The sequence below is a fragment of the Hippocampus comes genome, unplaced genomic scaffold (genome assembly GCF_001891065.2).
Source record: "Hippocampus comes isolate QL1 unplaced genomic scaffold, H_comes_QL1_v1.1 scaffold104, whole genome shotgun sequence".
NCBI classification, from domain to species: domain Eukaryota; kingdom Metazoa; phylum Chordata; class Actinopteri; order Syngnathiformes; family Syngnathidae; genus Hippocampus; species Hippocampus comes.
The window spans coordinates 768,107-839,019 of NW_017806072.1; the positions used below are offsets into that span (position 1 = coordinate 768,107).

Genomic DNA, 70,913 nt, shown 5'->3' on the forward strand with positions numbered 1-70,913 from the left:
AGCCGCTGCGGGTGCCCACGCCGCCATCAAAAGAACAGTTCACATAAAATGACAAAATACTACAACACAAATGACAGACAGTCGTGCAATATACTACATGAAATTACTTAATTTAACAACAGATACCGTCGTCCACCAGTCATGTAATTCATTACTCTAATTACAAAAACCTTATCTGACTCAATAGCATGAGAAGATATATGCTGTCCTAATGCTTTAATCAAAGCACTGTAATTCAAAAACAACAACTTAAATTACAGGTAGTGTACTTTCTAATGGCATAGAATCAAGCAGTCAATGTTTTGTAAAAGTGCAGGAACAACAAAAATAAAAACCTTGAAAAGGTTATCATCAAATCAACAAATGTGTGTTCCACTACTAGCTACAAGTCTAAAATAGATATTGGTTTTTAAACTATATTTTTTGTCTGCTGAAGCCTGAAACAGCTTTTCTTGCATATAAAAATTCATGTAACTGATGAAAGCGGTGCTTTATTTGCTTATTAAAGGAACCTGAAGGTATTGTCAAACTGAATTTGAAAGAACAGTATAAAATGTACTCACGTTGTTGGCTTGGTTTTGAGTAGTTGTGAGAGGAGATTTGTCCTGTGTCAGACTAAATGGGCTCCCGTTACCACTGGAGGGTGATGAGTTCATTCTAAAGCAGAACAGAAAGTGTCAGCTTAAAATCATATCAGACATTTGTAACAACTGAAGTGAGCGAGCGAGAGAGAGAGTGTAAGAAAGAAAGTATCCACCTATGTATGAGTCCTCACCTGTTAAAGTCAAGCAGCTCATTGGCAATCTGAGTCCCAATGGTTCCAGCATATATCATTGTACCGGGTGTTGTTGAGATGCCTGGTATAGTTGGAAGAGATTTCCTTACATCCTCTGAAATAAATGAGAGATAACCGAAAATGTACCTTTAGCAAACTTTTAAAACTCAAATACCGCTTGACAACACAGTATAAAATTTATTTAAATTGACCTCCTTTAGCTTTAGATGAGTGTTCAGTCTTGTTCCCTGCCCGACTTGTTCGACTGTGATCATGCCTGTAGCGAGAAAAGGAAAGAGCGCGGATGAAGGTGCAACGCCTTTGCAATACACATTTGTGTGTGACACATCTACTTACGATATGACTGTATTTGTTGACACAATATATTCAACTTCTTTGGTCCATGGGTTTACAAAACTATACCACTGACTTTGTAGTGTAACAAAGGAGCCATATTTTGTCTTAAACTTGTAGTGGTTGGTTTCTATTTTCTCTTTACTTCGCAGTGCTGGAAGTGGGAGAAAGTCAGGATTAGAAGAAAGGAATTGTGTTGTCATGTTTCCTCCACCTAACATCCCCCCTCCTCCCCCAATCGAGGAAAAGGGATGTAACTAACTAGCTAGAAATTTAACTGACCTTTTCGATGACTGTCAGCTAAATGTGGCAAGTCGTCTTGATGGAAGTACTCATAGCATGAAGTGCCAAGCAATTCTTGGGGAAGGTAACCAAGAATGGTTGTTGCTCTATGAAGAGTCATGCATTGTTAGAATCCTACTTGAGTCATAACAGTGTACATTCATGTGTAAAAGCAATGAAATATGACTCAAATATCCAAAGTGAATACAGTACCAACATTTGGCACGAAAGTAATTGAAAATGGCTGATTTGATAACACATGTACTGCTGAAGCCCACTTTCAAAAAGAGTTGAAGCACTCAAATTCCAGTTTACCTTTGATCAACAAAGGTGAACTTGCCATCCATGGTATAGCGTGTGATGAACTCTGTGGGTTTGACCCGGAAATCGCCATTAACTTGGGGAGACGAGTGAGAGTGGATGCGCCCAACAGCGACCAGACAGCTGAAGTGAGAGCTATCCTGTTTATCTGCGTCGCCCTCGCCCTCTGCTTCCAGCTGACTGGAGTGCCAGCTGCGCATGTAGCCTGTACAGTGGACTGTACAGTATTTCTGCGACTCTAAGTACAAACAGATACTGATCAGATATGAATAATATTGTATGTCTTGATATTTTTGCACATGCACGTCTACTTAATAAGCTACATAAAGCATTTTACATCAGACCATATCAAAATGCTTGTTTCAATAAAGCTTATTTATGGTGAAGGAAGGCTCAGGCTTTCTGCCGCACCTGCCCGCTTTCACCTTTCACAGTTCACATTCATTGTTCGTGGAGCGAGATACTCAACCTGCTACTAATGAAAAATTAGGCTGCTTTTGTTGTCCATTGCTAAACTCTTCTCTCTGACGACTTGAAACGTTTCACAGAATCATTTCACTACCTTTCTTTTTGGAGGTGCTGGCCTGCAATTCCTTCTCCTCAACTTTGACAAAGTTTTTGTTGCACTTCATGCGACAGAAGAAGGAGCGGCGTGCACCTGAACACAGTCGTGCTGCACCGACTGGGAGGTCAGCCTGGACCTGCAAACCAGCTGTAGATACAATAATTTCACGAACTGTATGTTCTCACACACGCTTTGAGAAACAGAAATAATTGTTTTACTTTTTGCATCTATTAGCCGCTCCCGTGGGTACAGATCAGAAGCTGAGAGCTGCTCCTTCAGTTTGCCTATGTCTTTAGGATGCACGTAATCAAAGAAGCTCTGTCCGATCAGTTCCACCTGCAGGGAGAAGAAAGTATTTACCAATCCGACCTACTACCCTGAAATAAATTGGTAAATTTACTCATGTTGTTACATCAGTTGGTTGCACAAAAATAAATAAATAAATAAATAAATAAATAAAAATAATCATCAAAAAATCAATCACAGCACTGCACCATCAGAACAGAACAAATACAATAATTTAATAAAGCTCTTCTTGTATTGGATATGTTGGTACTGTTGTGGTCATAATGTTGTTGCTGGTTGATGATGTGTATTCTTTGTGTGTGTGTGTGTGTGTGTGTGTGTGTGTGTGTGTGTGTGTGTGTGTGAGTGCCCCATTTAGTGTGTCAGGAGATTCACAGGTAGAGTTAAAAAAAAAAAAAAAAGTGTTACCCGACTATAATTTAATATCTTCGTGATGGACTCAGAGACAAAAACAATTTTCCCACGATCACAGCTGACTACAAACAGGAACCCATCAGCAGCCTGCCGACAACAAACAAAAGAGAAGATCTGAAGGATATGATGCGCCACTGTGATAACATTGTCAAGATACTATAACAATGTCAGTGAGACTTTACAGTACATATGAAAATCACTAAAGCTCCTGACTTAGAATTAGTGGTGCTCTGATCAATCGGCCACCGATTGTGAACGGACTATTTCTGTGGAAAAGTATGTCATCAAAATGTATCAATCAATGCCTTTCATCGCCAATCACAAAAACCGATCACCCACAGTTCATACTTTGCAGCCTGCGGCCAACCAGACACCAGCCTGTGTGCAGCGTAGCGGCCACTCCCTCTTTCAATAACACTCCACCGGCACGCAGCAAACCAACCAAACAGGCTGCCATGTGGAGCTTTTACGTGATTTGAGAATGCGTAATCTATGTGATTGGTGCCGAAATCAGTTTTCGGCCCATTTCACCCATGGATGATCGGTATCAGAAACAGCAGCATAAAACCCTGATCGGAACACCCCTAATTAGAATAGAGAATGACAAGTTAGTGCAAATAAAGTCAGACGTCAGGGATTTTTACCTTCAAGATAAGGTGTTGGAGCTCCTCATCAGGCAAGAACGATGGTTTGTAGTTAGTGTCAGAAAAAGAGCTTGCAGAACCTGAAATGTAGAAGAATTCAAAATCATTCAAAAATGAGTGGTTTCTTCTTTGTGTCTACTGTTGGTCAGGGCAGGCCAGAGCCCAGTGACAATTGGCTACCCCAAAATTATCGGAGTGACATTTTTATTTTGTGTAAGTCAGTACAATTTTTGCTGCTTCTTCGATGACCACTTCCATCACTTCAAATCTCATTTTTCACTTCCGGTGTTCTCCCAATACCCCAAAAAGCACAAAACCCACTTTTAAAGGTCAGGTGTGAAGTAAACTTGGCCACCCATCTTTAGAGTAATACTTAGGGCTAATAAAACTATTTCAAGCATACTGTCATTAATTTTTTTTTTTAAATGCAACCCACCCAGGTTTATAGTTAGACCCATAGCAATGCGCTTAAAAACGAAAATGCTTTTGTTCTGCAATCTCCGGCGAGAAACGTCTTTTACAGAATCCCGGGTCACCAGTCAGCCATTGTAATACATTGTTGATTCTCCTATTAATTGCTCTTTGCCATTGTTATCCGGCGAAATGCCTCGGCGCTGTGTGGCGATGCACATTCAAGCAAATAGTTTTCATCTGCTGCCAACACGGTGTGCAATCAGGTAAGATTGGGTGAACACAATTTTAGCACCTGTTGTTTAGCATCTTAGTAAATCAGGCCTTTTGAGTTTTGTTCTGAGCCCTGTGATGGCACGAAAGGATCCTGCATTTTCAAAGGCTTCCTTCTCTGGTCAGGAGCTTAAGTGTGAGAAGATGATGATGACCATTCAGGGAAAGATAAAATTCCTAGATATGCTTTGGGAAGAAGAGTTATGCGACTGTTGTATTAAGAGTGTTGTATTCCTTTCCTTCTCAGCATAACCTCTTCTGGAACTCCATACCTGAGGCATTACTGCCATCTCTCTGTAGGCACAGCACACAGCACTCACAGTAATAGTATGGTATTGTATTGTATTTTCGATACATTTTAGGCTTGCCATTTCTTGTCTCTTTTCAAACATGTTTACAGTATTTTTTTGAGGGTATAGAAAGGATAAAATAAAAATAATAAATACTTCAAACATATATTTCTTTGGACTCACTGTATCTCAGATTTTCACCTATTGCAGGTGGGTCTGGAATGAAACATATCCACTGCATAAAACTGGGGTTAAGTCTAAATCCGATTCATAAATTTCACCCTTCATTGTCTTCATGTTGTAGGAGTGTGAATGAGTGGTGAAACTGTTAAAACAAGCAAGCGAGGACAATACGGGCTTAAGTAGAGGACTCTGACACCTGTTCAAGTCAAACATCCAAAATACAACTGATCTATATTTATAGGGAATCAAAATCATTCTTTGAATTTGTAGCTGGGGTCAACCACACAAATGTAGTTGTGATTCTAAGTAATATCTGGTACCTCTAAGGGACTTGAGGTGCTGCACGGCCATTCTCAGCACAGTGAGTTTGTCCAGCTTCCGAGACATTGGGTTGCATGTTGGAATCAAGTCTGACAGCTTATCAATTAGTGTGTTCATTTTGTCCCGCCTTCTTTTTTCTATTTGGCTGTGTGGTTCTCTGCAAAGACAAACAATTGTGTTTTATTGTCCACCTTTAGCACAACATCAAACTTAACGTTTCTTAATGCAGTGTAAGAAGTGCTGTTTACTACCTGAAACATTTCATTTTGGCATGTTGATCATCTCCATCTGAGCTGTAGACAAGAAAAAATTTTCAAATAGTGCTTTCAGTTCAGGGGTCTATCCCACCTACTGCCCAAAGAGAGCTGGGATAGGCTCCTGCACGCCCGCAACCCTTGTGAGGGTAAGTGGATTAGAAAATGGTTGGATGGATTTTAGTAAATACGTGTACTGTTGTAATCTTTGTCTGAAATATGTAAAGTATAAATACTGTTTACATATTTTAAACATACTGGTAACCACATACACGAAAATTCCTAAGGGGTAGGGGCAAATCCTACTGACGGTTTCTTTCCACTTTCATGGGGGGTGGGGGGGTGTTCTGATCCCCATTAACCGTGAAAAAAAGAGGGATTACCGTATCCATCCTGTGCATATCAATGTTCCTATTGCATATTGGCCAGACAATGGGTTACCGGCCCAAATATTGGACATCAGATGATATGTCAAGGTTGTTTTTAGCCACCAATATTGGGATCAGCCCCAAAACTCCCTTATCGGTTGGGCTTTAGTATATACAGTACGGAAATTAAGAGAGAGAGAGATAGTGTTGATACACATGTGCACACACACATATCTAGAAGCAACACCTACTCGTTTTGGTCCTCTTCCATATCGGCGTTGATAACGGAGGTCAATCTTGTTTCCCTAAGAAGTTGAAGTAATCATAACAAGACATCATTTGCAGCAATTTGTCTCATGCATGTTTCGAAGACACAAATTGAAAGCATAGTCATACTTACTGGTTGTCCACACTGCCCTTTCGCTTCCGCGGCATCTCCATGCTCAAAGACATGCCAACCATCGAGGATGGAGTCATGAGGCTGGGTAAAGGGTCGCAGTTCATTTGGTTTTCCTCAGCCAGTACATCGTCTGGGGAATAAAAAAAATAGAGCAAGCTGCAGGTGGATGGAACTGCTGGAGGATTTAAAAAAAAAAAGTATTTTTTTAATTAATCTTGCCATCTGGTCTGGTCGCAATGGAACACTACATGAGGAAGCGTCACTTCCACGTCTAACGGAGGAAGCGTCACTTCCCCGTGTAAGGACGGCGAGAGGAGTCGAGTGGCGCATTCAAGTGCGTTCAGTTTGATCGAGAACCGATTTTCGGTCGTAATCCGAGGCATAAAAAAAACCCTAAATTTTGGGTCGAAAACCGATTTGGTCGAGAACAGAGACGTTCGAAAACCAAGGTTTGACTGTAATTCATACTAAAAGATTATGGTAACATTGTATATTATATATTAGGGCTGTACAATAAACCTAAATTTAATGGATTATGGATTTCGACTGCTCTCAATCTATAAAATCTGATATCACAATCTTTAAAATGAGATCAAAGAAAAACAATTCATGTGCAGAATGACATGTTGCATTTACGAATTCCAGATGTTGTCAAAGTACCCTGAATACACCACGTAGCAAGCATGTATGTGATTCTGCCGTCCGGTAAGCTCTATGATGTTTAATAACCGCCCAGTTGCTGTTTACTGTAAAACTAAACCCCCAAAGTAAGTACACACATTGTACATTTAAACACAAAACCTGCTTTAGCTTTAAAACGCCACTAGCTGCTAATGCTAAAGTCAATGTAATATAGAGGGTTTCAACATTTGGGGTAATAGAGTGATTCCATGCCAAATCATCCAGTAGGTTGAACCAATCTTTTTTTTTTTTTTTTTAAATTTTCATGAAACTTGCTGTACTTGTTGATAGTAATGGCACAACACAAAATCTCAAATTTTGGGTCAATCGGCCCAAACTACAACGCCCCAAATTTTAATATTTTTGGCAAAAACTGGAGTGGCCGCCTTCCTTTGAATTATCTCAGCATCTTCTGGGTCAATCTTCACAAAATCTGTATTTTTGGAAAGAGAATTCAACAAGGAATCCACATCCGCAATATTTTAGAAGACTGATGCATATTTTGCTAACTATACCTTTTGTCTTATAATTTACCTTTGAAATTGACCTTGTGGACCAGGTGCCCATAACAAAATTTACAGTTGCTAGGGCTCAGATAACAACCAAACATGGCTAAGCTTGAGAAAACAGGTGAACCGTGATTGGTTGCTCCGACGATTGAAGCCTTTTATCTGCCATGATCAGAATGCAATGAAGCTAGATGACATGCTAGCAGGCCAAGTTCTATCAGTGAAGGGAACGCAAGCGATTACCAGCTAACAAAAGCACACGCGCTTCAATTGCCATGACACGATGAGGTGCAGCTCAGTGACACTGCTGGGGGTGACGTATCCATCGGGCAGTGCATGTTTATTGAAAATAATTGTATTGCATTTGATTTATATGGTGCTTTTTTTTTTCACACAGACACTACAAAATAAATGGGACTAAAATTTGGCAACAAAAACAGTCAACATAAGAATAAAGACAACAACAAAGGCAACATTATAAAATAAAAGAAAAGCCAGTTTGAGTAGGTGGGTTTTGAGGAGGGATTTAAAGATATTAACTACCGCACCTCATTTCTTTACCAATTTCTTTATTCTTTTCTTTTTTTTTTTTTTTTTACTGACATCTCAGTCGCTGAAACATCTTGTTCTAATCCTGTTCATGTTCTCTAGACTGAGCAACGGGATGTTGAAATCGTGAGGTAACTGTGAATGGCATAAATCACTTGCTGTTGTCTCATTAGGCATGGACACCTACTTTACTTTCCACAGCTCCATAGCAAGGAACATGAATTATTAAACAAACCGTGGATGGTCTCTCCTTCAATTCCCTCCAAAGAAAAGACTAATCATAGTTTGCCGAGCGTTCAAAGAAAAGCTTGCATGTGAGAATTTTATTGGCCACAGATGTGGAAGAGTAAATGCAGGCACTGCCAGCGGGATACGAAAGCCTAGCTTCAGTGGTTAAGGCGCTCCCGGGCAACACATGACACATTGCATATAGTACACTCTCTTGCTCGTCTCTTATGTCTTACATTTTTAAAATGTTGTCCACTTCAAAAAAGTTACTTTTTTTTTTCCAGAAGAAAAAACATTTAGCCATGAATCTTCCATAGCAGAGGTTTCCTTAAGACTGCATACAAATTGTATGTGGAATGTAGTGCTTTCACAAGGTTGTGGAACTTTGGAGGCAGGGGCTGCACTGGTAAACAAAATTGATCTGATGATTGTGATGTTTAAAATGTTCACAGCTACTCAGGCATCTAACCAACTACTGCTTAGATTTCAGAGGTTTTCATGAGATCACCCCACTGATCTGTTGGCCTTTCTGGAAATGTTTTTCATTGGCAAAAAAATGGCATTATGGTTAGCAGGTTTGTCTTTGTAAAATATCAGTGTATGTGTTTCACACAGCCTTCATCTAGTACATACATGTAACATTTCATGACACTGTAGTTGACGATAATAAATCTCACATAAGGACTTTGTGGGGGTTCCTGGAAAAACATCCCTTAGTTTCAACTAAATACATGTATTTAGCAAATGTGCACTAACATGAAATTAAGTGAGTCAGTCAGAAACGTGAGAGAACTGGCACAAAATAAACCAAATGCTGCCGATAGCCATCACATTTATTATTAGCTGATTTCCACGCTGTGACCCAAATAGCAACTAAGAGATCGTCTACATGATAACCAGGCTACAAAAATGAATGGGCACCTCTAAGTGACGCATCCCCAATCCCCCATAATCCTGGTCACTATGCTGTGCGCTGATTAACATGCTCATTCATTAAATACCTGAATGAACATCTGCTGTTCTAAGTTGTACCTGCTGTCTACGACTCCACAAGCTCACTTTGTCAGTTAGCATGGGTAACACAGGTTAGTTGGTTAATACAAAAATCCACAGTATTTTGACTACCGGTAGATCGATGATCAAAATAATTTGACCAATAATTATTTTGAGAATCGATTAATCCTTTAGATACCTTGTTTAATTTAAAATTGTCCAAATCCTCAGAATTTCAGCCTCTCAACTGTAAATGTTCTCAGGTTTCTGTAGTCCTTCATCGAAGCAGGTTGATTGTTTGTTTTTTCAAATTACTACATTTCCAAACATCTGCTTACTATGGAAAATGATGATCAATAGGCCTGGGTATAAATACTAATTTCCTGAATCAATTCTATTTTGATTCACAAGAATTCAATTCCATTCGATTCTGATTTTATTTCATTTTAAGTCATTACAATCCAATATCGATTAATATACAAGCATTTATGGAACATCAATGAGTTTTAAATGTGATAAAAAAAACTCCGCAAACATTGAATTTAAAATTAAATTGTGCAGAGGCAGTAACTGGTGAAATTATTTTGTTTGTTTGTTAATAAATGTAACACATGTGATAAAGTATAGAAAGTGTTACAAAAATATTAACATCAGCAAGAATGAGATGAAAATAGGTCCTGTCAGAAATCTGTCTAAACCAGCAATTTATGTATTTATTTATATAAGTTTTAAAACATCAGTTCACAAGTAGCCATAATAGCTGTTTTCATGTTTGTGTTGCAACTGTACCCAGTGTGTGAGTGTTTGTGATGCAGGGAGGGACGTGGTGAGTCTTTCAGTTACTTGTGAATTAGGCGAGCGTTCAGAAATAACCTCAGAGCGTGTACTGGGTCACTGCAACTTTTCAGAGTCCACCAAAAACAGCGCTAAACGCTCCGATCGGGGACATCGTGCGCCAGTGCTGGCTGTGTTCGGGAATTTAAGAGAGCGGAGCACACTCTACCTCTCACACTCACTCCAAGAGCAGTGCATAGACGTCACAGTGAATTTCCGAATGCATCTTAGATAAAAATAGGTTAGTTAGCTTGCGGTTCTTCTCAGGAACACCCCTCCCACGCCCCCCCCCCCACACACACACACACAAACACATACACACAGTCCTAATTGAGATCACATTACCCGATCACAGTCATTTAAATATGTGATTCAATAGACCGACAAAAAATGAAAATAAAAATATTTTTAAAACTAATTCATATTAGAGAAACACAGAGTCGCGCTAAATATTTTGAGGTTAGTCCAACTGATGGCATGTGATCGATCACGTTAATCATGACTGAAATTGTCGCAACTCAGTCCTTGTCACAGTGAGACAACAACAAAAAACTGAACTGGCTTAGAAATCAATTGAATGCACCGTGTAAATATCAAATGAGAGTAGACAAAGACAATGTATGCATAATCCATAGTTCTTCCCCATAAAGTCTGACTCAAAAGACAAGATGCCAGCATATTGTTATGTGTAAAAAATGCATAATGACAGTAATAATTATCAGTCATATGAAGGAGCTGTACTTACAAAAATCTAATATACAATATGTGTGACTTGTATTTTCCCAGTGAGGGATCATATGTTTAATAAAGTGAATTACATTATTTTCCGTTTCTTAAAATTAGTGCATATGTAACTGATATTTTATCAACTGCACTGGTCAGAACAGACAGATTTTTCCTATATTGCAGTAAACTACATTTCTCATTCTATCATCATACTTTCCCTTGTAACTATCACTGGTTAGTTTCTGTGAGAGCATCACAAAACACTCAAGGAAAAGGCAAAAGATATCCTGACAGCATTCACTCAACTTGAGTCTCAAGCATGTCATGCAATGTTTTCCTTTTTAAGACATATTCTTACAGAACATTTTGGTTGAACTCTAAAACGGCATTCATTCCGGACTTTGACTGAGGAGGTTGCGCAGGAAATCCCTCAAATATTCCAGTTTCAGATTATTTAACTTGGTTGGCAAGTGATAAGAGGGTGTTTTTGGAAAGTGAGCAGCCCCATTTTCATTTCAGCATGGGGAAAAATTATTTGGAACTTCCATTGTAAAGGGACATAGAAATATCCAACCTACAGGACATCATCACATGTTCAGATAATTTATCTTTCACTCTTAACATTGTAATGTAAGCACTATAACAAATAAAGAGATCTTGAGCATTTCTTACGTGATTACTGAGCCGTTGCTGTTATATTATGCTTCTTACATAGCTGACATAGCACCATCCCTCCAAAACACAAACCTGAGCAGGATTCTTACCATTCAGCTGACCTCTAGACAGCATTTTACTTCCACCCGAACTATGAAATATGAGTAAAGATGTAACTTCAATTAAAATAAAAAGAGAAATTATTGAAAGATCAGGATAGTGGCCCAAGAAGTAAATTGAACATTACATATCTTGTAAGACCAGTGACCTTCAAAAGAAACAAAAAAAAAGGGGGGGGGCTAACAAATGGTTCATTTGAGCCATGTTTCAGCAGGAAAAATCATTGAGATACTGTAATTACTGCTTACATGCATTTCAAAATGTGACTTATATTTCCTTATATTAGTGCATTGTGGACAAGATCAAAACAAAGCTGTTTGGCCTTTAAAAAGTTATGTTAGAGTCTTTTAGGCATGTTTGGAAGAAATGTCGAATATTTCTTCGATGGTTGGCAAGCGTTCGTCAACGTTCGGTTTAATACCCACAGCGTTGTGGTTTTGCTAACTTTAAGCCGGTTGCTCGTCGGTACCAGTAATTGCATGGAAGGGCAAACTAGTTCAATGGGGCACATAGGATAAATGTCACGTTTGCATTAGTCGTATTTAAAAGACAACGAGACCGTAGTGTCCTCCCTAACACGGGTTACTGGAGTGCAGAAAAAAATCTCAAGTGGGTACACTTTTGAGAGCCGATAAACAGGCCTTGCTACCATGCTAAGCTAACATTCGCTTGCTTTTGCTTCGTCTTTCAAGCTGCTGAAAACTAGCCTTTTATTTCAAATGCAATTTTGGCATTTGACAGGCCAACGCCGTCTTACGCCACACAATACTATGAAAATATGAAATACAGTTAAGCATCGCATTAAGCGCCGAAAGGGCGAATTTGCTCTACTGATCTACTGACCTACTTTTGGTGATAGCGCAAAGTTACGGTCACCCGTTTCGAAATAAAGGAGCGCAACGACAACGGCTTATCAGGCTCGTCAGATACATGCCAACACGACAAGTTGAGCCGGAATGTAGGAGTGAGCGAACTGTGCGGGGTAAATGTATTAATAAGTTAATTACCTCTCATTTCTCCGTCCGTTGTGTCACCGCCGCCAGCGGCAGAATGCCTGGCCGCCATGGCTGGAGCCGGTGCGTTGGGGCCCAAGACTCCAATGCATAGATGCTCGAATTACGTCGGAGATTATGTCTTTTGTCTTCGCGACCAACACGAGGAGTTAAATAGACATCGAAAGATACATTGTTTTTAAGCTGTCGCGTTATTATACAATGAACACTGGAGGATCGTATGTATTGTGGACAGTTTAGTGTTGTAAAAGCGCGGAAGAAGAGATGGCACTTGTCTCCTCCTACCGGATCACGACCATGTCTCCCTCTTGTCACACCAATCTTTTACAGTACAATCAGAACCCCAACACGCACAAAAAATTATTGGTTTCATTGTTAATCTATTCACGCGGTTAATTATCACTGTCAACTGAAAAAGCGTATAAGGTCAAGCTATGTCATATCTATTCAGATGCCGTTGCAGATATTAAAGCTGGACAAGAATAAACTCCCATGCGCCATGAATACAGAATTCACAATGCTAATATACTGTAGTTAATAATGTACTAATACTGTTATGTATTATTAGTCACTGATGGTTCAGTTCCTACTTAGTGGTGTTGAATATGAATGTGATAGTCTACAGGTCAGTCTCCAGCAGGGATGGGCACCCTAAATGTAGCAGGGGGCAACAGTTTTTCATCAGCACCACGGCCTACTTGGGTACCACACAGGACCATGCACTTCCTAACCAGATGTATGGTCCACTATCCTAACCAACAACAAAGGTTGTGAAATAAGCACACGACATATTTTAAAAATCTAGTGCAAAGCGCTCTCTCGCATAAACAAAAAATACCATTCAAGGACGGTACAAAATTGCTGAACAAGAAACCAATAGTAAGAGCAAGAACACGTTTTGTACATTTTATTTAATAAAAATCAACTCTTTCAAAATTGTAATATTATTGAGATGCTATGTTTGTTTTGCATGTCATTCCAAATCTGCAACAAAAAATGTTAGGCCTACTCATGTTGTAGTACAGGTATAGTGCAATAGAAAACCTGGTGTTAGTGCAAATAAGACATGTCTGTCATCTAGTGGGGATTGGTGATATAATAACTTAAAAAAATTTTTTGGATTTTGGCACCCATATATTCGTGAATCCATCCATCCATTTTCCCATCTGCTTTATCCTCACAAGGGTCGCAGGGGGTGCTGGAGCGTATCCCAGCTGTCTTCGGGCAGTAGGCGGGGGACACCCTGAACCGGTTGCCAGCCAATTGCAGGGCACACAGAGACAAACAACCATTCGCGCTCACAATCACACTTAAGGACAATTAGGAGTGCCCAATGAACCTGCCATTCACGTTTTGGAATTTGGGAGGAAAACGGTGAACTTGGAGAAAATCCACGCAGGCACGGAAACTCCACCCTGGAAGGTCGGAGCCAGAATCAAACCCTGCACCTCTGGATTGTGAGGCCGTCGTGCTAACCACCGTGTCGCCTATATTTGAGGATTTAAAAAAAAACATTTTTTTCACATTTTGGATTTATCATATTGCCAATCATATGTTTGTAAAATTTGAATTAACATTTATTTCATTGCATCGAAACATTGTCAAGCTTTATTTTTTCTTTTGAGCAGTGGACCCGTATTGTTCAAGTGCAACTTCTTTATTGTTGTTTGTTAAAACAATTTGTTGTTTGCAAAAACAATTTCACTTGTGTGTTTTTTGTTTAACCTACATATGAGAACATGCCAACTAAATTGTCACCTCGTCTGTTTGATTGGGAAAAATCAACATTTTTATTGTTGAATAATAAGGAGACAAATAATATAATATCCAATTGCAGAACTCAAATTATCATCAGTTCATAACTTAATAACTCTCAAATATGTGTTTATCTTACAAAATTACTGCCGGTCAGAAGAGGCATGCATTGTACTGCAGTGATGTTAGGTCTGCATTAATCCCACAACACTTCTCACTCCAACCACTAGATTGTATACTCGCACTGTTCAAAAATGGAGTGGTTTACAACGAGGGCTTTTATTGGTATATTCCTCTGCCTTTAAGTTCATTTAATGTGAAGTTAATTTACTAAATGGTTTAATTTGTAGATATACAGGAACCTTGCTTTAAATTGCAGTTTAAAATCAATTAAATTAAAATGATTTACTTGCTTAGTGACTTTATTTCACTTAGCCACTATCTGTCCAATGAAACACTAAAATTGTAATTGTAACAAATGTATATTCTTCAAATACATAAATGAGTTCAGGAAATAAAACTACAGGAGTGATGCTGGATACAGGACTGAATTTCACCCTATGCCACAGTGATTCATGACCAGGGTGATGGGGCACCTAGTACTTATTTCTTGAGAAATCACCAGGGTTGTGGCAGGAAGGTATCCAATGTCACTTAATTTGTCAGAAAACATTACTTATTTATTACAAATAAAACTTTTCCTTTCTAGTATGCCGTAGGTGAGCAATTAAATGCTTTTCCATGTGATAGCAGAAGGTACACTAAACTTGTTGGCATTCATAGAATTGAATAAATCATGGTATATCCGTGTTGTGTTCAATTGAACGTGCCCAGATTTCACACTAAGCCAATTTGTCAGTAAATCAAGGCAAGATCATTATTATTATCTCAAGAGAAAAGAGTTAGTGTTTTGTTGCCTTTACTTTAGAATTAAGGCAAAATGATAAAGTAGCAGCTTTAGCCAAATGTTACACGGCAACTCCTCACCAGTGTGGTATCAAGAAAATTTCTAGTTTACTGGCCACAGTTTATACAGTTACACCTCTTATGCCTATGTTGGCTTTGTCAAGTTTTGTGAGTGTTTACATACACGACATTGAAGCTATAGTGTTAAGGAAGTCATATTAAAACCGTACCAAGTGGCTGGCTACCCGCTCTCACCAATAGTTGGGATAGGCTCCAGGTCACCCGTGACCCTTGAGAGGATAAGCGCAACAGAAGATGGATGAATATTAAGAGGTGTGTTTGCCCTGATGGTCATGTCATCAAAACAATTTTTCTCAAAGCGATGTGTTGGCATACCAACGGCACATTTGAGTAAGTGACCTCTTGACGTTTGAACATCCCTAATATCAAAACATTATGGAGGGAAATCAGTGCAATCAATTTAATAAGGACCGTAGCAAATAATACAATTGCTATTTGTGCACATATGCCTTTGTCTCGCCTCAATGCAAGTTGTCAGGCTCATGCTTCTTTCATTGTTCACCTGACTGGCTGAGATCAGATGAACCTGCCGGGATGACGCTTGAGGCAAGATGATGGTGACGCTAAAGAGGATGAGGGCGTAGTAAGCGAGCCACAAGACCTGCCCCTCCTTTCTGGGAGTATATGACATGGAGAGGTATCTCAAAGGTGTGCATTCAGTTTAACGGCATATAAAAATGATCACCATGCCCATCAAGTAAAAACTGGATCGACTGATTTCATACGCGCTCTGCTTTCTATGCAAGTCCTCCTGCCAAATGGAACTTTTCGGAGTTGAAACTGGCATTAAGGGATACACCAACACTGCCAACTCCTCCCTCCGCCTCTCTGACAACCACTAAATCACTGGACAGCGTGGTTGGGTAACGGGCATTTTATCCTTGACACTACTCTAAGGTGGATACAACTTCTTGGGCCAGAAGCTTACCAAGAATGGGCATCATCTAGTGGATTTTTGACGGGCAGAAGTATCAAGACACATTTGAAATCAAGAAGGTAAAGACACCAACATGTCTTTGGGAGCCTTGAGGGAGAAGATGCTAAAGTCTGAGACAGCAGAAGTGAAGTCAACAGTGGTCAACTCTTTGGGGAAACTGCAAAGGTGAGAGCTGTGTGTTTTTCCCGAAGCACTTATCTGCAGTGAGTGACGATTAAAAAAAAATTATTGCTTTTTTCACTCAATGTGATGTGACATCTGCTGTCAGAGGGATAACATAGCCAAAAATAAATTCTTAAATTATGCAGTATGTACAGTAAATACTGCATTGTTGTGCCTGCCGAGTAAAACCTGTAATTTAATCTTGGCTCAATTTTAAAACAGTAATACATACCTCATCTGATAAATAATTCACAGAGGGGTGCGTGCTTGTGTTCATGTGCGTGCGTGCGTGTGTGCGTGTGCGTGTGTGTGTGTGTGTGTGCGCGCGCGCGTGTGTGTGTGTGTGTGTGTGTGTGTGTGTGTGTGTGTGTGTGCGCGCTCGTGTGTGTGTGCGCTCGTGTGTGTGTGCGCTCGTGTGTGTGTGTATGGGTGTGCGTGCATGAGTGTGTGTGTGCAGTAAAGCTTTTGCACATATGTAAGGTATAGGCATAATTTTTGGAGTCAATATTATAAATGACATGGTACGTTCCTACAGTTTTATGCGTTGACACATTTCATGAGCAATCAATGGCAAGTACTCTAATGTCATATGTGTCCTAAATTATATTGGTTCTGTACTGCACTGTGCTTTGTAACATACCGAATATTGCTCTCCCAAAATAATGGGATGATGTCTATACAATGAGAGGAATATGTCTATCATATCAATATTATGACAGTTATTATCATCATTACACAGAAAACATTTGCATCAACAGCTCATACAACCTCCCAGAATTTGTTATAGTTAATCTACGATATATTTTGGGGAATGCTTTATACTAGGGGTCATCAACCTGTTTGAAACTTAAGACCTCCTTCTAGGCTGCTGGTTAATGCGGAGGGCTACCAGTTTGATAGTATGCACTTTTGAAATAAATTTGCTCAAACTACCTTCATATGTTATAATCAATGATTAATGATGTTCATTTCTGAGAAGACACTGATCACATGAGCGATTTTACACAATAATTATGAAACAGATAAATATCAATTGGCCACACTTCATTAGAAATATCTGCCAGTGTTCACATTTTGAAATGATCGCTTATGCAATATTCCTGGAGAGTCACAGTGTCTAATCATCGGTGAGCTATTTTTGGAACAGGCCCGTGGGCTACTCGTATCGTCCTTTAGGGCTCCCTGGTGCCCGCGGCCTCGCTGGTGACCCCTACTTTACACATTTATCAATCAAATCCACACAAATGCACACATTGCAATCAAATAAAAATATCCCTGCCCTGCCTAATTCTTCCGTACTTGGTCACATCACATGTCAAGAATACAATAACCCATACTGTATATATTTTTTTTTGTATGATCCGTTTCCACTTGCAATGTTGTAAAGCTGCACTGCATCGTCCATGAGGTAACAAATAAATCACAAATGTGAAAAACATATGGAAGTAGAATTAAATGTCATTTGATATACACTGCCGCAACATACTTAGTGAGTGCAAATATTAAAATCAATCGCATCATGCTAAATACCCTGCGATTGACAAGCAACCTGGTTTAACCCTCCTCTTGCCCAACACCATCTTGGTATAGCCTCCAGCTCACCTACGACACAAATAAGGACAAGTGGATGGACACAAGTCACTGATGGCGTAGTGGTACATTCGCCTGAGTTGTGTGCGGGCAGCGTGGGACGGTTTCCATTCAGTGACGGTGTGAATGTGTGTGTGATTGGTTGTTCGTCTCTATGTTACCTGAAACTGACTACCGACCAATTCAGGGCATACTCTCCCAAAGTCGGCTGGGATAGGTTCCAGCACCTCCTGCGACCCTGTTCAGGAAAAGCGGTTTTGAAACGGATGGATGTAATGGATGGATGGACATACAGTACATATATAATATGCAAAACATCACCATTAATAAGAAAATTGTTCTGCTGTTTTTTTGATCAGGAAACTCGATGGCAGCAATGTAGAAGAGGAAAGACACTTTGAACTGACAGAGGATGGGCGTCCGGTGGCCTCCACATCTCGTTCCGCTCCACTGCTGGATTGTAGCTGTGGCGGTCTGCCCAAGCGTTACATCATCGCCATCCTCAGTGGTCTGGGCTTCTGCATCTCTTTTGGCATCCGTTGTAACCTCGGTGTTGCAATTGTGGAGATGGTGAACAACAACACCATATATGTGAATGGAACTGAAGTACTCCAGGTAGACATTCTTTGGTCATATATTTAGGGATTTTTTCCAGAGTGATAGTTCATCAAGAGGCTATGGGGTCATGAACGCCTGTCCTTGAGGGCTCCTACCTTGCATGTTTTAGATGTCGTCCCCCCACTCCCCACCCCCCTCCTCCGACACACCTGATTCAAATGATCAGGATCATTATCAGGCTTCTGCAGAGCTTGCCAATGAGTTGATCATTTGAATCAGGTCTGTTGGAGGAGGGAAACATCCCAAACAGGATAGGGACTGTTGAGGACCAGAGTTTGGGACCTGTGTTCGACACAGTCCATCTTCATAACTCTCATTGTCTTTTTAGAAAGCTGAGTTCAACTGGGACCCAGAGACAGTTGGACTTATCCATGGCTCTTTCTTCTGGGGCTACATCGTCACTCAAATTCCCGGTGGTTTCATCTCAAACAAGCTTTCTGCTAACAGGTCAAATCTATTTCTTGACTTCAGTTGGTTGGCTTTCTGTAACTACCGTTTTCATGACACCTGTTGCATTGCATTAAGCAGTACTCTAAGTCACTCCATTGAAGTCACTCACAAGTCTCAACAAACTCGTGAATAATTATTTTGACTCCATATAAAATAAGGGACTACATTCCATTGCGACTAGGAATAAATAAGGCTGCCGCAGGTATTCACATTAGACTATTGCAGAAGAACATTCATATTTGTTCTTCGAAACAACAAGACAAACATTGTCGAGACTGACGGTGGTATTCTTAAATGGTTAAAGCTGCTCAGTGCTCTGAGCAGTGCCGATGGAGTAGATAGTAGCCCTGTAATAAAAGCTTCACAGGAAAAGAGGACACGCCACTGACAGAGTTAATAATGAAAGATCCTGCCTCTGATTTCTTTCTGAAACACCACTGGAATATTACAAGTGTCACTTACACCCTGTTTTGGAAAAAAAGAGGAGAACGGGGGATTCAGTGAGGGAGAAAAAATGGCAGGGAGCTGAGAGTCATGGCGGCTCTCAAGAAGAATTGTGTGTACTCGATGGTATTACCTCACTGCATGACAATCAGGGGTGTTTGATGTGTCTCATTACATAGCTGACAAACAGAAAATAAGCCATGTTATAGAGTTTCACTTTATTGAGATGTTTATAGGCTGGCGTGTTCTGAAAAGCTCTTCAGTTAGTCAACCCAGTGTTTTAACATAAAAAGTGGGAAACTCACGCTATTCTGTTATTTTACTCCATACTATATGCATTTGTAGGTTCATTGATAATAATGATATATCAGACACTGAAAACATACAGAGCAGGAGATCATGGCTGCACATGGCCAAACGAATTCCAGTACACATAACATTCAAAACCTTGAAATCAGCATTTTGTAGAAGAAATTCTGCTTGCATTGGATAGGGCGTTTGGTACCATCTTATGGCATCTGAGAGTGAGCTGGAGGGAACGCCCTGCGCTCCCGCCAAAAATGAAACCAAAACAAACAGAAACATGACAGTCGAAGAAGTACTTGAGTTTACTGTATAAACACAATAAAAACGATGCTAATTTCAGTTCTTCTGTGGCGTTTTACATTTTCTTTCAGCTTTAAGATAGCGGATTTTCATCAGACAAAATTAAATGGTTCGGGTTTAATAGTTTGATGTTTAAAAAAATATTCAATGTTGAATTTAATTTGATGTGTCGGTTTCACACTAAACTTCAAAATGTGTTGACAACCAATACGAAGCGTGCACAATTTCCTTCTTATTCGAAAAACTGTGCAAGGGAAATTAAGCAATGATGAGATGTGTGAAAAGGAGAGCCGAAAAAATGTCCTAAAAAGTCAGATCTTCAGGTGCGTTTTTGTTCACAATAATTCATGTCCTCTGCCACCAAATCATAACATAACAATATAAAGTAAACCTAAAAAATTATTTTCTTTTTGGCCACTCGATCAATATATTTTTGAAAAGAAATGACTACGTTTGAAAAGGGAAACATTGTAGCCACCAACCATGAAAGTACGTGAGGGTTTTTATTTAATTTAAATTTTCCTTATTGTTTTATCTTGGCAAGGCAATTGAGAACAGATTCATCATTTACAATGCCGACTTGGCCAAGAGCCAGCAGACACCAGAGTAAAAAGAGCAAAATAAAATTAAGACGAATACAGAGACAAAGTGTACAGTGTGATGTCGTAAACATCACAGAAAACGGTGAATGTAAGGCTCAACACAGACTCAAAACAGGTGAAGTGATCATGTACAGTTTCCTAACTAACTTTTTAAAATGATTTTACAATGAATGAGTTGAGTTTTATTGTTTGTGACAGGGTCTTTGAGGCATTTGGGACAGAAAATTGTCAAGAAAATGCACCCAAAGTGTTGTATACTTATAGGAATAATTATATTCACCCCGAGGAGATGCACAGATGGACAGCTTTAAAAACAGTACACTACTCTATAATCATTTATAGTCACCATGAGATTTGTTTTTCTTTTTTCTGTTTTTCAATACGGTACACAAACACAAGAAGTATGTTTACAAAATTAACCACAAAAAAGACACACAAAATATGTACACGCTGTATTCACTGTACACAAAACTGTAAGCAAATCAAAGGTCATTGTGCGACCTTAGCCTCTCCTTCTGTCTGCCTCTACAAGATAAAGTGAAACACATTTACTCATTAACTCATCAATGTGGAGGCAAACGACATGACTTTCACGAACAGAACAGTGACTGTTTGCTCCCAACTACTTTTGATGTCACAGAGATTACATTTCGGTGCATATGTGACTAAACCTAATGGCGTTCTACTAGAGGTGTTCCGAGAGGCTTCAAAATGTGTATCGAGTAATGAAGGGGGAGTTTCCTCACAGGGTTGCTTAAAAATGCATGTTTTTTTTTTTCCAGCTTACCGTGTGAAGAGTTATATTGTAGTTTCTCCACTACTTTGGAAAGTGTTATAGAAGCGTTTAGTTTGAGATGATTTGGACATGCATAGTGCTCTGAGCAGCTGGACTCGTAACTCAAATCACTGGTTATTAATCATTTATCCACTGAATCCCACATCTATTTGAATGGATTACTAATTGTATTTTTCTAAAAAAAAAAAAAAAAAAAAAAAAAAAAAACGTACACTTAAGTACTGAGCAAGTCAGTAATCCCAATTCTTTACGAAGTAAATCCAAATGAGAACTAACGCGAGATGTTTCGATTGAGTTTGATTGTTTCTGATGCTGTTCTTGGATGTCGCGATACTTAAGGTTACGTGTCAGGCACAACATACACTAGTCCAAAAAATATAACATCCAATTTTAGTGGCCTGAGGCTGGTTGATGTTTGCTGCGAGCTTGGCCAGCTGCTGCTGCACATCCGCCGATTATTCTCCTGGTTGTGAGTAATGCCAGTGAGTGCAGTGCTCTTCGCTCCATTTCCATCAACATTGGCAACCTGTGCATGGGTGGTGGACTTCTGCTTTGCCCCGAGATGTTGCTTCATTCTAAGGGTTTCTGCTGCCTCATGGTCTTCTTCAGTTATCAAAAAGGAGTAACGGTTCAGCAAATGCGGGCAAGTTCGACTTCCTGTTCTTCAGTTGTAACTCAGCAATGAGGTTGTTGTCCCATCACCCACGACAGAACTGGTTAAGATGCCTGTTGACAATATCCTGAAAGGTATCCATGAATGTAGCAAACAGTTCATCGCCATCTTGTACAGTGCACAATGGGCTTCGTTTAACACTTGTTAGACTGAATGTTGTCAGGTGCTCAACTCACCAATCCACAAAAAGTCCCGTGTAGCCTGTCATACTATCTGCCTATACCCGCTTCAACCAAAACATATTAAAGACCGCGTAATTGAAACCCGATTGGCCAAGTAGCCCATTTGACCACGTGACGTCTCACAAAATACAACTATGGGCCAATATCAACAATATAAAATAGAGGAGTCAAGTGGAAACCAAGTTACAAGGCAACATTTTTTTCTCTCCAATGCCATCATGTGAAAGTGTTGCTGACATTAGGGAAGTTTGACTCTGTCCCGCAAGTAAAGAGTAAAATGATGCTGAAGAAAATTGTCTTGTCTAACCAGGAAACTCAATTATTGGCATGGTTTCAATTTAAAAATACATACCAGTGAGGGTCGAATGCAGGTCACATCCTATTTTAACAACAGATCAGTGTTACGTACGACTACAGAGGCTATTTTATTACTGATTGGTGTTGATGCAACACCGACATTCTGTTTTTAACACTGCCTCCAAACTTTTGACGCTGGCCGCTTTGCACAGCAGTCACGTAGTTTTGTAGTTTTCTTGGTAGCGAATGCAATCTAACTGCACATTCCCCTACGGCAAATGCGTTATGTATCCTTCTGCTCTTGTTATTTCAGTATTTACTTTGAAATTAAATGACATTTTCAAGGCATAAATGATAGGACGTTTCAAGAAAAAATAGCCAATTCAACTTTGATTGTGTAAGTGAGTCAAGTGGTCAGGGACAATTAATAATGGCCCGTTTCTCTCAAAATAATGTCGGCTTTTTTTTCTCTGCAGGGTGTTTGGCGCTGCCATTTTCTTGACGTCAGTGCTGAATATGTTTATCCCATCTGCAGCGAGGGTTCACTATGGCTGTGTCATGTTTGTTCGCATCCTGCAGGGCTTAGTTGAGGTAAGAATGCGAATAGTGAAGTTGTTGAGAAATGTCCAGCGGACATGGGTTAATTATTTGGGGCACATTTCCCATCTAGGGTGTGACCTACCCAGCGTGCCATGGGATGTGGTCAAAATGGGCTCCACCTCTTGAACGCAGTCGATTGGCCACTACATCCTTCTGTGGTGAGTTGAAGTTACGAAGGGAGCCATCCTTTCATCCATTTTCTATGTGTACCTCAAATGTCCCCACGAGGGTCATGGGTGAGCTGGATCCTTTCTCTCGACAGTCTGCTCCAGTTTCCTCTCACATGTTAGAAAACTGTAAGACTAAATTGTCAGTAGGTGCGAATGGTTGTTTGTTTTCCTCAAGACTTAGAGCCATATCCTGTCTGTTTTACATCTCTCGCTCTTCAACACACCTGATTCAAATGATCAGCTCATCGGCAAGCTCTGTAGAGGCCTGACACGATCATGCCCAATTGAACTAGGTGTGTTTGAGCAGGGAGGGATCTAAAACAGGCAGGGTATGGCTCTCGAGGAACCAGAGGTCCCTATCCCTGCTCGAAAGTATATAGCACGGTTAGGGTACTCCGGTTCCTCAACCCTAATGAGGAGAAGCTGTCTCGAAAATGGATGGATGGAAACGCCAAGAATGGGTGGTCAGGTTCCGTCAAGTGACACTGACCATAAAGAGCCTGTGAGAGATAAATTCTGCATGATGCACCAGCAGGTACAATGGCAATCTGCACAACAAATTACCTCAACCTCATCAAAACACTTAGACTAGGTCAACATCAGTGATATTTGATCTCACAAATGTTCTTTTGGATGAAATGGATCAAACATCGCACTCTAGCATAATAATGCAAGAGAAATATTTATGTTACTGTAATTTTCCTTATTCAGTAGCAGTGCTTCTCAGTTATCTTCTGTTAGAAAGAGAAAACATTTTGGACCACTCAACTCTCTATAAATAGTATAATTTGTCAATATACAGTAATCCCTCGTTTATCATGGGGGCTACATTCCAAAAAGAACCAGTGATAGGTGAAATCCGTGAAGTCATGAGCTTTATTTTTTTTACAGTTATTATACATTACTGAACTATGGATACAATGAAACCAAAGACCAAAACCTGTTTTCAGGCCGAAGCACAAAAATAAACAAACGTCTTCAACAAATAACTATGATAGTTTTTGGAAATACTGTACTGTAAGAACGCAATTCACTGTTTTAAAGCATTAAAAAAACTGCACTAAAAAATCCGTAAAACAGCGAAGCTGTGGAAAGTGAACGCGTTAGAGCGAGGGATCACTGTAACTGTAAGCATACCTCTGCTTAACATTGTATCCTTAATAATTTCACATAAAAATAACAAGAAAGAAAAAACCTCTACTTACAACAAAGAATAACATTAACGTGTTTTTTTAGTCTTTCACAGAAAAGATTTGAAGTGCATCAATTCACCTAAAATATGAAAAATAAAAATACATGAGAGCGCCTCTGCCACTTCCTGTAGTGGTTGTGCAATTACACCATGCCACTCTCTTTTTCAAGTCATTATTGGTGTTGGCGTAAATGAGGAGTGTGCTTCCATTCTAGCTTCAAACAGACTAAATTACATTTTCCTTGTCAGCAGAAAAATTCCTGCTCCTTTTTTTTTTTCAAAGGTGCTCGCAATTGTTTGGCTATTCATTTTTTCGCAAAACCAAAAGTAAAAAAAATCAGGAATTGCATGGAACGCATATATTGGTACTTACCAGTGACATTAACCACATGGTTAACTGACAGTGCCATTAACTAACAATGTGACTCACCATCATTTGAACAGTGCACATTTAACGCTTGGTTAGCTAACAGCAGGTTAAGAATTTAACTGATGGTTACACGTTAACCAGTGGTTAAAATAGCATCGAATTGAACTGGAACCAGAATTTTTAAATTGTACAGTTAACTCAAAGTTTCACTTAATTTTTTTCATTCAGAATACTGTAAAAATGCCACTGCCGCCAAAGTGACATCGTGGCTTGAAAATAATATTGAAATTGAACTCGCCTTTTTCCAGGATCCTATGCAGGAGCCGTGATCGCCATGCCTTTGGCTGGTGTGTTGGTTCAGTACATTGGGTGGCCGTCAGTCTTTTACATCTATGGTAAGAAGTTGAATGTCAACATCTGTTTCTGTATGTACAATGTAAACATGCCAGGCAAGAATGAAGGCAAACAAGAGTCTAGAGCTGCCAGGAGCATTGAGACATTGAGTCAACATTAAGATGCGAGAGGAATTGTTATTGAATAAAACATTTCCGAGTGAAAGGGACAACTTGCAAGTCATCATTTAGTTTTTACTCTGGAAACCAATTTCCAGAGATGGGCAGCCTCAGCCCGGTGAGTCCGTGAGTGACCTGCCATCGCTATTCAGTCCGGTCAAGTCTCTCCGAGTTGTCTGCAACATCTAAACGGTGTCGTGAACGGACTTACCGGTACTATGCCACGTCACGTGCCGCACACCTGATCATACAGGCAAATACAAAAATAATACAAAATAAAACAGTGTTGTATACCATCCTGTCCCAGATATGTCAATGACATGTATTCCACATTGGTTTAATTTCACCACTGACCATGATGTGCGTGCTTCTGTTATCATTTTATTTATGTATTTGTTGATATATTTGTTTTATTTGGCTGCCTGTCGCGGCGTCTGTGTATGACGTTGAAATTAAGTTCTCAATGCCGACTGGCTGTCGCCGACGAGGGATGAAGTGGGCCCACGTGGGTCAGCCTGAAATGCCCACCTCTGCTAATTTCATTCAGTATTTTAACCAAACCATCTCGCATATCACCTATTACGGTTTGCATAAAGCAGAAATCGTTGACCAGTATTTTATGAATTTCAGCATCACTGTTCAGTCATCAGTAATCAATCACCAATTTTGAGAAAAAAAAACAATGGAGAGCTTAATTTATTCAATGCACCTATTAAGAATACTTTACTAGAGTCAATTTAAAGATTGTATCACACTAATGACAGTTCTAATTCCAGTCTGCTCATGACTAGGCTATTTAATTGCATGAGCACTTCGAACTACACCAGACTATAGCGCAGCATGGTTGGCGTTAGAAGGTTGTCCACAAACTTAGACCCACAAATTTAAGTTAATTACTCAAAATGTCTTCTGCACAAGATACTGGTGTACTGCATATACAAATTAAAAATATATGTAACATCATAGCCAACAAACATGTAAAGAACACCATGTAGAATTATCAATGGATGTCTTGTCGTCATGAAATAATCAAGATACTTTACTATTAGTCGTTACTTTGAATGCATTGCACAATAAACCTTATCTGAATTGCTTTAGTGATTGATTAAAACGATTAATACCGACATAAAATTCACATCTTGCTAGATGTTTTTTAATCAAAAGCGACTCTGCTTTTTGTGCGATATCATCTCATGATTTATTGATGTGAAATAGCCTTTTCCTGTCTGGGTGCTGTGACTCATCATTTCATCTGAATAATAATGAAGCTTCTCAGGTGGAGAGTCAAGGTTCCAACTTGGTTTAATGATTCTGGCTCGCTCTCATCAATACTTTAAAAGGCCATTTGTGGACGTACTGTAGTATGTTTTAGTCACTCTTTTGTTCTATTGCCAAAAGGTGTTTTTGGAATCCTGTGGTATGTCCTGTGGCTTTTGTTGGCCTATGGAAGTCCTGCTGTGCATCCAACAATCACGGATGAGGAAAGAACATACATTGAGTCCACCATTGGCGAAACTATTCACCACCAGAATGTGACTCAGGCAAGTAAACAGGTATCAGTTACATTGAACATTTCGTACAGTATGTCAACGTTACTTTTTTTTCTCACCTCTTACACGATAAGAAATTCAAGACACCATGGCGCCGTTTCTTCACTTCCATGCCAGTCTACGCCATCATTGTGGCCAACTTTTGCCGCAGCTGGACCTTCTACCTGCTTCTCATTAGCCAGCCGGCATATTTTGAAGAGGTCTTTGGCTTCCCAATCAGCAAGGTTGACCTCATGCTATCATCACACAGAGAGACCATAAATCAAGGCAATGGTATTTTATGTTACATGTTACAGAAAACTGCATGATGCTCTTACAGGTAGGGATCCTGTCTGCCGTGCCGCACATGGTGATGACTATTGTTGTTCCAATTGGAGGACAGCTGGCGGACTTCCTGCGTAGTAACAAAATCATGACCACTACGAATGTGAGGAAACTCATGAACTGCGGAGGTAGGTTGAGGAAACCATTAGCAACATGCACAATGTACACAAAAGGTGAACACACTGAAATACTTACACTCAACCCTGTTTATATATACCGGGATATATTTATATATATCCCGGTATATGTGTGTGTGTGTGTGTGTGTGTGTGTGTGTGTGTGTGTGTGTGTGTGTGTGTGTGTGTGTGTATATATATATATATATAAACTGCAAGATGATGCTTGCGTCACTTGCAGGTAAGACAAAGTTTTAAATATCAATTGTTTGTTTATTTTGTTACAGCCATTTAAATGACCACAATAACCACAGCCATATTTAGGTTAGAATCAGAAATCAGAGCCATATTTAGGTCAGAATCAGAAATCAGAAAAACCTGGTTAACGAGGTTCGCTCAATTGTTCGATTTCTTTCCAAATACATGATGTAAAAACCGGCACATTGATTACACTATGAAAATTAAATGGCTCGATACTCAGCTACTGTTCGTTTCTGTCAGGGGTGGTGCTGTGTGTGTGTGTGTGTGTGTGTGTGTGTGTGTGTGTGTGTGTGTGTGTTCACCAAAATCACTAGCACTGGCCCTGGAGCCATGCCACTCCCTCTCCAGGTTAGTAAATAGACGCTGTCTCCAAAAGGAGACTTCAAAAACGGGTCTTGAATGTACGAGCATTCCACCTGGCATGAGCAATACTGTATACTAAAACAGAACAGGAGCGGCATGCCTCAGGTGGTAGAGTGGCTGTCTCCCAGCCTGCAGGTTGTTGTTTCCTCAACTCTTGATTGACTTCATTTAATAAACAAATACTATCCAAATAAAATTTACTTAGAATTTCTTTGTGGAAAAAAAAAAACAAGTTTCTTCAAGTAAAAGTTTTCAGTGTGCGGCATCAGGTGGTGTTCTGGGATTTAGATAAGAGGAAAAGGAGGAGGAGAAAACGTACGACTTCTGTATGTACACATATTTGAACTAATGCAACTCCGCAACAATTGAACGGTGTGTCGAAATTCCGGCCACAAAGCATTTGGCAACTCTTTGTTTCTGTTGTTTCACAGTACACAGGGTTTATGTACTGTGGCACATGTGGGTCTCTTGTTCAGTCAAACTTTCAAACTTTATTTATATAGCACTTTTCAGACATAAAAATGCACCTCAAAGTGCTGTACAGTTAAAACATTTCAAACTTACAACATAAAAAGAGGACCCAACCCCCTCCCCATTGTTGAGTTTGCACAATAATAATGTTCAGTAATGCAAGTGAACCAAATGTTTTGAGGTTATTTCTGGCATCTGTTCATTATCATGTGTCTTTTTGTAGGCTTTGGCATGGAGGCTACTCTGCTTCTGGTGGTCGGCTTTTCACACACCCGTGCTGTGGCCATCTCTTTCTTGGTGCTAGCTGTAGGCTTCAGTGGATTTGCCATATCAGGTACCGATACTCCCATGGTAGCACAATTTAGTAGTACCCCTACTTAGGAGTTTTTTTTAGATAGTGGCCATCACTTGAGTTGCAAGTGAGCTTCAGGCTTTTCCAAGCACTGGTGCAAGTGAAACAAAATGAACCCATTTAAAGTGGAATCTCTCAGTGGAAACTCTCAGTGGAACTTCGGTTCACTTACTAATTGGTTTACAAGAATTACGCTTCCTGACATCCCTGTCTACGCGGAATGCTCAGTTGTTCGCTTTCACACACAATGTAAAGGTTTTTTGCAACGTTTCGGCATGTGTTTCTTTTTTTTTTTCTTCGTTAAATTATCCCTCAGTATAGCTCCTAAGTGAAACATGCAATTATACAATAAGGAAGCCCTCAACTCCCCGCCTTCTCAGTCCTTGCCTCCAATACTGGAGAGAGTGTGTGCGTGTGTGTGTGTGTGTGTGTGTGTGTGTGTGTGCTTGCACTTGAGCTGGCTGTGAGCTCGTGACAAGGCACTCACTTGGTCATGGCATTTAAAGGTACAACACAAAAATGTACCATTGTGTGTGCGTGTGTGTGCCTTTTGGCTACACTTCATAAAGCCAGTTGGTTTCTTTCCATTATTTTCTTGACAAGTGCAGGTTCATCCTGAATTTTTTGTGAGTCATGTATAGCCCTCTGCAGAAAATTCCAATAATTTACAATAGTTTTCAGATTTATCATTGTCACTACACAATCCCATACTGTGTTGGCAGGCTTTAATGTCAATCATCTGGACATTGCTCCTCGCTATGCTAGCATCCTGATGGGCATTTCCAATGGTGTGGGAACGCTGTCTGGAATGGTGTGTCCCGTGATTGTTGGAGCCCTGACCATTCATAAGGTACAACTTATTTTTTTATAATAGAGGTTGTGATAAAAGTTGAGTCAAAGTTGATTAATAGATGATGTCAAAGATGTCAGGAGTTACGGCTACGGCATACCTATATGTCATCAAAAGGCCAATATGTGCTCCTCGCAAGTAGGACAGAATGCTTGGGAGGGAGACTACTGACAATCGTCCATGAATCTGCACAGTTGTTTTCGTAACAGTGTTGCCTTTGTATTGGACTTTAATTTAATCCCACTTGAAACAAGAAGCATTAAATTGACCGATGTGGTGATAGTAATAATTCAACCATGCAAACATTATTATGCGCAGCAATGACGTGACATCATCTTTAGTGGATGTCTACATCAAATGAAGAAATTAAACATACAAAAAATTAGTTAATTAAAATTGTAAGCCTGCTCCAACCCACGGGCCATATGTTTGCGCCTCTACCTCCCTTGGGTAAATGAAAACGCTAAGGATTTTGAGTTTGTTCGTGTTTATTTAGCATCAAGTTTCAATCGGCTCAAAGAAAGTTGACGTACATTCAACTTCATTAGATAAGTTACAAGAATAAGTCACTTTGGGATAAACAGCATCTGTATTTCTAGGTAGAGTCTGGGTATGGATTTATCACCATCCCTCTGATCTCAGAGGTGCATCATCAAGAAAGCAATGTTTCTTTCAGGATATTGTTTGACACAATTCACTCTTCCCTTCCGACAGACCCGTCTTGAGTGGCAGAACGTCTTTGTTATCGCATCCATGGTGCACTACACAGGGGTCATTTTCTATGCTATCTTTGCCTCGGGAGAACAACAGGACTGGGCCAACCCTGAGAGCACGTGTGAAGAAAAATGTGGCTTTGTCGAAGAGGACGAGCTAGCTGAAGAATCTGAGCTCAACAGCGAGAGCATGACAGCTCCCAAAATGAGTTACGGAACGACCGATAATGCGTCAGGTCAGAGACACGGCTGGACAAAGAAGAGAGGGGTGACCATGCAAGAGGACGATGAACATTACGCTAATGGAGAACCTCAGAATGGATACCAGTGAGCGGTTCGGTGCACATGAAGAAGTTCACACTTTGGTGACAATCCAGTTTTACACCTGTGGAAACTAACCATTATGTACCTCAATCAACTTTCATCGACTTAAATGAAAACACCGGTTTCAGAGTGATGACTTGTCTTTGAAAGCAAATTGTTACAGAAGAAGAAAAGCTTAAAATGTTGTATCTTGATCAGTACTTTAGAACTCATTTGTCTTGTCACATGTCAAGTGTCACCTATGCAACATGCAGTCTGGATTTGATAGCAGACCATAAAGATAAGTGTGTTGCTTTTGCTTGAATGCTATTGAGGAATGAAAACATGAGCTATCCCTGCACAATGTACTAGTAATCCAATACAAGAGCTGTATCAAACACTGACTTCACAAAGGTAATAATGCTCACTTTTTATTAGATCGTGGCAGCACTGTGCTGTTTGGGTCACGGGTTCAATCAAGTCAAATTTATTTACCAAGCCTTTAATCATAAAAGAGTTTCAAAGGGCTTTACACGCACACAGTTGACAAATATTAACGGCATCCCCTGATCTTAACCCCACCGGAGGTAAAACCAAAAACAAACCTATATGGGGAAAAATAGGAAACCTTCAGAAGCGGCAGCAATGGGGTAATTGCCCTTCCAGGATTACCAGGCTGCAGTGGATGCTGAGTGGGCAACATTTAACATAATGTGATGCTATACAATAGTCTAAGAGCCCACTCAATCAGATGAAGCGCTGCAGGAAGGCACCTTCAGAGAATTGGGTCCTTCTCAAAATCCAGACCGATCGGTCAATGTTTATTATTTCTATTGCAGCACCTCTGAGGAAGTGGCCCACCTCAAATCTTGTCCGGATCAATCGGTGCAGAATCCGCACAGTGACATCCAATTAGGTCATCGTCACCTAGCCTCCTCTCAAAGCCAGGGGAGGAGGGGGTAGGAGAAAGAGAAGAATCGACAGCCAAACAAGCCAACATGTAGTTCAACTAAATGCAAAAGCATACAAATAAATATGAAGTGGCCTTTTAAACATTTTGTACTATCTGTAGACTTTTAATACGAGGTATGGGAAGACCAAAGAGCATTATGTTACAATAGGCGAGGTGAGACCTAGCAAATGCATGAATTATGATTTCTTTATCACTAGCAGATAGAATGGGATGGATCTTAGCAATATCGAGGAGGTGATAAAACACAGTTGTAGTAATATTCTTTGAGAAGACAGTTGAATCAAATAGAACAGATTTTCTAGTCACTTCAGATAATACAGTAGTACATTTAGTACAAGACTGGTGTCCTATAATTGGTGTTAATCATGAGCCATCTCAGTTTTTTTCAGGGTTCAGAAGCAAAAAATTTCAAAGCTATAAATTCTCTAATCTCAGCCAAGTACACTTCTAGATTACAGTAATTCTGTGGATTTTCCATTTCCAATGGCATTTATTATTGGGTATCATCGGCATCGCAGAGAAAACTGATGTTATATTTGTGTGTAATATCACCAGGCAGAAGCATGTATATTAGGGGTGTCCTAAATCGATCCTCAAGGGCCGCTGTCCTGCCTGTTTTCCCATCACTCCCAGCTGCAACACACCTGATTCTAATAATCAAGATCGTTCTAATTCTGCGTCAGAGCTGGCTGATGAACAGGCAGGACAGCGACCCTCCAGGCCCGGAGCTGGGCAGTCCTGATGTAGATGCTAAACAATAGAAGGCCAAGTACCGATCCACATGTAACTTGACAAAACTCAGTCGTTTAGTAATTGCCATGGTTTGCACAGTGTGTCCTCTCTGAGAGGTAAGAATTAAACCAAGAAAGTGCTGAGATTGAAATACCGACATATGCTTTGAGCCTTTCGAATATGTTGTGATCGGCGGTGCCAAGTTAGCGCTAAGATTGAGTCATGATGCTGTTATATTGATGAGATGCAGAGTCCATAGCTAGGAGAAAATCATTTGTCATTTAGCAAGGACCGTATCAGTAGAGGGTGGTCGGCCCTAAATCCTAACTGAAGAGATTCAAAAGAGATTGTTAGTGCCGCGTTATCATTAAACTGGTACGCTATGATTTATTTCAACAATTTTCGCAATAAACAGGAGATCTGATACTTGCTTATAATGACAGAGAATCTCTGGGTCGATGTTTTTTGGCTGAAAGTGTAGCTCTGACGCCCCATTTCAAGGTAACTATATGGTGCTGTATGGTAAATTTGATGAATATCTGGGGTTCCTAATTTTGGGTCTCATCTTGTATTTGCCAAAATAATCCCCCTGGTTAATGTTAAAGCACGGTGCCACGTTTGGAATGGATATAACAAGTCATTGACTGGGCCTTGCACTCACCAGTTGCTATTGAGTGACACTCCAGATTGCTGCATATGAATGTAAGGCTGTCTTTTCTTTTTTTTTTTTTTTCCTTATTACGTGACCCTAATATTCCGCCATTGAAAAAAAAAAAGCTAACACAGTTAGGCAGGTCGTGGGTGAAAACGTCAGCGCCATCCGTGTCCTCATCTGACAGTGAGACGCCCCCGGATCCAACCGACCGGTTCGATGGTCATGAACGTGGCATCCATTCTTGGATATTTATTTATTGATTATTTCATTGATTTAAATGGAAAAGATGTAACCTGACCCGCATCACCGACAGGCTTAGCCTTCTCATGCGAGAGCTTGATTATTATGCGCTGCAGCACCAACCTCATCTGATACTGAGCAAGCAAACCGTGAAAGGTCACTTGACAGATTGACAGACCTTCAATCCGTATTGACTCTGAACATTTTTAAAAATGAATCACACTTGTCAGAAAATGACGAAGAAAATGCAGTGTTGAATTGGGGAGATGGCCAGGCCAACACAGCTTTCAATGCCGCTACGTCACGGCTCCACTTCTTGCAGGTAAGTCTGGCTGTGAGCATTAGTTCTCATGGGCTCTTGACAAACAGGTTCCGCAATAAACTTTTTTTAATACAATATATTAGTTTAGCACTGTCAATGTTTTGTCAGGTTTTGCTCTTAATGGCTTGAGTTTCAGTAAGGGACACAATGGAATACAGTGCATCACCTCAACTAAAACCACATTAATAAACATTAACACAAAAAAGCAATTATGAAATCAATATATCTCTCCAAAGACATTCAAAAGTGAGCATTATTCTTTTTTTGTAAATATATTTGTTGATATTTTCTCAAAGTCCTCCGGTTTCCTCCCACATTCCAAAAACATGCATGGCAGGCTGATTGAACACTCCAAATTGTCCTTAGGTGTTAGTGTGGGCGCGGATGGTTGTTCGTCTCTGTGTGCCCTGCGATTGGCTGGCAACCGGTTCAGGCTGTCCCCTGCCTACTGCCTGAAGACAGCTGGGATAGGCTCCAGTGCCCCCCGTGACCCTTGTGAGAATAAAGCGGATCGCAAAATGGATATTTGTTGTCATGTGAGCTTGAATGGGATCTTACTTGACTGCAGATGTACTCAATGATGTGGCAGGTGACTAGGCGTCAGTTCAATTATTTATCCTGTGAGTCTTAGCTATTTTTGATCAAACACATAATAAGTTCATCTCAGAAGCATTTCAATGAAGCCTATTTATTGTTTAGATGTTTGTTAATCTTTCGGGCAAACAAAAACTGATCCATAAAGTATAATCCTGATGTTGGAGAGAACATCGCTTGCGTTTGTGTTTTAATTGAATTGACAAATGTAATGAACTGTTATTTTCTTACATTCAATCGAAGGAGTGTAAAATTAACTGCATCACACTGAAACATTTGGGGTTATTTAACATTGTATGTTACCTTGGAAAAACTTGTGGTTAGTACATCTTCCTCAGAATCAAAGGTTATTGGTTTGAATCCTGGTTCTGATCTTTCTTTCTGGAGTCCTCCTGGAGGTTGCTTGTATTGTATTGCCTTAATTTATTACCACCAGTCTGTATCTCTTGGCATGTGCTGGATCGTCCTCGGGGGCCTCTTCCCAGTGGGACATGCTCAGAGGCGTCCAGGTGGCATCCTGCCTGACAAGATGCATGAGCCAGCTCATTTGGCTCCTCTCAATGCGGAGGAGCAGCGGCATGACTCTGAGCCCCTCCCAGATGAGCGAACTTCTCACCTTCTCTCTAAGGGAGAGCCCGGACACCCTGCAGAGGAAACTCATTTCGGCCACTTGTATCCGGGATCTTATCCTTTCGGTCATAACCCACCGCTTGGTGTGGGTAGGAATGTAGATCAACTGGTAAATGGAGAGTTTCACCTTTCGGCTCAGCTCCTTCTTCACCATGACAGACTGACACAAAGTCCGCATCGCTGCAGACGCTGTCAATCTCCCGCGCCATCCGGCCCTCATTCATGACCTTTTTTTCTTTTGAAATTATATTCCCCTTTTGGAGAAGCACTCCTGCTTTGCCTCCCTACTCCTCTGGACTTGGGTCATCAACCACACAAAATGTGACAGAAGTGTGGTGGCCTAAAAAACACCAAACTTCATGCTTTTTAGTGAGGAACTAAGTTGAAAAAAAATATATACAGCTGACATATGTTAAGAGTCAAATTACTTGCATTAAAAAAAAAATCAATATGAAAACAATTTATTCTGTTTGGTAATTCTCAATGTCGTTCATTTAAAAGGTATTTTTTATTTGTTGTATGTATGTATTTAAGATGTATTTATTTATATTTATAAGATGCATTTGTGATTTATTTGTTTTTATCAGCATGCACTTTCAAATTGGAATTTTACAGAATAGTGTACACAAACAATTCATGAAAGTATAAAGTACAGTACATATTTGATCAGTTCATATGACTTTCTGAAACTACAAAATTCTGTCCCTCTCACTGACTGTTTATATTAGTTGCTGTTTACATTTTTTTTTTTTTTAAGGCGAAGATGTCTCTGTTTCCCGTCACAGTGTGGTAAACATCCTTTGTCTTATCTGTGTTCATACTAGAGTGCTTCAACATAATTACTTGACAGGATATTCCTTACTGGTGTCAGACATATGTTTTTTTTTGGCGGGGGGTGGGGGGGGGTTGTGACTTGCTTTTGAGACAATATCTTGTGTGTATTTGGTCAGCAAATACAAATATCATTATTGATTATTCCGCTTGTGCTAAAGTTCTTGAGTTCTCATGTGTTTCTATATATTTCTAACCTTGACCTTCACCCTACATAATATCTGGATGGGTAGAAAAAAAATAGCCTCTTAGCCAACATGGGGCATCTGCCTTTTTGCCATTGTTAGATCTACAGTTGCAACCGTCGCTTTACAGAGTCCATCAGTTGTGGCTTGTTCCCAAATACAAACCACAGAGTCCAGCAGCCAATGGCAAAGGTTCTGTTTATTCCAGTGAGACTGTTCTGTTGACTCAGAACAACCCCGTTGAATGGAGCAACAGCCCATCAATGATTAAACTATTGTTTATGAGTATTATAAGGGAGGAAAAAAAAGAAATGTATCATCCTATGGTGGTGTGCACAAGCAGCAAGGAAAACGATAGAGTTGGATCCAGTTCAGAGTTATTTGGACTTTATAATAACCTTCCACAATTGATTTGCAACAGCAAGCGTCGAAGCTTTGCTTGAATTCAAGAGGCATTAAGCCTTTGTTAATTACAGCTGTTCTGTTCATTTTATGACTACCGGTACCTCCATTTTTCAATTACGACATTTAGACACATGAGCTACCTGTGATGACTCGAAGTCATGTAAAATAAATAAAGAAATAACTATTAAAAGTTTCACTGCTTGCTTTACTCAGAATCTCAGCAGCATACTACTCAGTGGATGTACTGTATGGTCTGTGTGTGTGTGTGTGTGTGTGTGTGTGTGTGTGTGTGTGTGTGTGTGTGTGTGTGTGTGTGTGTGTGTGCGTGTGTGTGTGTGGGAGAGACATCATGCGGTATCCTCTGAGTCTTTTTGAGATAAAGAGAGTTTTTTTGGCAAGTGTGTTTCAACGGGTTTGGGGGTGGAGGGATGAGGAGAGGGATGGACAGTTTAATTAATAACCACCTTCCTCTTCTCTCTGACCTTAGCTGGTCACACATGTTTAAACTGAAGCCCAGACTCGAGATTGGTGTATTAGAAAATATTTATGGATGCTGTATAGCTAAGAGCGTGGACATCTGGGAACACAGGCAACAAGCAGATCCAAATCGTGGGAATCATCCCGCTAGGAGAAGGTAAGGGCCATAAAAGCATGTTTCATCACGATGAGCCCACGTGTGCCAAAAGTGTGTGCTTGATGGCGAATGAGATGTCAAGTCGCTGTGTGGGTGGGCATGATGATCTCTATATCAGCGTAGGTTGCTTTAAGATCACTTGGGAAATTACTTTAGTTCATTCAATTACTTACTGATGTCACATAAAGTTTATACACAGATTATTTTACTTTGTTGTACTCAGTGGTCTCATTTCCTATGACACTAGAATCAGGTACAATAGCTTCATCAAATATAAGTAATGAATACATTTGTACGTGGTATGAAGTAGAAGGAATGCATTTTTAAATGAACTGTGCTTTTATGATGGTGTATATTATGCTATTGCATAATTTGTTAAAATGAGAATAGCAAAACTATGGTAGGCTACACGAATAGCAGATATAATGACGTCATGAGACTCTGTGATGCAAAGCAGTTCGACAGCAAAGCAAAGCACAATCCCCAAAACGAACATTTTGTTGCATAAAAAAAGAATACAGTTGCTTTTGTTAGTGCATGTGAATAATGTCTGCGCCAACATGTCAAAGAAACAAATCAACCCAAAAAAACATGAATCTAATGAAGTCATTCTACCATTTTATAGATACGATGGCTCATAAGTAGTAAGAGATATGATCTTGTCGTTGCATCATTGATTTTCCGTTGCATGATTTTGGCTTGGATCTCTCTGTAGAACAATGCAATATTTCAGAACCATTAAGTATGCTGAGAAAGTCATTGGTTATCCCTATCAAATGGGCTTGTGTTTAATTGATTGAGTTTGAGCATGTCAACCCTGCGCATGTGTTAAATTAATATTGTAAGGATGGCAAGAAAACTTCAAGTTGTAATTTCCTAAGAAGAGAGGAATCCGCTGGAGACTGTTGTTGTGATAAATACTTTATACGTCACAGCATGTCATCAAAATTGGATTATATGCAAACAAGCCCCTAAGGTGCTGTCTGGGGAATTCCGATTGGATTCTCAATAGATCCTAACAATAATGCCTTTCATCTGATTTTGTTTTCATCTGCAATATCAATGGTGTTAAAGACCGGCAAGGGGAGAATTTACTGGCTAACCACCCAGGAAAGCCGTTCAAACCCTTAACCTCAGAACCGTGAGGCAGACCCACTAACTACAAGATCAGCATGCTGCAAATAACAAATCCGTGTATTTAATTGTTACCTCTGACACTGTTCATTAGAACTGACGATTACATTTGCAAAGGCAGAATTGATGGTACATTTCTTATATGACAGAACAAAAAATGCCATCGTAGCACATTAGATTCTGCAGGTACACCTAACAAAGTGTACAGTTAGTGTCTTAATACTCAAGAAAGAGTACAGTGGGTTTGCTAAGAAACCTCCAACAGTTTCCAACCAGTAGAATAACATGCATCTTTCTTTCATGATCTTCATCTGTTGCCTCCCGACAGGCAGCTCATCTCTGTGTGGGAGAGAACGCTTGACAGGTGTGTTGATGTCTACACTTACAAGCTCATACTGAATTACTTTTCACTGAATGTGTCATTGACTGCCACAGGCAGGCCCAGAAGAGTATTGAAGACATCTTCATCAGGTTACAGCGGGAAACAGACACAAACTTCCGTGCGGCTCACTTTGACTTAACAAGCTTACTTCATGAATGAGTGGGTGGGCCACGACATCGGCGTGGTGGGACCACTACAAATCCCACCCACAGATGAATTCGCCATCACGGAGAACTCCCATTTGTTTGGTAAGTCAGCTTGGCATGAAACATATTCCCTAATCTATAGGCAACTGAGTATAACCATGCTCATGGCAGTACAATTTGGATTTCCGTTTGGCCAGCCGTCTATTTCTGTCACCTTTGTTCTTCACCCACCTATCCAGCCATTCATTTTATGTCATCCGGTTCAAGGTCATAGGGAAGTACACCATGGACTGATATCTGAATGGGCCATCAAATATAGGTCAATATACTTGTTTATCAAATTGGTTTCCTCATTGGAATGAATTGCAAGGTCACATATCCTGCCCAGCTCTCAAAACAACAAAATGTTTTCATAACATATTTTTAGTAAAGTTTAATAGCACCGTGGACCCAATTTTCATCGACAGACACCCGTGTGTTCAGCATAAAACGGAGTCAACTTCATTTTCGTGTTGGTGCAAGTCTAGTCTAGCATGTTTGGGACGGGCCTTCACTGGGCGTTCTGGCGCACAATGCACCTGGCAATTTTCATCACAGAAAAGTAAGTAGACTATGTGTGATGTAAAAATGGGCACAGCTTCTTTTCCGTACCGGGTCAAGTCTAGTTTAGTGGTTTTTGAATTTCGCAAACTGTCCTGCGTGTTGCTAGGTGTGCTGGTGGACCGACAGCATTTTCTATTACCCTTTCCCTGGTGCATATGCCAATTTGGTGAGAAAAAGTAAACAAATTGTAGATTACCGAAAAGCCGTTCTACCTTGTGGCGCAGGTGATTTAACGTGTTTTTGGTGTATTTGATCGATGCCCAGACAGACAGATTCGGTGGTCCGTGGACATGCATCGTGGATGTCATTTCCAGGTTCAAGTTTCACATGAATGGGAATATATAATTTTATATGTTCTCTGAAGCAAATATATTTGCCAGTAATCCTCCGCAAGCTGCCCCAAAAATAAAGCAATATATTGTAAATAAATATTTAAATTTTGTAACCTTGAACCTTTGCAACATTATAGCGTACCTTTTACAAAGGCCCGAACACATTCTGTGTTTCATCCGGAGAGCATATTTTAGCAAGCGCAAGCAGCATCTCACTATCGTCGCTTGTCCCAAATGTATTGCTCATATCCACAAACGTGCCACACAGTAGTCATTTCCACTGCCCTAATGTGCAGATGACTTCACATACTGTCATGCTACCTGAAAAGAAGAAAGGGATTGCCTGGTTAATGAGTAGCTCCAGCAACCTTTGCGCCTCTTGGGATGTCTCGGGCATACACCAAGTCGATTGAAGCCTCTTGGTTCTGTTCTCAGAAATAAATGTGGCTTGAAACAGAATATACATGGAAGATGGTTTGACAGTTAGCAGGACAGAAAGAAGAAGTAAACTGCAAAAGAACCAACGGGTGTGTCGCTGTCACAGTATGTATACTCTGAATGGTCCGTGTGTTCGGTATCTCAGACATGGCCATCGTCAGAACCAAATCTTCAAGAGGTCAGTGCTGTATTATATGCTATTTGGCACACGTCAATACCTGATATTTTGCCTGATATGTATTAATGTTTTTTTCCGGTCTTTCCTAAAATGTCAAATTTCACAACTTTGGAGAATCCCATATGACTATGTTGCGATATTATTAACATTATTGTATCAGTTTCCACAGAGCCGCTACTTTGGAGAGGCGTTACATGTCACTCCAAAGACACAGTGTGCTTTGTGAAGGACAGTTGTTAATGATTTATGGCCTTACAGTATGTGGCGTGGATCTTACAGACGATTGCTAAACTGGTTCTCCAGGAACGAGCTTGAAAGAACTAGATTAGATTCCACTACAGTGCAATCACAACTTTAAATTAATTGTTTTATAAGTGTGTAAACACAACAGTGTACACGATACGGTGTAAATGGTTGAAGTGCTTGCGGCGGGAACATGGTAATGATGCCTCACATGTCAATAATGTGGAATTGTCAGAAGAGGAAGAGGCATTAATATGTTTGTCAATCAATCGGGTTCACTGGTTTACATTAAATGTAACGCAATCTGAGCTTTGCACAGCTCAGCTGTATACAAGTATCAATTCTGCTTTCGGCATTTATTCGAAGACTCATATCCAACCAAACGGCTTCACTAAATGAAATGTGTAAATTTACCTTTTCTTTGTGAAGTAAATTCATGACTGACTACATCAAAAGTGGAGAACTAAATATTAATGAAGTGCAGCCCTGAAAATGAACTAATGTGTCACACAATAAATAAACAAGCTTCTTTTAAACGTAATCCAGACATCAAACGACGTGACATGAGAGTATAATTGCGACCGAAGGAAGGCGTCATTAAATCGTATGCACAACAGACCAGACGCGGCGAATGTGTCAATAGCAAACATCATGTTGCCACATTCATGACAACAATTACAGTTCAGAGCTGCACGTGAACCTTCACCTAAAATTGCATGAGGTGCAAGAAAAGACCCAAAATGTCACATTGAACTCAACTGACTGGGTTGTTCCATTCAGCTCTTCATTTAGTTCAAAATTTTTATGCAAAGGCTGTTTTTGTCCATTTTTCAAAATTATTTAAAATATAGTACAGGTTTTCCAAATTATCAGGCACGACAGTCCAAAAGAAAAATGCATGCAACTCTGGAGGACACACAATAAATGACACTTTGTGTCATTGTATGAAATGAAATAAATGATAATTCAATTAAAATATCATCTTTACCCATAAAGTGACATTAACAACGGCATTGGTGTAGGCCCGACGCTCCAAGGTCATCCCTTTTCAGGGCTAATTGATTCGGCAGGTGTTTTGTTTCATACTCCTTGTCGATTTCCGACTTCCATGGCCACCGTCCTTCTGGCTGTCTCGATCGACAACTTTTCTGGGGTCTGCTGAGCATGGGCATCAGAGCCTGATTTACAATGTCTATTCTGGCTAATTCGCAATGCCTCAGATGAGGTTTGGGCTCTCAAATTCTTCACGACTGTTGGAAGCATAAAATGATCCACAATGTCAATTATTATTTACTAAAAAGATGTTACTCAGTAGACGTAAACATAGACGCATTGATGTCATGACCCTGGGTTATTTTCTCATGCTGTTCTTGTTCTTATAGATATTCTGGCAGATCAGAGCAATCCTCTGCTACAAGATCCTGACATGTTACCATTCGGCAGCTACCCGGGCATGCAATACTCAAGCATGGAGCCAACTGTGCCCACACCGTATTACTGCAGTCAGAACTACTATCCCCAGTACAATGGAGAGGAATGGTACTCCCACACTAGCCTGTATGAATTGAGAAAAACAACACTGGACGGCAGCTATGACGGTGACAGGGAGGAGGTATCTGCTGTCATGCCGGCTGTTTGCAAGAGGTCTCGTCATACGTCACAGACTGGACGCATCAAAGGGGAGGAGCTTTGCGTTGTGTGTGGAGACAAGGCATCAGGCTACCACTATAATGCTCTCACCTGTGAGGGCTGCAAAGGTGAGAGCACAGAATTTGTATAACATTATTTGGCAAAATAAAATGCACAACATACATTATCAAACCTATTTAGTCTTTTTCTGAGTGAGGCAAATATTAAATGCAAATATTAGATGTGATTTATGGTGAAGATTCTCAGTCATCTAAATCATGATAATCCACAAACGTTGAATTGAGGCTCTTCTTGTTTCTTGAAAACAAATAGTTTTTAATTCATAAGGCTTTATCAGTTCCAAATTTGTTGGTGTAACTAATTTGTAGGTGTGGAGTCTCCCTACTGACCTCTCTGGTGGGTGAATAGTGTCGTTGTTGTTGTGGTTGTTGGGGCCAGGCATGACAAGGTGAATGACCATCCTGCAACTCAATTAGACATCCACCTGCTTGGTGGCATAAGAACTCATTATTGAACAACTTCAGATGTTTTTGGTAGGTGACGCTCAGGGTTAGGAACCCCCCAATCGGGATGGATGGAGATGAGTGTGCAGGTAATTCCACACTGTGAAATTAAACAATGTTCGGAGTGCGATCTCATCATTTGCCTAAGAATAGGTTCAGGTCTACCTACTCCGCTCTCTGTGGTGCTAGGTTCCCTCTCCACTTTCTGCAGCACAATACAGGAGAAACATGAGCTCTGTTGCATTAATGCCCGCCATTGTGCTGAATCATCTATGTCACAATGTCCTATAACTGTTTCAAATTCAACCTTTGTGTGTGCGTGGGTACGTACACTACATGCGTGCATACACGTGTGTGTGTGTGTGTGTGTGTGTGTGTGTGTGTGTGTGTGTGTGTGTGTGTGTGTGTGCGCGCGCGCGCGCGTGTTGAGTAAGAACTTTTGTAAACATGGATTTTGAGTATTTAACTTGTACTCATGATATGGTGTACTAAGAGGTATTAGCTTGACAACACTGTACATTTATCATGGTGCTTGTAGTTTGCAGTGGTCTACAGTTGTACTGCACCACAGTGGGAGGCTTTTGGAATAGCTAAGACATTCGACATATTCAGAACTCTTGAGTATGATGTAGAGTTGGTAACAATACAGGAATTGGGCTTGCTATGCTATTAATTTTGGAAGGGAGTGGATGGGAGTTCTGTAAATAAAGTGACATTACAGCATGACAGTAAGTACCTTGCCAGTGAATTCATCCTCATCCTCAGTAGTGCAGTACTACGTATGGACATCATCTGTGAGCAAGAAAAGTAAATCTCTTGAACACCAAGTGAATTCAGAGATTTGGTTCAGCTCTTGTCTTCAAAAAGGTTGTTGACCCTTAGTCTAGACCAGTGGTTCTTAACCTGGGTTCGATCGAACCCAAGGGGTTCGGTGAATCAGTCTCAGAGGTTCGACGAAGCCTCTGACATGAAGGTTAAGACATACCCCGACTCAACATGTCAATTAGTTATAACACGCCCGCTTGGCCATCACTGGCTGCAAATGATCACATTACATTGCTTGTCCAATCAGTGCTGTGGGAAATTTAGTTTGCTTTGTAGTCAACGTGTGACTGTCGTGATAGTATGTCATACAATTTTTAAAAAACGTATACTTGTGTCTTTCAATTTTATTTACTTTTCTTCAGTTTTTAATAAATGTGTTTTTTATGTCTTGAATTTGTAAACAGTCCTATTTTTGTCTTTCACTAATGAAGTGTTCAGTGAATGTGCGTATGAACTGGTTGGGTTCCACACCTCTAACAGGGTTAAGAACCACTGGTCTCGACGAAATAGCATCCATTTTTAGTAATAATGTAGTACAAATGTAGCTTTTGATTGACAGTTGGCAATTTAGCACAGAGCTGTTTCAACACATTCAATGAACACACCCACAGTGTTTGAGAGCAGACACAAGGATGTGATTTTTCATGATTTTTGAAGCGTCGTGTTAATCCTTTTTTAAGCCATTAAAATTTGTTAGGTTTGCTAACGCAGCCATGTCTGTGGTGTGTTAAATTTACAAGACATGTTGGCAGTCGTTTCACTTCACAGGGACAACTTAGCTTGATCTTGAAATGTTTCTGAACAATATAGTGCATGCCTTCATTACTTAACTTTTTCTTCTGTCCACCACATTAAGGTTTCTTCAGACGAAGCATAACAAAGAATGCCGTGTACAAGTGCAAAAGTGGAGGAAGCTGTGAGATGGACTTGTACATGCGCAGGAAATGCCAGGAATGTCGACTCAGAAAATGCAAGGAGATGGGGATGTTGGCAGAGTGTGAGTGTTCACTGTTTGTCATCTCGTTTTTACCAAGAAATGGTGACAGAATTAGTTGGGCAAGGACACAATTTTAGACTATTGGTTCTCAAACTGGAATCCCTGGACATCTATGGGTCCAGAAGAATAAAGTCGGACTTCTGAAAATCACTAAAACAGAAGTTTCTTCCCTTGTTAAATTAGTATAACAACTTTATATTCTTGTATTTCAGGTATCGCCGTGCTACTTTAGAACTGTCATTACAATCGACGGTTACTCTCATTGCAATGACACCTTCTAATCTCACACGGCCTGATTAGTTTAACAGGAGCACTGAATATCACACACCACACGGCAGATGTGCGGCACAACAGTACTTCGTCACGCAGAAAAAGATGGCACTTTCAGTTCCTGCCAGACTTGATGTTTTTCATTTGATTGCTATAAATTTATCGTGTGTTATTGGTGGAAGCATTTACTACAAACATGACTTTACTACAGCGTTAGCATAGGTTGCAGTAATGATCTGACCTTTGTACAAATAAGTAAGAAGCAAAGCAAATATGTGGGTATGAAAACGTGAACAGTTGTTTCCTCGTGGGACTATGGAGCGCTATCAGTTGAAGACAGAAAGAAAACGTGAGAGCCTCTCGTTATTGATTAGGAGAGAAATGAAATTGTAATGACTATTGCAGTGTGGCAGGCCCAAAAAATTAGGAAAAAAAACAAAGTAAAATAAACAAAGGAGACTTTTTATTGTCATAAGTTCACAAATATCAGGTGCGTGACAACAATCCTCACGGGTGTGCTGGAGCATATCCCAACTGTCTTCAGGCAAGAGACAGGAGAGGTACACCTCGAACTGGTTGTCAGCCAATTGTAGAGCCATTTAAAACCCCTGTGCAATGCAGGTACACTTTATGTACACCTGACATGCAGTTGTGTTGCAAAAACAAATGCATGCCATGCATGGGTTTTAAACCTGTGGCATGCATTGATTTTTACAACACAACGCATGTCAGGTGTACATGAAGTGTACCTGCATTGCACGGGGGCTTTAAATTCAAATGCTCAACTGTAGCATGTGAAAACGTTGGACGAGACTGTACAAGGATATACACACGCAGCTTCGTTAATCCTGAACGAATGAAGCCATATGATTTCCAGACAACACAATGAAATAAGTCTACCGAGTGAAATTACACCTTTGATGTGTAAGATGCAGCTCCAGATGGGACTTTTGACGGCAAAAAATACACTTTGGAGAACGAATGGGACCAGTAAGCGGACCAGACAAGGTTCTCATTTACCATCTATGCAAGCATGGACAGTCCTGGAATTAATACAGGATGTCCTTCTACCTTACCTGCATGAAGATCAGAGTGCTGCTTTGGTCAGGTCTTTCAGCGGCTTAATTTACCAGTGTGGCTCCGCTCACATTAAGGACATAAAAACCCACAAGCTGCTGCCTGCGAATGGTTAAGACTCAGAGGAAGCACAGATCCTCCCTCACATACCTCTGGCTCTTTAAAATTACTCAGCCCGGCGATGGTTTTTAATGGCATGGTCTACGTGTCTCCTTCCACCTGTAAATTTTTGGCCCAGAAATGTTCACTGCACGCATGTCTGCCTGTTCTTGTTCTGTTCAACATTTGCGTAGTTATACTCTTTGTTAAAATTGTGGAAAAACATGCCAGTGTGCACCTTGTTTGCTGTTTCTGGTTGACCCCTTGCAATTTTTTGCTATGCATTATCCATCCATCCATTTTCGAATCCACTTATCCTCACAAGCGTCGCGGGGCATGCTGTCTTCAGGCAGTAGGCGGGGGACACCCTGAACCGGTTGCCAGCCAATCGCAGGGCACACATAAACATACAACCATTTGTGCTCACACTCACACCTAGGGACAATTTCGACTCTAAATTCCTGGAGGGCCGCTGTCCTGCATGTTTTCCAAGTCTCCCTGTTGCAACACACCTGATTCAAATGAACAGATTCAATGTCAGGCTTCCGCAGAGCTTGCTGATGATCTGATCATTTGAATCAGGTGTGAGAAAACCCACGCAGGCACAGGGAGAATATACAAACTCCACACAGGAAGGCCGGAACTGGAATCGAACACTGCACCTCTGAAATTTGACGCAGACGCGCTTGCGTTGCATTATGGGTTTTTTTTTGGGGGGGGGGGGCGTTTGGGTGTTCTCCTCATTGTCCAATTTATGTCAATTGTCCAGCAGTGACCTTGCCCACGTTACGCCTCGTGGACCAGGCATGCCGCCAGGATTTACTTCTTTCCTGGGGGCTAATGGCGGGGGGACTGAAATGCCCAAATTGTACACCCTCATCACCTCCCTGTTTTCCCCTGTTGTTATTGGGGAATGCTTGTTGCACAATATTTTGATGCCTCTGCATCTTCGAGCTGCAGCTGGTGCTCCTTCAGGAGTCGGACCGGGCTCATTTTTCCAATCGCCCTCCTCTTTTATACCCCCGAGGGTGAGTGGGGGACTTCTGGGAAATGTTTTGTTTTTTTAATTACTAAGTGATCCATCCATTACTGAGATGGACTGACTAACTCTAACCTAAGGCACATTTGAGAATCCCTTCTGATGCCTGTGTAGTACTCTGAGATTGTGTGTCTTCGGAGAGAGAGAGTGTGCTCCGCTCTCATTAATTTCCAAACACAGCCAGCACTGGCGCAAAGTGTCTATAGTCGGAGCGCCAAATGCCTGGCGTTGTTGTTGGTGCACTTTGAACAGCCGAATGACAAAGTTGAGCATAGCTGTAAGTTTCTGAACAGTTGCATTGAACCAGTCCGCGCTCTGAGATTTTTTCTGGACATGCCGCTAATGCGAAAGCAACTGAGAGACTCATCTTGCCCCTCTCTGCCTCAATGACGCACACACAGTGTACAGTTGCAGCGCAAACACGGAAACAGAAATTGTATTTGAACAGAATGGCGAATTGTGAGCTTTTAAAAACAAATAAATAAATAAACTGCTGGGAAGTGAAGGGGGGCTAGCCATATTTCTGACCAGGCTATAGCCCCCATTAGCCCCAGTGCAGCTTGATTCAGTATGTTATTCTTTTGGTTCGAGTCTTTATCAAGGATGTGCAAATCTTTATGAAGTACGTGATGTAGTTTGACACCACCGCTGCAGGTCTCAATGATGCAAATTTATATAAACATAAATGAGCATAAATTAGCGTAACAGCATGCAACAGAATAGTGGTAAAGGGCGTGTGCTTGTTTGCTTGCTGTTCAAACAGGTGCATCTGTCTGCATGTGACAATGCAGAAACATTAGGAGAGAACAATTTGTTCTGCCTTTAGCTGCACTGTATTATTGATAGGAACCACGTATAAAAGGACACAAATAGAAACTGTTAGCTGCACATTCCATTCTCTTTGTAACAAGGAAGTTTTTATACGATCATGTTCCCAAATAAAGGCCTCCCCTAAAATAGATGCCTCCTTAAAAACTAATGTCTGGTACTCTGCAGTTCAGTGAATAAATGCCCGTTGGCCAGTATTTTAGGTAATAAATATATGTGATACAATATTTTATTCCTCTCCTGGAAGTAGAGGCCAGTGAGTGGTTCTCTGGTACTAGAAAATGAATTAAAAACTGTATCTCAGTGACAAGAAGACATAATTTCGAAGAAGTAACTATTACGCCTAACTCCAGCTCCGCTGTGGCACAACAGATACATACTGCATAAAAAAATGCATGAAACAAAAAAGGGAAGATTTGTAATTTACCGGTAGTTTTTTCAAATGACAACATTGTGGCAATCATCCGTGCAATCAGCAGAGAGTAGTTTCACGAGGCAGCCCGTGGCAGGGCAAAAAATGCATTTGCCTTTGTACTTAAGATAAGATAAGATAAGAAAACCTTTATTAGTCTCGCAATGGAGAAATTCCCAATTCACAGCAGCAAAGTTATGAATGGAAGAAGTAGAACAACAAAATATAGGAGCTGCTGGAAAGGCAGCCACTCACGCGGCGCCATCTTGAAGTCAAAATAACACAACACAACACATCGGACACAGACAGTCATGCAATCTTCACCACTTTCCTGCATACACTTTGTTGTCTGAAGCAGTTATAGATGAAGAGGAGAGGATCAAAATGTCCTTTTACCAGTGGATCAGAGACGTCATGCTGAAAATGTGCACGTCTGCTACAAGCTAAGTTTTGAAAGCAAACACGAAGCTGTAGCGTCCATTGACAAAAAGAGATTGGACGCTGGACTTTGCGGAGATAACACAATTTGTATACCCCCCCCCACCCAAAAAAAAAAGATTTAGAATGAATTGATCCATATTGTAAAACCCAACTGATTTTTGGCCTTAAAGATGCAAGCGAAAGCTTTCTTTTCTGTTGGCTGCAGGCCTGCTTACAGAGATCCAATGTAAATCTAAAAGGCTGCGGAAAAACATGAAGGGACAGTCAAATGGAGATGAGACTGAGGGGGCAGACAGCAAACAAGTCACATCAACCACCAAACTGTCAAAGGTACTGATATAAACAATATCACCTTTTCACCAATCTTGATTGAGTATATGTTGATTATACTTAAAGTATTAACACTAATACTGCATTTGTATGTTAATGTCACTTTTTGTAGCTCTGCAAAAAGATCATGGACCATTTTAAATTGCACTACTAATGCCTAGTTTTTCCCGCCCTGTCGGTTTCTAGGAAAAAATTACCAAAGAGCAGCAAGCATTCATGAGGGCCATCGTAGACGCCTACAACAGACATCAAATTCCTCAAGAAGTCACCAAAAAACTGGTATAGTGATTTTGTTGTCTCAAAAATGCTTTTCAAATGAATGTGTTGTCTGAAGTATTTTTTTTACAATGTATCCAAGTATTCACTACTATTATAAAAATCCAATTTTAGTTGACTTTTATTGTCATCTGAAATTATTGTTGTTTTCCCATACTAGCTACAAGAGGAATACAGTGCTGAAGAAAATTTTCTCCTCTTGACAGAAATGGCAACAAGTCAAGTCCAAGTTCTGGTGGAGTTTACAAAAAATATCCCAGGTTTTATTCACCCCGTCTGAATTACATGCAGATATTTGTATTAACAATGCTAAGATCAAAAAAAGACAGATGAATTCTGTTTTTCCACGATATTTCTCACAGGCTTTGTGTCCCTGGATCATGAGGATCAGATTGCTCTCCTTAAAGGTTCAGCAGTAGAAGCCATGTTTCTGCGCTCTGCCCAGGTTTTTAGCCGAAAGATGCCGAGTGGACACACTGAAGTCTTGGAAGAGAGGATACATAAGAGTGGTCAGTCCAAAGAAGTCTTGTTGTCGTCTGAATAATTTAATGAATTGCTTTCAGGAGTTTATATAGAATTATTTAGATGGAACTAAATTGAGAAAACCATCAAGCTATTGATACATCATCTTGTAATTTGTGGCCATTGGAGTCAGATCCTCTGTGTATATAATTCATCAGCTGAGACGCACGCCTTCGTGACCTGTTGATCTCTCAGCAGGTTTTGGTTACACTGAGTTCTGTTTCATTTAATTCTCCGTGCGCACGTGTGTGTGTGTGTGTGTGTGTGTGCAAAGACTGTTTTATGATAGGTTTACAAGGAAGTAAACCAAGTAAAAAGATTCTGTGCTTTATAGATGGCAGCATGTTAAAACTGACTTACAAAATCATTTTAAAAAGATTAAACTTTGCTTGCCTGGCCAGTAGTTGCCAGTGCACATTGTCTTTCCGTCTTCTGAATACCGTTTGTCATTCTTTTTACTTTTTGGGTTTAGAATTTAATGTATGTAACGAGGCGGCCCGGTAGTCGACTGGTTAGCACGTTGACTTCGCAGTGCAGAGGTACCGTCAAGAGACAGGTTAGTTTTACCCTACTACTGAGGAACCGCAGGTTCAGACATTTGGTGTATGTGCTTGGCTGAGGAGCCAATGGTGCGAGGCTACCATCTGCGGGATTATGACTGAACGCCTCTAAATCAGAATCCCGCCTAGACGCAACGATTCTGTAGCGCCACCGCCCCCCGGTTGGTCAAGGTTGGCGGGCGGGGGGGGCGTTCCCTCGACACTGGGCTGGGGTGCGCCCGGATGATGGGTGCCCCCTCTCCGGTTTATGACACCGCATGTTTGTGGAGAGCATGGTGCTAAATGACTTGCATTCCAGCTTCGGCCTCCCTGTGTGGAGTTTGCATGTTCTCCCCGGGCCTGCGTGGGTTTTCTCCGGGTACTCTGGTTTCCTCCCACTTTCCAAAAAACACACATGGCAGGCTGATTGAACACTCTAAATTGTCCCTAGGTGTGAGTGTGGGCGTGGATGGTTGTTCGTCTCTGTGTGCCGCGCGATTGGCTGGCAACCTATTCAGGGTGTCCCCCGCCTACTGCCCAAAGACAGCTGGGATAGGCTCCAGCACCCCCCGCGACCCGAGTGAGGATAAAACGGTTCGGGTAATGAATGAATGAATGAATGTATGTAACTAATGCATATCTCTTGAAATCTGTAGTACTGTACAATACAATAGTCACGCTACACAGTGTAACCACTTATTATATATGAGGCCACTTGGTTTCTACAGTGATCAATGAATAATGCCCAAAGGCAAATGAAAGAAATTACATCCTGCCCGCTTGGCTGTTTGAAAGGCAAACTGCGTGCCATCTGACAGTGTTGCATCATTGGACAAACATTTGAGAGGAACTCTCGGGCTCCTGTGTGGAGTTTGCATAAATTCTCCGTGCTTCTAGGAGTACCTCTCGCTTTTTTAACCAAACATGCATGTTAGGTTAACTGAAGACTCTAAACTGTTCAACTGTTCATAGGTGTGGGCAAATGTGAGTGTGAATAGTTGTATTTATGTGCCATGTGATTGGTTGACAACCAGTTACGCTGTAATCCATCCCTTGCCCAAAGCGAGGTGTCAAGATGGACAGTTGACAGAGAGTGATAGTAGGATTACCGTATTTTCTGCACTATGAAGCGCTTCAGATTAGAAAGCGCAGCTTCAATGAATGGCCTATTTTAAAACTGTTTTCATTTACCGTATAGGGCAGCACACTGCATAATAAGGCGCATACAATAGTGGCTGTTGCGCCATGCATCCACTAGATGATGCTACGGTACAGGAAATACTGTACAATACAATACAGCCCAACTTTATTAATATAGACCACAGTGTCAAACATATGGCCCGCGGGCCGGAACCGGCCCCCGGCGAAGTTCAATCAGGCCCGCGGGATAATTTAAAAGTGAAAAATGCATAAAAGACAACGTTTTGTGCCTTTGTACAATCAGTGGGCTCAGTTGCAATGCATATATGTGAATGATAAAAGTAAATTGCACATTTGTCAAAGGAAATGTAAGGTGTTTCATGACATGTTGTGTAACATTTTCCTAATGTTCTTGTGCTTCACTATCCCAAAAACAAAAGAAAGACATGATATTTTGGTTAGCTATTTTGGCTCCCTCTGCACTGCTAAACTCTGATTGGTAGTCAGCAGACAATCACTCATCAAGGCTAGTGGAGAAAAGTAAGGAAGCAAAGCTGTCTGAAGAGAGCCTTGTTGCTTATCAAAATATCAAGAGTGCTATCGTTGAAATTTGACTCTATTTTGGGACCCGCTGGCATTTCTGAATGCATGATGATGTGTCCAAGCAGACAAACATCCTATTTTAAATGGCCGCTTATGTGATAGACTAAAAAGAGTACAAACATTTCAAATAATGCAATATTTACATTCAATAGGACATATCATTACTTGTAACTTCTTAAGCAACAAATATATTTTGAAATATTGAGACTAACACTTGGACTATTCGTCAGTGCATCAATTTTCTGTTGTGCTTTTCCTCGTTGGGTTTGCAAGTTAGTTGGAATCTATCCAAACTGATTTTGGGTGAGAGGCAGGACAAACCCCGGACTGGTCACTAGTCAATTGCAGGGCACATATCGAAAAAAAGAGCCGTTTCCACGCCCATCAAATGTGGTTCATGCGTTTATTTTGACTTTGTCAATTTGTCATATATGAATGGATGATTGTTTATAAAATTTCCTTGTTGGCCGTGTATAACTGTATTCATTATGTCATTGCCTTTAAGGTATTTCAAAGGAGTTCATCATACCAATGTTTAACTTTTACAAAAGTATTGGTGAACTCCACATGTTGCAGGAGGAGCAAGCCCTCCTCACTGCCATAACCATCTTGACACCAGGTGAGTGGCTTCAACTGATCCACAAGCTCTCAAGTTGAAAATTCAAGCGTCTCACTAAATAATAAAATCTACTCTATAGATCGACCTTACGTAAAGGATCAACAGGCTGTCGAGAACCTGCAGGAACCCATGCTGGATGTGTTGAGGAAGCTGTGCATTTTGCAGCATCCACAGGAGCCTCAGTACTTTGCACGTCTGCTGGGCCGGTTGACCGAGCTGAGAACACTCAACCACTATCATGCAGAAATGCTCACGTCATGGCGGATGAACGATCACAAATTCACACCATTACTCTGTGAGATCTGGGACGTGCAGTGAAAAGCCTCATGGGACGGAACATAAACATCTTCAACTTAAAAGGTGGTCCACAATGGTGCAGATCAACTGATATACACATGCTTCAAATAAACTATTGTACAACTATTTTGCCTGGTAGTACCTGATTACCATCAACAATAACGCAGTAAAATGACACATTATTTATGTCTTCTGACCTTCTATTCCTTTACCCATCCATTTTCTTTTGCTCTTGTGCGAGTTAGGGCAAGATGAAACCTAACTCAGTTTACTTTGGGCAAGAGGTGGGATACACCCTGGACTGGTTGCCAGCCCATTGCGGGGCACTTATAGACAAGCAACCTTTCAGACTCACATTCACATCTCGAGACAATTTTGAGTAGTGGTTCTTAACCTTGTTAGAGGTACTGAGCCCAACCATTTCATCTGCACATTCACCGAACCCTTCTTTAGTGAAAAATAAAAATGTGATTTTTTACAAATGCAAAATATTAAAAAGTGCATTTGTTAAACACAGAAAAAGTAAATCCAAATTCAAGTCATAAGTCCAAGTTTTTTTTTTAAATTGTATGGTTGAGGCTCTTTCGAACCCCTGCGACCGATCCACCGAACCCCAAGGGTTCGATCGAACCCAGGTTGAGAACCACTGATTTAGAGTCTTCATTAAACCTAACATGCATATTTTTGGAATATCAGATTAAATCAGTGTAAGTGTACCCTGAAAAAACACACGCAAGCACGCAGAGAAGATGCAAACTCCACACAAGTATCGAAACAGGATTCGGACCTAGAAGCTCATAACTGTGAAGCAGACGCACGAATCACCAAAAAAACCAATGTGCTGCCCATTGAGTCATAATTTAAAAATTGCTGTTAGCATCTATTTTTTGTTATGAATATTCATATTTCCCTTTCCATTTATTACAATTCAATAATTATAATGTGTTTATATGATGAGCTGTTTTTTTCGTTAGCAGTGAAATAGCAGCTGCACAAAATTTCTAAATGTATCTCATGCATTAACTTAACCCTCGTACAGTAGAATTTACATAGCCAGTTTAAATCTAATTTCTTACAGCTGACATGATTAGTCCAGTTCAGCTCCACACACTGTACCATATTGCACTGTCAAGAAATGACACATTTTCAAATAAGTTTTTGATTTCTACTACGTTTAATTTGGATTAAACACACACAAAACCTGAACATATCACGATCAAGATAACAAAACGGTAACACCTGAGCTCATAAAAGTCCCACATGTTCCCTCACTGACAAGATCACTATACAACATTTACAAGATTTGCGCCTTGGCCTTACATCGCTCACACGCTCCATATGCGGGGCCAGGAAAGAAATTTAATCGATGCTGTATGTTGTACATAGATCATATTTGACAATAAAGCTGACTTGATTTGATTTTTAGGAAGATATCGAATAATTTGATAATTGTGTCACAGCACCACCTCGTGGAGATATCCGCAAATGAATCACCCACTGGAAATACTTTTGGTCAGTTCATAGATATACTGTAGTCCATAAACAAATAACCATTGCAAATGAAAAGAAATGAGTGAAACACTTTTGTTTAACAGCTTGTATATACTTTTTTTTCTAATAAAAATCAACAGCGATGGTGGCATTCACGGTTACAGTCCGTACTTGTGTGTCTGTGTGAACGGGTTGGCGTCAGGATACACCAAGAAGCCTGAGAAGGTGGTGTACCTCCCCTGGTTGCTGTACACGGCGTAGCGATTATCGTGCTGACTGTACAGCCATACAGTGTCGCCCTGGCGAAGGAGCAGCATCAAGCTCTGACTCTGCACCTCTCGTCTTTTGGACGTGTCGTCATCAAACACCATGGCCTGTACCACGCCCTCCCCAGTCATCAGCTTCACTGAAAGAGCCTTACGAGGGTGTTTACCCACCGTGAACGCAAAATAGTAAGCCCCCGGGAAGTGGCAGGTGAACTTGCCCGAGGACTTGTTAAAATGGCCCCCAATGTTGACAAATTCTACGTCGAAGGTCAAAGGTGATTTCTGCTGCTGCTTCTTGCGACTCACACCTATAAATGTGGATGTCCGTGCCACAGAGAAGGCCGATCTGGGGTGCTCGAATGGCTGGTGTCTGAGCCGAGATTCATCCTGCGTGGGACAGTTTGGGTGAGGGGTCAGGTGGTTGCTGATATAGCTGCTTGAAGAGGTGTCAGGATAGACGAGGTAACCAGAGAAGCTGACGTAAGGGCCGGCATTGCTGTACAAAGCATACTGAGAGTTTTGCTGCAACATCAACCACACTGTGTCCATTTCCTTCAAAGTGATCATTAGGCTTTGACTTTGAACTTTCCTGCCCTTCTTGCGGTAGCCATCATACGCCATGGCCTGCACCTCCCGCCCATTCTTCACCAAAATGACAGAGAGCATTTTATTTGGAAATTTCCCCATTGAAAAGGAGAAGTAGTACACTCCTGGGAGGCGGCAACGAAAGCAACCCGTGTCTGGATTGAAATCCCCCCCGATGTTGACCAAGAGCTTGTTAAAAGTCACAACACTCTGCTTGCCCCCCACTATGCTGCTGGTGCGTGTAGCAGAGAAAGCTGAGCGGAGAACTGTTGTCACAGAAGGGGCATGCAGAGGGGAGACTGGGCCACAGCAGGTGATCATGATCAGTATTGCTGCAAGATTGAATTGTGGGACACCTGAAAAGAAAAAAAACAAACAAAGTTCAGGTGAAAGAATCATCCCGCTGTGGTTGAGTTGTGATGTGCCACCAGAGCATTTAGCCTGGTGTGTCAAACTGGGTATCGGCCTACATCATTGCAGCCTAATGTCAGTCATATGAAACAACACAGCTAACTGATCGAATTGGTGTGATCAGTAGGCCCTCCATAATGTAGCTGATACAGCCTGTGCTCTCTGTGAACACATGGGACTCAATTAAGTTCTGCTTCATCTGCTCCTGTGTGAGGTGAACAATGGACATTTTTAGGAGAGTTTGGTGAGGTGGGGTGGAATGGAATGACTGTTAAGTACAACAAATGAAGCTTTTTTTCTTTTGACACGAGATTTTCATTGATTTACAGAATTGTACTGCATATTTTTTTTTAATTATAAAAAAAAAAATCTGTCTTTCTTACCAAGGGCATGCATTCACAACTGGTTTAAAGTTGGGTAAGGATCAAAGAGTATGTTAAGATCAGTAAAATATGATTATAACATGGCAAAAGTTGAAAGCTTTTGACCCTATGACGCCACCAAATAGGAGTGGTTATTGTAGGCTTGGAAATTTCACATGGCATTCCCCGGGTTTCCTTTATATGCATATATCACAAATGTGATATACCAAATACTTTCTTGAAAACAGTAGAGGGTGAATAGGAATGATATAAGAGAGTTGTAAATATGAGTTGGTGAGCTGATTAAACAACAATGTCCACAACATTTTACTAGTGGTCAAATATTTGTTACATCTAAAAAAATAGAAAAGGAAAAAGAAACTAACACCATGGAAAAAGCTCTACCAAAACAATATTTTCTTGATGTTGGACTCAACAAAGTCAACAATGGAGTGAGATGGGCGTTCACATTCACCTATCGTCTAATAATGCCACAATAATCAAAAATATCCCATAGCCATCCTGTAAAATATATTCTCAACGTTCTAACTATTTTCATAAGAGACAGAATTTCAGAGGTCTGCTATGTCATGTTATTGTGATGCATGGCAAAATTATTGATAACAACATAAAACTCACCTGCTGAGCAATGCAGTGTATGAATTCCTAGCATCTTCCTATTTGGGAAAATAAAACAAAACAAAGTTCCAAAGAGGTGATCGTTGGCCAGCTGCAGATGTCCCAATACGTTCTCATAACAGGCCAGTAGTGCAAACGGACTGATCCTTTTGTCTGCATGCATTTGTCAAGAGGAGGAGCTCCACACCATCCTCCAATCTTTAGCCTTCAGAGCATAAAAAAGGTCAAATCAAAGGACTATCTTACTTCCCCCTCCAGTATTTGTCTGAAAATTCACCCTTTGTTTTGTCTAATACAAACTATCTGTGATGGAGCAGGCCCATCGGAAGACTTGCTTTTGTGCTAAGGCAGATGTTTTATTTAGATATGTATGAATATTTTTACCAATGATGCAAACTTTGTGGCATTTGTTTATCTTAGTTTTTCTGCAATTAATAAAACATTTTCCAAAACTGTTTCATTGCTGACCTGCACCAATAAGAACTTAATGGCAGTCACAAATTGGTTAGTAATAATGAAGTCTTGCAAACTGTGATGAAACAATAGAGTGATTATATCAGGCAGTGAGTGAGCAAAGTTTGGCCTACAGGCCATATAGGGCCTGCGCCGTACTTAAACCGGCCCACTGTACTTTTACAGAGTCCTGTAATAGTTATTCAGATGTATTTTATTTACCGGTACTTATTTTTCTAAATACATAAAATATAAATTCCATGTAGGAATCAATTTCTCACTCCTTGTATCAGACAAGTCTTTGATCACTGCTGATGACAGTTTTAAATGTCAAGTATCTGTAAGTGGGACGGCTGGAAGTGATTAATAGAGATGTGCAGGATTTATCCAGCAACAGCTCAGATGGGCAAAAGAAAAACATATGCAGATTTTAATGCATGATGTGAGTGGTGCTATAGACTATTTATTAGCCTCTTGCGAAGATGATGCTAAGACAGAGAAGATGACTGTATTTGGTATTTACTTTTGCTGAACTAGCAAGAATCAAAATTGAGGCATCACATCATGCAACAAATTTCTCCAGTATGCAGCCTAATAAAGTTTGTGTTTGTAACACTAGCGCTCATTCAATCAGACATCATGACTGTGGACTTTTTTTTTTCTATTCCTATACGCTATAAGGAAAGTTAACTTCTATCACACATTGACCTGGCATTTTGCGGGGGATTGTTCTCTCAGGATGGAAATCTAGCCTGTGCTGTCGCAGCGTTCAGCTGTCAGTTGTCAATCAAATATCACCATTCCAGATGGATGGAATTTTGTCCGGTGTCTTTGTTATGCCTACACATAATTGTATTTTTTTAAAAAGGCAAAAAAACATGAGTGAACACTACATTTCAAGGCAACTCACTTTGATAACATTTTAAGTTGAAAAATTCAACACAAATGTTCAAGTTTTGTTAATGTGAAAATTGGCTTTAATGCATTTTCAAAAAAGAAATACGAGTTTACAGAACTAATTGTCCCTGGGATTGTCCCACAACTTTAAGAGAAGTAAAAACAATTCAGCAAATTGTTTTGGAGAAAAACAAATCTGTGGCCAGTGTAACACAACACCGCAGTGACGGGTGGCCATTCTTTATCATAACATCCACTCAGGGTTTCTTGAAATAAAATTCACACATATCCATAACAAGGCCCATCACACTCATAATCAACCAGGAACACATCTAAGGGCCCATTTATAAGAGGATTTTAGCGGTTAAAAACTCCAGTGTATTCTAACAGAAGTCCCTTTCATTTCGATCGTGATGGAGTTTTGAAGGCTTGAATACGGAAAGTTCTGAAACCATCCTCCAGAGTGGAAACGTTGAATACAATCCGCCGTTACGTTCCCATGTACACGGCCCAAAACAAAACTCCAAACTCCGCTCAGGTCTGTTCACGTCGCGTACGCGTTTACGTCACAAACATGTGCTCGTACAGGGAAGTAAACAAAGGGGTGCCTGACTCCATCCCTCGGCCCTTCAAACTGCTTTGGCTGCTATAATAACCCAACAAGACTCCTTCCAACCATTTTACAGACTATGAGCATCGACTATTACTGAACGGAGGCACAGACCATTGACGTAGAATGTAAATCAGAGCGAAGGGAGATTTAACGCATGCGCACAGAGATAGCAGTTACCTCATTGCTCCACATAGCTGCATGGCATGCACACACAATTGAATTCCACACTCGCTCGCGTCACAATATGCATGCATATGTTTTTCTGACAAACGCTCGTATAAACGCGAAATAATAACTAGAGATGAGACGCCACTTTTGCGTCCTCTGAAAAGATCGTCATTATACAAACGAAGTAAAAAAGCCACATATTGTTGTGCTTGATTCCCTATGTAATGCATTTTTCTTTTAAGTGGCTTTGCTTTTGTTTACGATCTCATAGTCTACTTCTATCTCATACATTCGCTAGCTAACAGCCACTCAGAGTGACCAATTGTCACTGATGGCTGGCGCCATTTGCAAATTACGATCAATGGTTCATTGTTCAAATGATATCTAAAATTCCAATGACACAAAATCTATGAAATCTTAAAAAAATCTGCATGTTGCTTTTTATTTAGGTTTGTTCTGCTTGCATTATGACTGTGTATGCAAGATTGGTAGTTTTGCGCATTTGAGTTCATGAAACCATCCATTGATCCATCTAATCCATTTATCCTCATAAGGGTCGCGGGCATGCTGGAGCCAATCTCAGGTGTCTCCGGGCAGCAGGTGCGGTGCACCCTGAATTGGTTGCCAGACAATTGTAGGGCACACATAGACGAACAACCATTTGTGCCCACAATCACACCTACGATCAATTTAGAGTGTTCAATTGACCTGCCACGCATGTTTTTGGAATGTGGGAAGAAACCAGAGTACCTGGAGAAAATCCACGCAGGCACGGGGAGAACATGCAAACTCCACACAGGAAGACCGGAGGCAGAATCGAACCTTGATTTTCTGCATTGTGAGGCCGGCGTGCTCACCAGTCGACCACTGTGTCACCCTCATGAAACCATATGACAATATGATTAACTATTAATCTCGGCCATATTTGATTTCTATGGTGTGAAAGCATTTATTTTGATTGAAGTTGGCTGTAAGAATTGAATGCTCTTTACTTAAAACATTGTTTTAGAGTTTGCATTCAAATCAATTGTACATTTATTCTTTAAATATGCAGTTAACAAAACAAACACACAAACTTGAGGCAGAGAATGACGGGGTCCAAGAATTCTGCATTCATGCGAAAATGGCAGAAAAATCACAGATTCCCATTCAGGCCCGGTGGTCCAGTGGTTACCGCATCGACCTCACAGTTGCAGGTTCGATTCCGGCTCCAACCTTCCTGTGTGGAATTTGCATATTCTCCCCATGCCTGGTGGGTTTTCTCCGGGTTCTCCGGTTTCCTCCCACATTCCAAAAACATGCATGGTAGGCTGATTCGGCACTCCATATTGTCCCTAGGCGTGAGGGTGAGCGTGGATGGTTGTTCGTCTCTGTGCGCCCTGCAATTGGCTGGCAACCGGTTCAGGGTGTCCCCGGCCTACTGCCCGAAGACAGCTGGGATAGGCTCCAGCATGCCCCACGACCCTTGTGAGGATAAGCAGATCAGAAAATGGATGGATGGATGGATGGATGGGTGGACTTTGAGGCCAATCAAAGTTATTTTCTGATCAGGTAATCAAGTACAATATCGCTTTCAGGTATTCGACAAGACTGGTTGTTGATGTGCACAATAGATGGTGTGCTGCAACTGCTTCCATCTGTGGTCATGACGCAAAGAACCCGGAAGTCGTAAGTGTGTGTGCGTGCGTGCGTGCGCTGTCAACGAGAGGAGGCACTGACGGAGCTAAAGCTCGCATTTAAGACAAGATGTCAGGACTGCCCCGCAGAATTATAAAGGTAACCACTTCGTGTTCAAAAATGAGCGTGTGGGACTTTTTATTTGCTGTGATTTTTACCCAACATATTGGACTCACTCGCCCAAAATATCGAATATGGGCTTTTTGTGCTAACGGTAGCATCCACCACGACAACGTTAGTTGTCCGAAGTGACTTCCGTTTTCTTCGTGTGTGGGTATTAGTCAAAAGTTTTGGTAAAGACATAAGCAGCGGTGCTAGTTGTGTTTGTCGACGCGATTTGTGACAAACATAGCAAAGTGTGGGTACTCGTTTTATATCCGTGAGTAGAACGCTGTAGGAACTGACGATGGTCTGCCTGGCTAAGCACGCTAGCAAAGCTAACCATGCTAACCATGTCTACTGTCGATGTGTATTTAAAAATGGGAAACACACCACCCCAGTATTTTTCCCCATCTCAAATAGAGTGCTTTGCACTCATACAAAAGACACATTTAGACGTTGGCTGGTTTTCGTGTAATTAATTTGATCGTACGGCCTTTTGGTCCAACTTTACGTGTTAAAATGAATACAATCTTTGCAATAAGGTGATGGGTGAACTGTGTCTTCAGTTTGTGATAACGTATTATTTTAGAATACAAATTGTTAAATGAAGTGTTGACGCTCTGTTCGTTTTGTATTCAGCAAGGCCTATTACAACCGAGCATTAGATTGGGAGGGTACCGTGGATTTAAATGGTTCGACAGGGAATTTAACGTTGTAAAAGTTGATAACTCAGAACCTAAACTTTTCATCCGTGGTTGATATTATGAATTACGAACTATGCTGTGCGTTTTTTCTATTATTTATAATTGATGAAAACTCTAATCAATCGTCATCAGGCATCAGTAGCAAGGAGCGAAACACGTTTTGTGTTTAACCTTTAAACTGTGTGGTGGATCCCTCCTTATTTAAATACCGTACTCCCCTCTTCCTGGCACCACCGGCACCTGTTGAGGCTATCTCTGTGCTGTGCCGGGCAAACTCAGCTTAACTTTGAGAAGGAAAAAAATAATTTTATTCGTCCTTACTTCTGATTTGGGGTGTTGTACATTTGAATGGATATGTCCTCCAGGCAGGCTTCGCACATAAGAATCAAACCCAGAGGATCAGCCTTGAGCCACATAATTTCACTGTGTCCTTGAAATAATCCAAATGTAATTGAATCACCTCATATAACAAGCAGTGAATGTCAGAGTCATTTGGTTCGTAACCCCAAGAGAGCCATGTAAGTTAGCCAAAACCGCTCCTGCTAAAATACCCTCTCCATTTATTACGAATGTGATAGTCTTACTTAGTTACATGGCTACTGTAAATGGCAGCACCTTTGAAGCACATGCCTGCCTAATTGCTCACATTTTACTGCATTGAGTCAGTCTTTTTGCAATTTCACAGTGAAATTCAATACTGTGCTGCCCTTTATTGACATATGAAGTGGTGATTTTAAGTGCACATTACACCACACACCAAGGTGCTCACGAACCATGATTAGAAGCCAATCCCCAAGACTGAAATATTGTCTGAAATACACTTAGAGCAAGGGTGCCCAAACTTTTTGGACCAAAGATCTACTTTTTGATCAACCAACCTCCTGTGATCGACCCGTTACCGTGCAAATGCTCATACGCACACACTTAAACATGCATGCCATGATGAGCAACAGCCACAACGCCCCCTAAGATGAACGAAACAGAAAAATAAAGTAGACACAAGAGTCTATTAAAAGGAAATCACTGCCTACCTTACCGGGAGACCTGACGCGGAGGCATGCGACGGACTTTTGCAGCCTGTTAACAATCGTAGCTCACGCGTACCATTTTAAAATGCTTCTCTTGGCCCTCCAAATTACCATTATTTGCGAGTGCTATCGGTGAATTGTACATGAAATGAACATTGACTGATGATGATAAGGCGTAGAAAAAAAAGTAGTGTGTTTCCGGTAACCCGACCCACCGAGAATTTCTACGTCGAAAAAAAAACTTTACGGTCGGCATTTTTTCCAAACAACCCTCTACATTTTTGTGTAGAGGGTTTACATCGGTGCAAACTCTCGTGATATTCACGTTGAGCGCGAGCGTCGTTTACCCTATCGTCTGTCAACAACATTGAAACATGGCAGCAGCCGCGATCTCCGACGACAGTTTAAACCGCGTTTTCTGTGTTACAGTCGCGTGCTCGCACCGTAATATTAAGAAAATAGCATCCATTGATGTATCGAAAACATTCAGCGAACTATTTGATGAACACCATGGGCCGAGTAAAAACCGAGCGCGGAGGAGGACGGCGGCGGAGGCGGCGGCGCACCCCGGCCCCATTAATAATAATAAAAATAAAAGCTATATCGCAACAGCTCTGATCGCAAGCTGCAATTGCAATTGACTGCTGAGTGCTAAGAACTTCCGGTGATGCAGGTCCGTAAACTTTAACCATAGGTTAAAGTTTATTTATTTATTTTTTTAAATACTTTTTGTGAAAGTGTGACTGATATGATGATTAGGGTGCAGTGTGCATTTACACAAAAATATATTACTAACATGGACAGAGACACACATATGTTTAATTTTTTTCCTCGACACCCCTTGTGATCGACTTAGGACCTGTCCGCGAGCTACCGGTCGATCGCGATCAACGTTAATGGGCATCCCTGACTTAAGAGTGTTCAGCGACAGTGTTTAACATGCTATGGTTCACAAACAAAACAAAACCAGGCTCGCACGGTGGTCGGTTTACAATGGGGTTCCTTATATTCTATCAAAGATGTCACTCGCCGGAGATTGCCGACCAATTGGATTTTCGTTGTTAAGCGTGTTGCGATGGTTCTAACTATGAACCTTGGTGGGTTGCAAAAGTATGCTTAAAATAGTTTTCCCCCTAAGAATGACTCAAAAGATAGTTGGCCAAGTTTACTTCACGCTTGACCTTTAAAAGAATCTCCCAGCACATCACCAATCAAAAATATTACAAAAAGTAACAGAAATAATGATGATCCTGAAATGTACTCACTAATGGGCATAAGTCAGAAAAGGTGTACTGCTGCACACTTTTTTGACTGTGCAGATTCTCCCAGTGACTTAGTGTGCCACCTTGATGAAATGTACGCATTCTGGGTGGAGCGACCTTCAAATAGGTGCGTTCTGTAACAAATGTGACAATGCACGCATTCTGTCATAGACTTAAGTGTCTTTTGGCTTCTGCGTTTTGGAGCCTGTGCTAAGTTCTTGGGCCTTTCGAAGGCCAAACATCATATTGCACGCTAACGGCAGGTGAAGACTCGACCAACTCGGCTAAGTCGTGCGGATGTGTTGAGTACAAAATGATTTTTCTGTTGTATGAAAGGCAATCGGTGGACAGCAACAGGTCTGCCGTCTAGTGAAAGAGTATTTAACTGTTTGACCTTTCACTAGCTGGGTTTACATTGAGTTATGTATTTTGATTATAATGAATACACAGGACTATCCAAATCACTCTGAAATATTTTTAGACTACATCGTTCTGTTGATTATTCCACAGATTAAACAGATACAATTTTAGTGTTTGTGTATTACAAAACATTTTTTTCCGTGATTACTGTTTATTAACCAATTAATGTTCTTTATTTGGTATTGTTTAGTGACAAAAACCAACAACAGCTGCTATACAACAATTAAGCAATATCACGAGAGGGATTGAAGTTGCCAACCTTTGTGAAACTGATTCAGTAAACTCCCAAGTGGATGTCAGCACACTCCGGGATGGCAGAAATTACATATGCTACAGGCTTGCTACACAAAACAAACATGGGGCATTCAGGTTACTTTCATGTCGAGAACTTGCAAATGTATAATTGTTTTTCTCGATTATCACATTTTAAAGAGAGAGAAGCCAAAATTGAAGTCGCAATTACATTTTGGTTAATCATCCAACCCTACCGTACAACTCATCAAATACAGTATTTGACTGTGACTGTCTGGACGCTGGAACAAATTATATCATTTTGTTTTGATGTCGACCTGGAGGGTGTTTGACTTTTGGGGTGCCAATATAATTCACCTCCCAGAAAAGAAGACAATATTTTTTCACACTCAAATTGTTCCGCAATGTGTGCAGTGGGAGGTAGCCATTTAGAGAAGAATGGGAACGGAACGATGTAAACTATACAGGTGAGTGACGAAACCAGCCACAGACTGATATTGGTGGGAAGAGGTAGGAAGATTGGAGGCCTTGAGCCTTTGGAGCGTGTGACTGCGACTGGGAGCCCCTCTTGTCTGTGTTTTCACTGGATGGTTTTGTCTGTGGGTTATCGAAAACATTTCAGGAATTTCCCTCTGAGCTGCATTCAGGAGAAGCCTGTCAAAAGCAAGTATGGTAGCTTTTTAGGATTCCTCTTCATTGCCTCCTAGTTAGCAGGTTCAGTCATTGTCAGCTCTGATGGACATAACATGAAGCTGCCAGACTGGATCAGATTAGGACTGAAAAAGCAGGCCAGGGTCCGAAGAGGTCTTTGTGTATTAATAGTTCAGTGTGTTAGTGGATTAGGTTAAGAGTTGGCTGCAAAACTAAACACAACAAAGAGAATTACACAATTTGGATATTTAAGGACAAGACATGCCTTGTTAGCCAGTACTAATGCTAAAGTCAATGTAAAATCCCTTTGACATGCGAACAGGAAATTAACGTCGACTTCCGTGAGTTCACCATCAATCGAAATTATAGTAAATATTTTTTTTTCCATTTAGATTGCCACCCTTACTCAACTAGTCACAATGAAGTCGACAATCAAAATCGCTTATAATTTAATCGGTGACAAATTGTTGTTGATACATTTATTTATTTGCCGCTTTGTTTTTCTGTCGAATCTGCCTTGTCTCCCACTTCTCCCTCTGGCTGTATGCCTGCCTATGACACGCATGCACAGTCCCGTATTGGTAATCCGGGTCATCCGTGATGTAAACAGAAGCATTTTGGGTAATGCATTGTCATGGCTTACCCGTGTCAGTAATAGAGTTCCAAAGTTCGAGCGCATTTCACTCAAAAATTCCCTCTCATGGAAGCACAGTTGTGCTAAACAAGCATCTAAAAAGGAAGCACGTTGTGGGTGATGCCTGATTTCATTTCTGTCATAGGTTTGTGTTTGGAAGCGACCATTAGCGCACACTAGGGTGGTCCATTTTGGAAAAGTTTGTCGGATTCGTCGGGCCGGGTCGGAAATCTTGTCGATACTATGACACAAGGATGTGTGCAAAATTTTATTCCGATCGGATAATTTTATCCCGTCCCGCAGAGCGACCAAAGTTTCCCCTATGGAAAGAATGTTACGGGGCTGAATGGTAGTACGGTTTCTCCCGTACAGTAAGGATTTTGTTTTGCTCAGTTCGCACTTGCAATAATTCAAAGACGGAAGACAGGAACGCATGTATTGCAAAAAAGGCAACCGTGGTTATCCTTCAACACTGGTGAGATTGTTGGTCCATGTTAACTGGTCCATCTGTCTATCTGTCCATCTGTCTATAATGTCCATCAACACTAGTGACACTGTTAGACCGCAAAAAAAACGAAATCCGCCGTGCGTGCCATCCCATGCCTACTTCGCGCACGGGTGCAACGCCCGGTGTCGCTCCACGACCTGCAGAAGGTGCTGTCGCTGTTCCTCGTCGCGCGTGATGGCGCCGCAGAACGCGCTGATGAGGGCGACGCCCCTCTCCGCAAAGTCGTTCACCACCCGTAGGTGACGAGCGCGCCGACGAGCCGTGGTGATGTTCGATGTCGAAAAGCGTCCTCAGCTCAGCGTCCAGTAAGAATTCCGGCGATTCTCGACTTCAATTGAAAGATATTAGCTCGCCAGTAGGTGACCGTTGTGTGTTAGGCGTGCGTTTGAGTTTGTCTCCGGCTGCTGAGAGCAGCGATGGAATGGTTAGTTAGTCAGGAGGTGATCGTTCGGGCAACATTCAGCCCAGCCAGTGTCACGCATGGCAAAATACACGGTTAAAATACACATGTTCACCCTATTGAGACCAGTTGTTATGGTGGAAACTTTGGCCGCTTTGTGGGACGGGAAAATATCATCAGATCGGAATGAAATTTTGCACAGAACCTTGTACCATAGTATCGACAAGAATTCCGACCCGGCCCGACGAATCCGACAAACTTTTTTTTTTGCCATGAAAATGTGGACCACCCTAGCGCACACAGGTTACCTTGTCCGTTAATGTAACACAATGTCTTGTTTGGTACAATAACATATTGTAGCATCTACTATGGATTACGGGGGCATTAGTGATTGGACTCACATTTATTAAACAACCAAACCACCGATTTTTTTTTTTTTTTTTTTTTTTAATGCCCTTGGTTGACATTGAACAGACTCCTCCTCACAGGCATTCACAACCACGAGCGTTGCATTCATGAACTCGAACATAGCAGCACTCAAAGTAACACACCATGACCTATTAGCCACAAGCCCGCAATGTTACCAACAATAAACATAAACTTCCCCCCCACACCCCTGTTTCAGGTCCATACCACATTTTGTGTAGATGAAGTTATGCATACTTTTGAAGTAAAATAAAAAGGTTTTGGATAAAGGTTAAATAAAAACAATTAATAACCAGTAGATTTTATTTAATTCTCTTTAGCACAGTACATTTTCCTAATTTTACTCAGCTGATTTCACGACCTTCTACATTTAAAAAATGCTTACTGCCCAAGCAGTGTGAAATATGTTTAAAAGAAAAAAGCAGTGTTTCATTGCACAAAACAAATGTTTCAGAAAAATACTGTACACAGTTCAATATAAGTGCAATGTGCAAATGTGCACACGTCTGCTACAAGCTAAGTTCTGAAAGCAAACACGAAGCTGTAGCGTCCATTGACGAAAAGAGATTGGCTCACATCTCCTGTCCCACGTATTCCGCTTCAACTTCAAGCCGCGACTCCAAGTTCCACATCCGCATCGGCGCTCTGCGCTGACACTCCTTTCTTCTCATCGTTGGCTCCTCAAGCCTTGCATCCATCCAGCCGCAGACCGTACAACAGCACCGATCTCTCTGCTGAACAAAGCGGGGCTGTGTAAAATGCTGCCCATTACAGGCGCAAAAAAACACAAGCGCCCCAGAGCTGTTCAGCAATGACAGTCAAATGGCACAGACATTCCTCCCAATCAAAAACAGTGCTGGTATACCCATGCTGCCGAGAAGGCGCAACCACCGAGCACCAAGTCTCCACGATTTATATCTGATTCGTCGCCTAATTACGACTACTGCTGGTGATTAGTTGACCAGCAGAGTAAGGCCAAACAAAAAAGATAGTGTGTTTCCGGTAACATGAAATTTCAGCACAGGGTCGGTAGGTCGGATAGTTTTTTTTTTTTTTTTTTAAATCTTTTTTTTTCCATCAAAAATTTAAACAAAATAAACATAAAACAAGAGAACATAGAACCCGCTGCTCCGTGGCCGGCGCCACTGCCACCTATTTAGTTTTCTCCCCGCTCCGGACTCGGGGGGCCGGGGCGCGCCGCCGCCGCCGTCCTCCTCCGCCCTCGGTTTTTACTCGGCCCGTGGTGTTCATCAAATAGTTCGCTGAATTTTTTCGATACATCAATGGATGCTATTTTCTTAACATTACGGTGCGAGCATGCGACTGTAACACAGAAAACGCGGTTTAAACAGTCGTCGGAGATCGCGGCCGCCGCCATGTTCAATGTTGTTGACAGACGACAGGGCAAATGACGCATGCGCTCAACGTGAATATCGCGAGAGTTTACACCGATGTAAACCCTCTACACAAAAATGTAGAGGGTTGTTTGAAAAAAAAATGCCGACCATAAAGTTTTTTTCAACGTAGAAATTCTCGGTCGGTTGGGTTACCGGAAACACACTACTTTTTTTTCTACGCCTAATCATTTGTGGCAGCCCCATCGCCCAGCCATAATCATTGTAATTGACTTGTGGTTAGTTACTATATTAAATAACTAACTTCGGAAGATACAAGATGTTATACTAACTTCCACTTGATTACAACGATGACCATCCGTTACCAGGTGTTATAACTTCTCTGGTATGCTTTTGTCATAATGAGAGACAAGAATTACAGATACATTTTACATCACATTACCATGGTCAAATTGGCTTGTTTTACGGGTAGAGCTGTCTCATTCTTGAGCCAGCTCTTATATCGCCCCACATGCTGCTGAGCCAACAGAGAGCCCAGCTTTCGTTAAATTGACTACCCGTGGGATGCCAGCATTTGCCTGTCTCCTGTTCTGCCTAGCTGGGCAGTTAGGGTTTGTGCCAGCCAGCTGGTTCTTTATCTCTGGAACATTGGCCAGCCTAGCTAGTTATGATATTGGCTGAGAAACTGTGTGAGAGTGGTAATTATGTTAAGTAGCTCCTACTGTTTCATAACAGTGCGGCGAAAGTGCACAACGGCTACAGGTATGTTTTCATAGATACGAAGATAGCTAAGGCCTGCCACACGCCGAATGAAGCAGCCAAACTTATCTCAGTGGTCATACAGTGTATGGGGTTGGGAAACGTTGGCCACAAGGCCACTTGCTTAGATTCAAATGTTGACCTTCCGGTGAGTAGCTTTGCAATTTTGTAGATATAACGGTTCAGGGTACTTAGCGTAAGTGAGACGCAGCCAAGCCATCGCAATACAGTGTATATGTCTTGTGTAGTACGATATTACTTAGCTAGATATAGAATTTGATATGTCCCTGTCGCTAAAAAGAAAAGCATGCAATCTCCATTGTTGAAATGCACAAGGGCAGTCCATAAATGGGGTGAGCCATCATCGGCCTCTGGAAATATCCATACCCCCTCCTTTATTCTTGCCCGTTTCTTCCTAGACAATCGCACCATGTTTTTGTGGTTCTCAGAAAACATGTTCCACGAGCCCTAAACTGAACATGTGCCAGATCAGTCAAAAATGACATATGATTTAAATCAAACCTTGCAGGGCCCTTACATTGGAGCACCACATGGAAATTTGTTGACTTTTCTGCAAGAATACACTAAAAATCACTATCAATTTTATTGTCTGGTCGTTACCGTTGAAACTGGACACCTCGCTCGACGTCTAAACCAAATGGTTGTCACCGAATAAACTAAAGAGATTTTACATGTTTACGCTGCATGCCACAAAACGAAAGTTGTCGCGCCAGCATATTACATTGCTCAAAATACAGTCGCACACAAACATCACAAATCTCATTACGTTTGTTTATTTTAATTAACTCTGCGGTTTACTGTATGTGGTGTGATGTAAACAGTCAAAGCTGGTACCGGTAATTGATTATTAAAGGGAAAAGATATTCATTCGGGAACTGGGTCACCATTCGCAGCCGTCGGCGGACCATGTTTTCTGAGGACCGACCTTCGATACAGGACGGTATTACTCTATGTGGAGGCTCAAAACCAATACAGGGTGGCAGTTTTTCCACTGCAGCATGTCATACTCATTCCCTTTGTGTGCGGATGTGAATTGCCATCTGTAATATTTTTTCATGATGGTCCAATTCAGTCGTGTATGGCTGCATTGTTTGGTGTGAAGTAGGCCTAAAATATTTACTTGGTTGTTTAATTCCACACTTAATGGTTGGGCACTCAAGAGACCCACCTATTCGTACAAACAGTTAAAAGTGAAGTGTTGATAATACGCTCCCTTTCGGTCATGATAATTGAGTTCAAGTGTCCATGTGTCTCAGATTCAAGAGAAATTGAAGATTCAAAGATTTTCATTATCAATTTGCCAAATGTACAGAGATTACAGATGATTGGAAGACTGTTCCTCTCACCTCTACAAAACCTGCATGCGTACAGATGTAAAAAAACAACAACAAAAAAGGTGGATAGGTAGTGCAAATTATAATAGTAATAACTTAGATTCATACCGCACCTTTGAAGACGCACCTTTGAAGAGACCCAGTGATGCTTACAAATAAAATAAAGTGTGTATGTCTACAGTATGTGTCCCAAATGTCGTGTTTTTGCATGAGCTGCTGGGGAATGAATTCTAAACTGAAGTCTTGAAACCACATTTACGTTTACTGGAGGAGTTCTTTGAGCCTCAGTGGATGAGAGCTGGGTGGAGAACGAAGGAAATGGCGTCCTCTATTGACCTGTTTGACCCGTTTGCAATTGTCATGAGCAGATGAGGAAGAGCAGATCAATAAAAACTCAAATCATTTGCCTGTGTGCGCCTTGTAGTTCACAAATAACTGTTGTCTCATCATATCGATAAAATAGCTATAAATGTACTAGAAAGTCAATACCTAAGTATTTTAGCCCTTTGCCAACTTAACCAAGTATTTCAAAGTGATTCTTTGCTCCATGTTGTGCCATGTGCATTCAAGGGACTGTTTAGTGGAGGACAAGCAGTTGGTGCGCATGGAAGTAGTGCCACACACACCTCCTGACCTAGCATACATACATACTACAGT

At 40.9% G+C, this 70,913-nt stretch overlaps 5 protein-coding genes across 16 annotated transcripts in view; 3 read left to right on the forward strand and 2 right to left on the reverse strand.

Annotated features, from left to right (window-relative positions):
- Positions 1–12,770, reverse strand: part of bmal2 (basic helix-loop-helix ARNT like 2) — a 16,390-nt gene extending 3,620 nt beyond the window's left edge. For 2 of the 4 annotated variants that reach the window (XR_002171014.1, XM_019894181.1), the window contains exons 1-16: positions 12,463–12,770; positions 6,162–6,291; positions 6,013–6,066; positions 5,391–5,432; positions 5,139–5,296; positions 3,662–3,741; positions 3,012–3,104; positions 2,516–2,633; positions 2,295–2,444; positions 1,727–1,970; positions 1,412–1,518; positions 1,133–1,283; positions 988–1,052; positions 776–890; positions 564–657; positions 270–272 (exon numbers count right to left, since the gene is read on the reverse strand). Coding sequence is in view for 3 of the 4 variants with exons in the window: in XM_019894181.1 (XP_019749740.1) it covers positions 270–272; positions 564–657; positions 776–890; positions 988–1,052; positions 1,133–1,283; positions 1,412–1,518; positions 1,727–1,970; positions 2,295–2,444; positions 2,516–2,633; positions 3,012–3,104; positions 3,662–3,741; positions 5,139–5,296; positions 5,391–5,432; positions 6,013–6,066; positions 6,162–6,291; positions 12,463–12,520 (1,662 nt within the window). In the remaining variant the exon portion in view is untranslated. Of the gene's footprint in view, positions 1–269; positions 273–563; positions 658–775; positions 891–987; positions 1,053–1,132; positions 1,284–1,411; positions 1,519–1,726; positions 1,971–2,294; positions 2,445–2,515; positions 2,634–3,011; positions 3,105–3,661; positions 3,742–5,138; positions 5,297–5,390; positions 5,433–6,012; positions 6,067–6,161; positions 6,292–11,445; positions 11,486–12,462 lie in introns of those variants that run through there. The other 2 variants (XM_019894182.1, XM_019894183.1) reach the window with 2 other exon arrangements.
- Positions 12,771–15,347: 2,577 nt separating this feature from the next.
- Positions 15,348–31,153, forward strand: slc17a8 (solute carrier family 17 member 8). Of its 4 annotated transcripts, none has more exons than XM_019893927.1 (13): positions 15,348–15,858; positions 15,957–16,312; positions 18,259–18,514; positions 18,846–18,964; positions 23,044–23,158; positions 23,238–23,325; positions 25,208–25,294; positions 26,810–26,952; positions 27,036–27,185; positions 27,281–27,413; positions 28,720–28,830; positions 29,571–29,698; positions 30,413–31,153. In XM_019893927.1, the coding sequence occupies exons 2-13, from the start codon at positions 16,221–16,223 to the stop codon at positions 30,740–30,742; spliced, it is 1,752 nt and encodes a 583-aa protein (XP_019749486.1). In that variant the 5' UTR covers positions 15,348–15,858; positions 15,957–16,220; the 3' UTR covers positions 30,743–31,153. The 4 variants fall into 4 exon arrangements, with proteins under 4 accessions (XP_019749486.1, XP_019749487.1, XP_019749484.1 ...); XM_019893928.1 differs by having other exon boundaries at positions 16,108–16,312; XM_019893925.1 differs by having other exon boundaries at positions 15,348–15,540; positions 15,731–16,312.
- Positions 31,154–36,718: 5,565 nt separating this feature from the next.
- On the forward strand, positions 36,719–52,964 carry nr1h4 (nuclear receptor subfamily 1, group H, member 4). 6 transcript variants are annotated; one of them, XM_019894302.1, is made up of 11 exons: positions 36,719–36,915; positions 38,378–38,413; positions 38,485–38,679; positions 41,754–42,128; positions 44,206–44,346; positions 48,718–48,842; positions 49,029–49,121; positions 49,279–49,378; positions 49,481–49,627; positions 52,428–52,541; positions 52,621–52,964. In XM_019894302.1, exons 3-11 carry the CDS (start codon positions 38,583–38,585, stop codon positions 52,857–52,859), a joined length of 1,431 nt encoding a protein of 476 aa, XP_019749861.1. In that variant the 5' UTR covers positions 36,719–36,915; positions 38,378–38,413; positions 38,485–38,582; the 3' UTR covers positions 52,860–52,964. The 6 variants fall into 6 exon arrangements, with proteins under 6 accessions (XP_019749861.1, XP_019749860.1, XP_019749862.1 ...); XM_019894301.1 differs by having other exon boundaries at positions 38,528–38,679; XM_019894303.1 differs by lacking the exon at positions 36,719–36,915 and adding an exon at positions 36,973–37,168 and having other exon boundaries at positions 38,528–38,679.
- A 544-nt stretch (positions 52,965–53,508) lies between these two features.
- c1qtnf13 (C1q and TNF related 13) lies at positions 53,509–56,950 on the reverse strand. The gene is made up of 2 exons (XM_019893931.1): positions 56,593–56,950; positions 53,509–55,536 (listed from the first exon to the last, which is right to left on the reverse strand). Exons 1-2 carry the CDS (start codon positions 56,753–56,755, stop codon positions 54,488–54,490), a joined length of 1,212 nt encoding a protein of 403 aa, XP_019749490.1. The 5' UTR covers positions 56,756–56,950; the 3' UTR covers positions 53,509–54,487.
- Positions 56,951–60,371: 3,421 nt separating this feature from the next.
- Positions 60,372–70,913, forward strand: part of ube2na (ubiquitin-conjugating enzyme E2Na) — a 15,706-nt gene continuing 5,164 nt past the window's right edge. Inside the window, exon 1 of the mRNA XM_019894159.1 lies at positions 60,372–60,499. Within this exon, the coding sequence (XP_019749718.1) occupies positions 60,470–60,499 (30 nt within the window). The 5' untranslated portion in view covers positions 60,372–60,469. The remainder of the gene's footprint in view (positions 60,500–70,913) is intronic.

What these genes read in the sequence shown, in the direction of transcription:
- slc17a8 (XM_019893927.1), top strand. Translation starts at nt 16,221, where the DNA reads ATGTCTTTGGGAGCCTTGAGGGAGAAGATGCTAAAGTCTGAGACAGCA. An exon ending in TCCTGCAGGGCTTAGTTGAG is followed by an intron (nt 23,159 to 23,237) that starts GTAAGAATGCGA and finishes TTTCCCATCTAG; the next exon opens with GGTGTGACCTACCCAGCGTG. An exon ending in CAGTGGATTTGCCATATCAG is followed by an intron (nt 28,831 to 29,570) that starts GTACCGATACTC and finishes CTGTGTTGGCAG; the next exon opens with GCTTTAATGTCAATCATCTG.
- nr1h4 (XM_019894302.1), top strand. Translation starts at nt 38,583, where the DNA reads ATGAATGAGTGGGTGGGCCACGACATCGGCGTGGTGGGACCACTACAA. An exon ending in GGAGAACTCCCATTTGTTTG is followed by an intron (nt 38,680 to 41,753) that starts GTAAGTCAGCTT and finishes TTGTTCTTATAG; the next exon opens with ATATTCTGGCAGATCAGAGC. An exon ending in GTTTACAAAAAATATCCCAG is followed by an intron (nt 49,379 to 49,480) that starts GTTTTATTCACC and finishes TATTTCTCACAG; the next exon opens with GCTTTGTGTCCCTGGATCAT.
- c1qtnf13 (XM_019893931.1), bottom strand. Translation starts at nt 56,755, where the DNA reads ATGCATGCAGACAAAAGGATCAGTCCGTTTGCACTACTGGCCTGTTAT. An exon ending in TACACTGCATTGCTCAGCAG is followed by an intron (nt 55,537 to 56,592) that starts GTGAGTTTTATG and finishes TTTTCTTTTCAG; the next exon opens with GTGTCCCACAATTCAATCTT.